The sequence below is a fragment of the Gymnoscopelus microlampas genome (assembly GCF_963454915.1).
Source record: "Gymnoscopelus microlampas genome assembly, chromosome: 1".
NCBI classification, from domain to species: Eukaryota; Metazoa; Chordata; class Actinopteri; order Myctophiformes; family Myctophidae; genus Gymnoscopelus; species Gymnoscopelus microlampas.
The window spans coordinates 15,783,817-15,847,657 of record NC_139962.1 but is presented as its reverse complement, the minus strand read 5'-3'; the positions used below and the strand labels follow the sequence as shown (position 1 = coordinate 15,847,657).

The window sequence follows — 63,841 nt, the reverse complement described above, 5'->3', positions numbered from 1 at the left end:
TGTTTGCATTGGATGTTAGTTCTAAACAAATAAATGGTATGAAAGAGAATATTATAAAATGAATGATGAATAAAAGGTAATATGATGATGTGGGCAAAGCCATCTATGTCATTGCTTATCGTGCCTTTTAACCTCCAACAAAAGCTCAGGTAGCACCTGGACTGTTCACACTCTTTGGTATTTACTGTGTATTGTCCTGCTTCTCATCTTGTTCTCTATGGGAAACCTGTTGGTCAAATGAAAATCCATTGATAATACAAACGCACTAAGCACACAGCAATGTCATACCACAGAAGCTAGGCAGTTTGAAAGACAATTATTTCAAATGATTATAACATCTGAATATTTTTTTGCACAATGTTTGAGGGGGCCAATATTCATAAAATGTATTGGAATAGAGTCACATGTCAGATTAAAACCCCAGGTATCCATATTACTATCTGATAAACCACAACTCATTAAAGAAAGATCTAATCAAGTGGATCTCAGAATAGACATGGGAACAGCGTGGCTCCAATGTGGATCTCTGACTTCATGTGGCCAGCCTGTGACGTCAGTCATCTACAGTGTCCATTCTACACAGTATGACGTCAGATGACACATCTATGTTTGCCAGACCCAGGGGGTCTGGCAAACCTGTTTTCTACCTGTTTTCTCCATACATGGGCATGGTCACTTTGTCCTTAGGCCCCAGCCAGAAAAGTCTGTCCCCCTTTCGTCCATACATGGGCATGTTTCATACCTGTTTTCTCCATACACGGGCAAAAACAGGTTTCATTTTCTGAAGTATATACACAAACAAGCTGCTGGGCAAAAAGACCATGTAAGCAGGCTACAGACAATGGTAGCATTGAGCGTGCGTGAGAGTGACTGCCATACAGATACTGTAATAAATGGTTGTGAATATATACATTTTCTTCCAAAAATCATCCGGCGAGTCGGATTGGACCCCATCGTGGGCCTGATGTGGCCTGCAGGCATCCAGGTTGGCACCCCTGATCTACCATGACATCAGAATCAGAACGTGTACGCACACACGCACGCACACACACACAGATCAACCACTCACCGGTCTTGAATGACTACAGGTAGTTGTCCTGATCCTGTCACAGTTGTCCCTGTCATAATTTCCTTTGAGAAACGAATTCAAGAAACTGATCCGTAATCCGTTTCAGTTTGCATAATACTGTAGGGCTGGGCGGGGTGTAAGGATGCCAACCATTTGGCTTTAATCAAACACCTAGAAGGCAAGCAGTAAAACTCATGCCAAGCTCTTTGTCCATTTTTCATCCGCTTTCAACACCATTACACCCCGCCTTTACACTCTAGGCTGCAATTCAGAAATGGCCCCTGTCCAAGTCCTAACCTACCCCATGTCCTAACCTAACCTACCCCCTACCCCCCCCCCCCCCTCTCTATTTCTTCTTTTGTACATATTTTTCACTCTTCATACCAGTAACCTGTAAACTGATTGTATGACATTCTGTATAGTAGTATATCTGTCTGTCTCTTATATGTCATCATGATTTGTGTGCATGGGGATCTCATCTTAAACAAGCTAAGTGCTTAATGAGCTATCCAATTTAGTAGACCTTGTATTGGGAATTTGTACTGTTATGTACTGTCATGTACTGTTCTCATGTCTTACTAAATAAAGTACATCAATCAATCAATCAATCAATCCACTTTGTTGGTTGACACGATTCCTGCAAGTAAACAAAACATAAAGTTTGTCACGTTCAGTCTGAACATACCTGTGTCCTATACTTTATACTAGCCTGGTCACTTGACATTACTCTTTTTAACCACTAAATAGCTGCTTTGCTAGTGACCATAAAGAAGCATTTATTATTTGATTGATTATTGAAAATGTAGCGGTTACGTGAAAGGTTAACAATAGTCTACATTGTAGCCTATCTTGCACAGAAATGAATGGTTGACTATATGCCTTTAGTTGCTCACCCCCTCTCTTGCTTTTAAATGGAACAATATTGATCTAGCACATTCTCTTATCTGATCACATATTTCCCATCAAATACATGCATAAAAAATAAAGACTTAATCAATGTCAAGAGCTAAATAACACTTTCATGGGAGTCAGATGTGAGGTGCAACATTCAATTCTGACAGGTGTAAGAAATCTTATTTGAATATAAAAGCAGTTCTGGATCAGCAATGAAATACATAGGCTTTGATATCACAAACCTGTGCTTGAGCTTCCATTAGAGAGAAGTCATTTCACAATTACCTTAAAAACTGCTTTCATCAGGTACTGTTTCCTACCACAACAGGGACATAGTACAATAGTCACATTGTACTTTGTCAGGATCTTTTCGATATGAACAGTGACTTAAGTTGCATCTGACTTTTGATCTATGGGAAAGTAAATAGGGTTGGAAATTGTGGTCGAAAGCCCACATTTGATGACCGTTATGCTTATGAATAATGATAAGTAAGGAAAAACAGAAGAGCAAGTCTTTCACAGGTGACTGAGAATGTCAATGCAGGAGTCAGGACTGTCAAAACTGCATAGAGAGGGGTTTGCAGTACCTAACCACCCATTACAAATATATATGAATGCACATATGAGAGTTCTCAGACCAGTGCCAACCATTGGCACTGGTCTCTTGAAAAAGGTTTAATTTTGCCCTCTTTTTTGGCTGGTATTAATTTTATTTTATTTATTTTACTATGCAAATACATATAAGCCCTAATCAGTTAAGTATACAGAATATAAATGAGCGGAGAAGATGACGAGAGAGCTCACCTGACACGCACTCATTCATGGTGTTGATAGAAGGTGAATAATCTACAAATAGCTTGGCATGAGTTTTAGGCCTACTGCCTTCCAGGTGTTTGAATGAAAGCTCAAACAAACAAGGTCGCATCATTATCCAGTAACTGAAACGGATGAGTTCCTGTTTAATTATTAAACCTTAGGGTGGTTGATCTGTGTGTGTATTTTGATAATCCGTAAACTGTTTGCCTATAGTGCGTGCCAACGACTCGTCACCACGGGGGGGCGTGGCATAGTAGCTGCAGACATACTTGAGGGGGGCAATGTTAAGTCAACCTGTTTTATACCCCTCAAAGATGTCCGCCGCTACCAAATGACACTTGTTGACGCCCCCTTCAGGATTTTTGGCACGCTCTATAGGGCATCGCAGTTCCCGCCCACTTCCTGGTGCCACTGCAAAATACTCAATGCATTTTTCCCATTGACTTTTCCAAAAATATTTATATCAATTCATTTAAGCCTAGAATCAAGCTATCCAGGCTCCTGGTGAATCATGACCATAAAACGTTTGATTCTGTGAAAAAAAAAAATGAAAACGGCAAAACAAAGGGTATTTATTAAATATAGTATATCATATAATTAAATATAAAATAAAACTAGAAAAAGTGCTCCTCGGAGCACAACTCTCCGCTGTTGGGAATGTTGGGAATGTTCTATCTGTATAAGTGTCCTATCCGTCCTGTCTGTATAAGTGTCCTATCCCTCCTGTCTGTATAAGTGTCCTATCCGTCCTGTCTATGTAAGTGTCCTATCCGTCCTGTCTGTGTAAGTGTCCTATCCGTCCTGTCTGTGTAAGTGTCCTATCCAATTGTTACAGTATCCGCCATTTCTCAACCATTTCGTGATTGTTCCTGTCTTACCTCACTCTTACCAGACTTGTGTTGGGAATGTTGGGAATGTTCTAATTCTTATGTTCTAACTGTCCTATCCATCCTGTCTGTATAAGTGTCCGATCCGTCCTGTCTGTATAAGTGTCCTATCCGTCTTGTCTGTATAAGTGTCCTATCCGTCCTGTCTATGTAAGTGTCCTATCCCTCCTGTAAGTGTCCTATCCCTCCTGTCTGTATAAGTGTCCTATCCGTCCTGTCTGTATACTGTAAGTGTCCTATCCGTCCTGTCTGTATACTGTAAGTGTCCTATCCGTCCTGTCTGTGTAAGTGTCATATCCCTCCTGTCTATGTAAGTGTCCTATCCGTCCTGTCTGTGTAAGTGTTCTATCCGTCCTGTCTGTATAAGTGTCCTATCCGTCCTGTCTGTATAAGTGTCCTATCCGTCCTGTCTGTATAAGTGTCCTATCCGTCCTGTCTGTGTACTGTAAGTGTCCTATCCGTCTGTGTAAGTGTCATATCCCTCCTGTCTATATAAGTGTCCTATCTGTCCTATCTGCCAATTATGTATCAGCCATGCAGCCATTTCGTGATGGTTCCTGTCTTACCTCACTTTGACAGTGGCAATGACACTGTCAAAGTGATGCCATGTATTTATACAGTATTTCACCGTATTGTCACGTGTCACGTGAGGCTTGACCAATCGGTGTGTCATATTTAGAAAGTGAAAACAATACTCTCCTGCGGAGAGTAATAATAATAAATCACAGAAAAAAATGTTTATGATGCCCTATAGGGCATCGCAGTTCCCGCCCACTTCCTGGTGCCGGAAGTAAATACTCAATGCATTTTTCCCATTGACTTTTCCAAAAATATTTAAAAAATATATATATTTATATCAGAGCCAGGGGGATTTACTAACGGAAAACACTAAAGACTGAACACAAAAAGACAGTTCTTGCAGCTTTCTTATTTTTTGAGTCATAAATTGATTTAATGTAGGCTACTGCCTGGCTTCAATCTCAAATACAAATGAATGAGGGTTTGGAATTACTAAATTTGGATTTATGTACTGTATGTAGCTAGAATAATTATCAAATTAATTATGAATACCTAATTTTTCTTCTTATTACTATTATTATCAAAGCCAAACAGTACATTTTGCCAGTAAAGACTAAAGTCAGAGTCAACATTATCAACAATATACAGAGATACATCCTTCCATATCGGACCTTACGTATTACGCAGAGCCTTCTACTGTAACACCGCAGGTGATGACGTCATAGTCCTGTCCTTGTCTTATTCGCTCCAGGAAGTCTTGGAATCAGGAGTCAGCTGTCAAAAAAAAAGTAGGTAAACAAGTGAAAGCAACGGAGGAACGGAGGTAATCAGTATAATCCAGGTTAACTGGCGAAACAACTAGTCAGTCTTTATTGGCATAAACTATTGGCTTTGTACGTGTTATTTGAGATTGTGGCTGAAGCGACATAGAATGTTGCCAAAAAAAAGAAGAAGCTAATTTAGCTTAGCAGGATAGCAGAAGCATGGAGCCTAACTGACCGTAAAACCAACTAAACACATTATTATTTGGTGGCCTACGTAAAGCTGCTGACTGCTGAGATGATAGCAACGTGTTCATAGATTGTTATTGTGAATTTAGAGGCTATTGCACGCTAGAAGTGGCTGCCGAGATTATGTCAACATTGTTGGCATAATCTCGGTAGCCAGTGTTAGCAAACGCGTTAGCATAGCATGCTAACGGCAACACATCCAGTTATTTACACTAACGACAGGCGACAATTATGATTTCAGTGCTACACTTGGCTAATGGAATAATATAGTACGAATTCTTTTTTTTTTTACTGAAACAGTCAACAGACATGTTGACGTTAGCTGTCTCCAGTTCGGTTTTATTTATGTCCCATTCTGAGTAAACAAGACGACATATTACATGTTTTCCAGAGGGACTCTTGGGTTAGTTTCTGTTTGTCACTGTGGTTTTCAGAGATGATAGGAGCATGTGAACATCAGAGCCTGTGAGCTTTGCCTGAACACACTGCCGTGAAGATGCCTGCAGTATCGACTGGGGTCAAAGAGCTGTACCTGTCTAGTTCTCTGGGAGAACTCAACAAGAAGGCTGAAGTCAAGCCAGACAAGATCAATACCAGAAGGTATGTTTTTATTACGCAGTCTGTTTGCTTTAAATACAAAAACAAGGGACTTATAACTTAACTTGGAGTGGGAACGTAATATGCCAGCAAAATGTAGGTGTCATTGTGGGGTATTTTTGCTCTGTCGCAGCTATGTCCAGAGTGCCTGCAAAATCTTTAAGGCGGCAGAGGAGTGTCGATTGGACAGAGATGAGGAGAGGGCGTATGTACTGTACATGAAATATCTAACTGTATATGATCTCATCAAGAAGAGACCAGATTTCAAGCAACAACAGGTATTGTGGTCATTCATAAACATGAAAATATCCCTTACTTACAACATTATCAATTTAAATAGAAACAAAGTAAGTAACTTATTCACCATATTTGTATTGTGTTTTATCTGAACATGACGTGGCCTGGAGCTGTTGCAGTGTGTTTGATATGCCATGATTTAGTGAAAAGTGATGAATGCATTAATTTCTGATTTACCCCATCTCTATGTCAATGGAAAAGGAGTATTTTATGTCTATGCTGGGTCCAACCAGCTTTAAGAAAGCCATCGAGGAGGCTGAGAAACTCGCAGAAAGCCTTAAACTCAGGTTAGAGGCTCAGGTTTCACATATGTCCAACTATGAATATTATACACATTATTGTTAATCCCGAACATAGATCTGGTATTAAAATATACTGTATCCATAAAGAATTGTTATATAGTGTGATATTTTTTACTGATATGTCCTTTTCTACCCAATTTGGAAAAGGTATGAGGAGGTGGAGGTTAGAAAAAAGCTAGAGGAGAGGGAAAAACAAGAGGAAAGGAAGAAGAGGGAGGAGACGACGGAGAAAGATCACGGGCGAGCATCTCCCAAAGCCTCACCAAACAAAAAGGACAATAAGGTACAAAGGCCCAATAATGAATCTCTTGATCATGATTGTATCTGAGTATTAAGATATGATAGAAGGCACTGGATGTTATGCTGTGTGTGTCTATGGAACAACATTTATTTGTGCAGGGCATAGCCGAATATTAACATGAAGTCTAGCCGATAAGTAAGATTAGAAATGTATATTGAACTCAGCAAAACATCTCCACAGATTTTTGTGATTATTAAATGTGTCCTGTTCAGTTCCGGCTATTAAAATGTAATTAATGCTTGCGTTTTGCTTGCTTCTGAATGGAGCAAGGCTTGGAATTAATGATATGTACAATGTTGTGCAATGCTGGTGGAGGAAACCTGGAAAGTAAAAACACCCCATTTTTATATGATGAAGCAAAAGGTCACGGTTTAGGTTTATACACAGATCCCGCAATAATGGCGTGAAGAAGAGCCATCATTAATGATTGCTTGGTTTTGTTACACAGAACCAAACAAAGCTGTCTGCCTCTTGTTTTCTTTTACATAGCATGCTGGCATTGCGGAATCAGAGGCGTGCACAACTGCGTCAGCGGCTAGTGTTACACTATGCTATTTGATACTGTTTGACAGCTGTCGACGGTAGATTTTGTACCTTTTACAACTATAGCCTATGCAAAATACCAATACAACATGGACTGACGACTTAGCTCACCCCAGTTACAGAAGCCTTGTGACATAAAGGCTGTTCCTCCATATAAATAGAGCATGTTGTTTGAGTTGTATAACCCAATTGTTATTCAAAATAAATTGCAACGCTCACTTTGAAACATAATTTATTTTGTTCTCCATTTCACATGTTTGTTTGCTCTTTCTCTTACATAGGCAGCCTATACATTTATTTAACAAAATACAAACTCCAAGGATTTATATGTTGTTTATTTTAACTAGGCCTATTCATTTAGGGTAATTGATATACATTTTGTGTTACAATTGTAAGGTCAGGAGTGGACTGACTTGCATCTCACCCAAAAAAAAGATGGACTAAGAATTACACATCACTTGTGTGTGTGTGTGTGTGTGTGTGTGTGTGTGTGTGTGTGTGTGTGTGTGTGTGTGTGAGCGAGAGGAACAACATGATGCTTAACGTTACAATGGGGGATTTGTGCGAGAATACGATCGATACGATCACAAATACACTGGAGGAGAAATATTGAAGAGAAGCAGGGAGCCGTTCAAGTACAATTCACACCCCTGTACCTTGCTGGCTGTGCCTTTAGTACAGACATTGCCGACAGAAAGGTGGCATCATGAAAATGAAAAGTGTAAATCACAGGTTTACAGGTGTAAAACGTTGGTGAAATTCTTTTGTGTACAAGCTCTCATCATTTGCAGTATTGTAGAAAAAGGAAAAGAATGTGGCATGAATTTTATTTTTCATTGAAGGCTAATGACAATGGCATTTTATATTAAATGTTTGTATATGTAGGTAAAAGGAGAGCTGAAGGAGATAAAGAATGCACCTTCAAAAGGTAATGATTGCCATAGTGAAAAATACAAAGCCAATTGTTTTTCAGCGTCCACTTTCAACACATTAATGGTTACATACAGTATCTGATATTATGTATCGATGTGATCATTCCATCCTCTATCGTCAGTGCCTGCAGGAGGGATTACGGCTGAGAACCTCTTCCACATGATGAAGGACCAGACTATTACAGTTATTGTCATGGATGCCCGTAGCATTAATGACTTTGAGGAATCCCACATTCAGATCCCAGCCCAGACCTGCATCAGTGTACCTGAAGAGGCCATCAGCCCAGGGTAAGAATGCAGAGTGGACTACTTTTCATAGCACAGTACTTTTAATTAGATTTTTGTAGCATGAAATGTTGGGCCTGGCGGTGACACCATTTCAATTTTGCAACTTTTATTTTTGAATAAACTCTAGAACTCATGCGATGACAATATGTTAGCACATTTTGATGACTTAACATTTACCATTATAGACATGAACTCCTCTTGTTTAAGGGCATGTTTAAATTGTATTGTAATTGTTTGTCAGAATTACTGTGAACCAGATTGAGGCCAAGCTTCCAGAAGTATCCAAAGAGACATGGAGGAGACGAGGCTTTGTGGACTACATAGTCCTGCTGGACTGGTTCAGCTCTGTCACTGATCTGAGACTTGGAACCACCTTACAGAGCCTCAAAGATGCTCTCTATAAGGTAACTTGCCAGGGAGAAGCATTATAACCTTTAGACAAGTGTGTGTCACTGTGACTGCCTGGCTGTACCTGCATGTTTGTGCTTAAAGATCAAAACAGGGAACAGATATTTGAAGAACATCAAGAAACCCCCTCTTGAATCTTGATTCTCTTGATAGATCTGTGGCCTGTTTTGCAAATAGAGTTTTTCCTCTGAGGTAACTTGTCTGCCTACTCCTCAGTGGGACAGCATCACCATCATTCGCAGTGAGCCCATGGTACTTGAGGGAGGCTATGAGAACTGGCTGCTGTTCTACCCTATGTACTCCACCAACGCTAAAGTCCGCCCTCCTAGACAGAACGTCATCAGCACACTCCCTCAGTGTGAGTATCACTGCAATCATTGCAGCAGTATCCTGTATTTACGGGTTTTTCTGACTTCTGCCTTAACGCGATGGATTTAGCAGAAATGGTAGAGGTTTTTAAGTTAGATAACGTTTCTGGTGTTAAGAAAGTGACACAGCTTCGCTTGAAATAAGAAATTAAATGGGTTTATTTGTTGTTACACTGACGTCAACTATGATAAGATGAGATCGAAATAATCCTCCTCCGATGCAAATGACTAGACTGTAGGCCTGTCACAATTATTACATTATCGTCTAATCGCAATTATTTGAGATAATCGCAATTATTTTTGCCTAATCGTCATAATCGTTTCCATGTTGAAAAATGTTCACACATTTTCAAATATTTAAAAAAAGCAGAAACAGCAGATCTACAGATCAGCTATTTCTGCTTTTTTCTATTTTAGCTTTTTTCTATTTCTGCTTTTTTTTTACATGTATAAAATGAATAGATATGTCAATAATATTTTTGTATATTTCAGTTACTTATTTGTCATATCAGCCCTGTGCAATTTTTTTAATACGAAGCCTGAAAGGCTTCATATTAGTCCATGAGCCAGTGCCCCAAAATTGAGCAATGATTATCGAAAGAGTGGGCAAAACCATACCTATATTAAATTGTTTATAGGGTCAATATAAGTAAATAAATATATGATAACCTTTCCACAGGAGCAGCTTTTTCATATTTATCACACACTTTGTTATTTTCCCCATAAGTACATGACATGTGAAAAAATGACAAAATTTTAAAAAAATGTATCATAATGAAACTTCACCAGTTGATTACTTACGTGAAGACAATGATTTATCGTATTACAAGTTTTCTGAAATTGTATATTTAAATATGCAAATTAGGCATTTAGTCCATGAGCCATGGCCCCAAAATTGAGCCAGATATTGAATATTCCCTCGTCAAAAACCTTTGACTCCAACATCTTAACAAAATGAAATCAATGTTGATTCTGGAAAGTTCATTGTCTTCATGTAAGTAATCAAGTGGGGAAGTTTCATTATGATAACAACTTTTTAAATGTAATTTTTTCACCTGTCATGTACGTATGGGGAAAATAACAAAATGTGTGATAAATATGAAAAAGCTGCTCCTGTGGAAAGGTTATCATATATTTATTTACTTATATTGACCCTATAAACAATTTAATATAGGTATGGTTTTGCCCACTCTTTCGATAATGAAATCTTGTCTGGCTCATGGACTATATGTTCCAATGTTCAATGGCCAACCACACAATGAAATCGTTAATCGCAATTATTTGAGTGACAATTAATCGTCAACTTAAATTTGTAATCGTGACAGCCCTACTAGACTGTTGACCACAGTATTTCCTGTTTTGTATGGAGCAGTAAACTTCAGTTACCCGTCCCTTGAGGAACCAAAGCCTCAGATCACACTACAGCCAGAGCCTGAACCTGAGCGCCAGGCTCCTCCAGCCCCACTGCAGGTGAATGGAATTGCTGCAACAGAACAGCCGTTCCTTGAAACAGTCAAGGAAACAGACAGTCTGCCAGACACCGTTGATTCTCCCACCGCAAGCTCTGCAAACTCCCGACCAGACCCGTCTATCAAGGTTTCTGCAAATGGCACACCCAGCTCGTCAGTCACCACAGCCAAGGCCATCCCACAGGTAACTATGCTTGAAGATTTTTACCCCGTAGCACACACTTTAAGTGGGAAGTTCTTGTAAGTCGCGGGATTGACTCGTTTCCTGTCCATGTCATCTCATCGGTAGTCTTGTGTGGCCAGACTATTGCCTCCCACAATTTTCAAATGTTTCCGGTCATGCAGTCTGGAGCATGGAAGCTCTGATCATGAGTCAAATATAAAGTGGATGTGAAGCCTCCTCCCCACTTCCGTTTCATCTTTACAGTCACGCAAATGTATCCTAATATACATCTAAATCATCTAAGCATATATAGCTTGCTGCCTAGCAGAAATGGAAATTAAAAAATAAAATGTAAAGATATTTTAAAATGTATTTTCGTGAACGGAAATGACAGCTTCCTCTCTCGGATATCGGGAGGTGTAGTTCCAGATTCTATATAGCATTCGGAGATTGTGGAATCGTTTTCTGTCTGTGTCTACGCGAGACTTATCTCATCGGTATCCACTCCTCTCTTCACAGATTGACCGTACAAAGAAGCCCTCAGTGCGGGTGTTGGATGACACTAAACCGAGCCAAAATGGCTCAGCCAAGGACCAGCACCCAGCCCAGAATGGCCCCGTCGTACCTGACCGCTCGGTCAAACCGCCGTATAACTCCTCCTGCTCCCTGACCGAGGAGCAGCAGAGTCAGATCCATGCTGAGGCGGCTGGTGTGATGGAGAAGGCCAGGCAGGAGCAGGAGAAACGGACACAGGAGCGCCGTGCTGAAGAGGAAAGAAGAGAGAAGGAGAGCCAGGAGAGGGATGCAAAGGAACGGCTCGAGAAGGAGGAGTCGAAAAGCGAGAAGGCAAAGAAGGAAGAGGAGGACCAGAAGCACCTTGAGAGGAAGAGGCTAGAGCGGCAGAAGGCCGAGGAGGAAGATGAGAAGGAGAACAGGTTCGAAGAGAAGGAAAGAAGAGTGAAAGAGCAGAAGTCGGATACACCTATCAAAAGTGCATCGCTGGACTCGCCTACTCCCAACTACATTCTCAGTGAAATTAAGGTCAGTGTTTGCATCAGCCATTTACCATTGCTACAATACAGGTTTCACTTCACCCTTGCTTTCATTGACCATATTCACACAGTGCCCATTTTTCTCTTAAGTTACACTCGTCATAATGTAAGTAAAATGGCTGCCATGTGAATATGCTCAATTAGCATTTGTAAGCATGTAGGAGAAATGTATGGGTGTCTCAGTCACAGCACATAAGCATCTTATCCTAAAATTTGCATGAACCCACATCTGGGATCAGATATCTTCCTGTGTGAAATTGTTGTGGATACTGGATATGGTAAGTGAAATATGTGGTTCTAGATGTGGGGAACTACAAGCCAAACCACGTCGCACTGCGTTTCGTCCATTCCATGTCCTTACCAATATGTGACGATTATTTTGACAAGTCTTTAAAAAATCTAAATGGTTTTTAAGCTGTGTTTTGTCCCTGACCTCAGGCTCCCATGAAGCCTGATAGTGAAGTAAAGAGCGGAACCCAAAAGGCAAGGATTTTAAAAGATAGAGCACCAGATGACTATGAGAGACCCAAGGTATATCAACACTCAATCGATAGTGTTGATGAAGGCATGCCCCCCTTAATGCATTAGCCAATTTCCTATTCTCCTTGAGATAAAGCATGCTGATGAAGTGGAAATGATTGATTCCAAAGTGGCATTACCTAAGTTTAGCAAAGAACAAAGAAACCAAACCAGCCTACTGTGGGATGAGTGATATGGTTGCATATGAACCTAAAATGCATGCAGCATTTTCAGAAATGTAAGAGAATATTAGACACCCTTAAAATGTATTGGTAACTTTGCAGATTGCTTTCATGCAATATAAGAACCACATACGTTAAATTGTTCACTGTAAAACAGTGGTGATGGAGAACACTTTTAGTAAGTATTGAACTTGATGTGTTTAGACATTCAAGTTTTATGAAGCTTGCCCCATATTTGCCATTATAGTTGACAATGTAACTTAAGTGTGTCTATGTGTGTTCTACAGAGAGAACCCTTAACCAGAGCCAGGAGTGAGGAGATGGGAAGAAGTGTTCCAGGTCTGCCTGATGGTTGGATGAAGGTATGAGATAAACATAAAAAAACATTTGATCATGAGTTGTAATGCAGTGGTTCTCAAACCTTTTTGTCAAGTCAAGGACCCCCAAATTGAGATGTATTTGGCCGCGGACCCCCATTTGAAAAGGTTATGTGCCAGGGACCCCCAAAAGAATTCCAAAATTATTCAATATTTTTAAAAACATTTTCTATATTGTTCAAATATTTTCAAAAATAGCAGATCTACAAGCTTGTAGATCAGCTATAAAAGGATAAAGTGGTTAAAATGATTGTGATGCTACTGTATGTTAACTACTTTTACCGGGGACCCACTGGAACCCCCTCCCCAATAAGACAATCTTATTATATAGTTTCCCGAGATAAAAAATGCTACAAAAATGTAGACATTGAGAAACATTTAAGCATTTGATCGTTCTTAACTCTTTAAGACTGGGAACGCATCTGTGTGTCATTTTTTGATTTCTTTGGCTATTAAAAAGCAGCAGATCTACAAGCTCATAGCGCGAGCACAGAGTGCCGCGCTATTTTTAGATTTTTTTTTCAAAAAACTGTTAGGATTTAGAAAACATTTCTAAGAATTGCCTCAGGTCTTAATGGTTTAACTGACACTTTCTTTCCATCCGCTGTCCTCCTCCAACTGGCCGATGCCAGTTCCTGGACACGGTGACGGGGACATACCGCTACTACCACTCCCCAACCAACCGCGTCCACCTCTACCCTCCCGAGGTCAGTGTTCCCCAGACGCCCCCCTCCACGCCGCCCACGACCAAGCAAAAACAGCCACGGCCGGCGGAGCTGGACACCAACCGCGACAGCGAGCAGTCCAAACTGAAACGCTCCTACTCCTCCCCCGATATCAGCCAAGATCTGAGGGACGAGGCGCTGAGGAAGGCAGCCATCCCCACCACAGCTACCATACCCACCATCAACAGAGAAACCAAGTAAGGCAGTAAACTAAATGCCTTGTTACATGTTAGGGCTGGGCCAAAACCCAAATTTTGGACCAATAACAGACTTAATCTTACTCATGTTAAATGATTAATCAAGAAGCAGTGTTTTTTGTGATAATTGTTTTACATTTCTTACATAACGAATCAACACGAAAAAATTCGAATAGATGTTTTAGAATTGATTAGTCTAATAGTTAACCACTTAAGCCCTGTATTATACAGTACTTCGTTGTACAATGTGGCATGCAAAAATATGATCTTACAAGCTCACAACGCGTTTCATTGTGACACGTTGTGAGCTTGTAAGATATGCTTATTTCACTATAATCGTAATTAAGGCAAAATTTTGAAATTATCGTGATATTGATGTTAAAGTCATATCGCCCAGCCCTATTACATGTCATTATTTTGATTGTCGCTGTCTTCAATTACAGTACCTTGTATTTCTACAGACAACAAATCAGTTATTTTTATATTTTCCCACATATTCTCTCATTACCAGACCTGCCATCGTTAAAGTACCCGCAAAATTGGAGATTGCACGGCCCACGGCAGCCAAAATCCGTAACCTAAATCCTATATTTGGAGGTATGGGTGCATCAATGACGGGGCTACGCAACCTGGGCAACACGTGCTACATGAACTCCATTCTGCAGTGTCTGTGCAGCACTGGTGCCATGGCCGACTACTTCAACCAGAACTACTACCAGGAGGACATCAACAGGTCAGTGGGGGGGATCACCAGTAGCGAGGACAAATAAATAAGTGCTCGCACACCGAGGGCTCCAATGCGACGGATGCTTTATTGCACCACAAAAAAAAGCTGTGACTTTTCAAGCTCAAAGCTCTTCCTCAGACTGATCAGTAGTAGCCTGGTTCCAGACGAATCTGCCTTTGCAAAATTGCATGCACTTTAGCCCTCGGGAGATTAGGTCTGGCCCCCCTCCATAGAGATTTCAATTCTCTCCCTCCGCAGTTGTGCGGAACCAACCAGGGCCCAGTATCCAAATGTGGGCGGGCTTATCACCTTATTTGGAGCAATGATGTACAAGGAAGCACTGCTCTGATTGGTTCGTTCAAGGAAGCACTGCTCTGATTGGTTTAGGTCTAACCAATAGAGTCCGTTTGGATGTTTTTGTAACCGCCCCTTGGAAGAAAATCTACCGTTGATAGGGACCAGACTAATATCCACGCAGTGTGTCGTGTGATATTGTCTGGCTACACGAGGCTAGATCAGTAGGGTTGTGCCGATATATCGTCCCGTGATATATTGCGATAAGTTTTCGTGACTATGTGTCGTTTTGGCTTTTTCCCCCCCCCCATATATTTTCATAAGGTTTTTTTCCCCCTCCATATATTTTCATAAGCTTCCCCCCCCCCCCATATATTTTCATAGGCTTTTCTTCCCCCCCATATATTTTCATAATCTCCCCCCCCCCCCCCCGATATATTTTCATAATAAAAAAGTGCCATATATCGTACGATATCGTGAGCCCAATATCGTGTATCGTATCTTGAAATTAGTCGGCACACCCCTACTGATCACCAGTGGGCCTGTAACAATTATATTTCCACTATCTTGAAACTATAAAGTTATTACAAAGTCAGTTATTTCTTTGCATATTAAACTTTAAAGTTATTTGTCATATGTGCCCTGTGAACATTTTGTTTATGAACCCTAAAAGCCAAACAGAAATGTAATGTTTATTTTCTTATGTTCCAATGTTAAATGCCAAAAACACAACTAAATCGCTCATCGCAATAATTTGTGTGTGTAAATCGTCAAGTAGAATTTCGGGATCGTGACAGCCGTGATCAACAGTAGCCTTGATGGTCGTATTTCGGGGCCAATGATGAATAGCCAGTCGCGTCTCCTTTCTCTCCGTTTGCCAGGGCCAATATCTTGGGCCACAAAGGGGAGGTGGCGGAGGAGTTTGGTGTGCTCATGAAGGCCCTGTGGTCGGGTCTGTATAAGTGCATCAGCCCCCGGGACTTCAAGATCACCATAGGCAAGATAAACGACCAGTTCTCAGGCTACGAGCAGCAGGACTCACAGGAGTTGCTGCTCTTTCTGATGGACGGTCTCCATGAAGACCTCAACAAGGTAAGGTGCCCCACTAGGCTTTTTTTACTCACAGCAGGCAAATCTGATTTTATTCCTAAGTAGATCTGCTTGTAGATCTGCTATTTTACAAAAATCTTGAACCTTTTTTTGCAAATCTTTTAAAACATTTTTAACTAAAATCTTTGCTTCTGGGGGTCCCTGGAACAACATATTTTGATGAGGATCGGCGGTCAAAAATATATAATATTGGTAGTCCTTGACATGAAAAAGCTTAAGAACCACTGATATAATAACATACTTTATTTTATTTTTTTTCAAAAAAGGAGGATTTAGGATTTAGAAGACATTTGTAAAGATTTGCACAAATGTTCATGATTTTTCTAAAATAGCAGATCTACAAGCTATGAGCTATAGAGCTATAGAAATCTAAAATGACAGAGATGCGTTGCCAGATTGAATGGAACTAACTGTCCACACTGTTGCTTTGGTTTTGGTAATGACATTGGTGTATGCGGCGCCTTGTGAGCTTGTAGATTGGCGGCTGTTTTTCCGCAAGCGTCACCGGCGTACGATGAAGTATAAATCATGCTTCAGTGTTCAAGTACCTTTCTTTAGTAATTTGAATTACATTTCAAGCCAAGCCAACTAGAATTTATGTTTCAAATCTGATTAGCAAAAATCAGTGGCCAGAGTTAGCTATGTAGCGTATTTACATCCCTGGGCAGGAAGATGTCAGAAACAAAATAATAAAAAAGCAATACATAAAGTTTAAAACAATATAGTTGATTTGCGATTGGTTTGTCCATGATTCAATTGTCAAATATTGAAGCTTGTGTATTTTTTGCTGTTCTGACTGAAAATGCTGACATGTCCAAAAACAGTTTGGTCACTTTAGAAAGGACTGGGAGGATACTGATAGGTCTGTATGTTTGAAAGAAGTTACTTTGGTTGGATCATTAGCCTTATAAATAGGGGTTATTACTGTGGAAAATAACATTATTTTACTGACAAATGTACGAGATGAATGATGGGAGTACACAAGATACTTATGTGTTTCTTTACAAATGTAGGATCACAGTCAAATACATCTTTGTCCTTGGAGCGGAGCTTTTAAACTGCCTCATGATTCTAGTTATAGAATTCTCTGACACTTCAGAGATGTTAAAACAGAGAGATTATGATTTGGTGGTGTAATGACTCCTTACTCCTTATGGATACAAATCGTATTTTGGCTGCCAGTCTGAACATGGCCTTAGAGGCCAAGCAGCAGGGAGGCATCTCAAGTGGTCCTTAGATCAGCAAGAAGCAGTTTGGCACACAGCAAACCCCTCAAGGTTCATTTAAATATTTTAACCGGATTTTGCTGCTTGTCAGCTGGCAGGTATTGTGGTTTGATTTCTGTCCAGAGGAGCTCAAAGGCTCTTTAGTCAATGATAAAAAATAATGTTTACCTACGTGCTCTGAATGATGTATGAAGTGATAAGTCTTTGAAGTAATGTATTTCCTAAACCACCACATTTTTTCAAACATTCTACGAAAATAGTTTTCTGTTAAGTGTACATAGGCCACAAGTGGTTAAACTAACCTATTATTATGGCTCTCGAATAGCTTGTATATTAATTGCACATTTGCATTTTATCAACATGAAGCCTATTATTTTCCTTTCTTTGGCACTGGGTTACATTTTGATGGGACATTAGAGAGTAAGTAAATAGTTGTGTGCCTCTTTGAGTCTTCCAGCAGTGTGTGGTGTGTTCTTTTTTGTTTTTTTTCATCTGTCCAGCCTGATCCTCAGTCTAAACCCTTGTGCATGTTGACCCAAAACATGCCTTATTTCCTTTACTGATGTACTGGCTTCATGCTTATTTGGAAGTGAAGGGAGGGCTTGTGGATTAAAATGGAACCATGTGTCAAACTTATTCATACCTTTTCTGTTTCTTGTTAATTACCAGCTATTATATTCCTCTAAGCTATACTACCTCTATTAAGATGGTTCTGAAGAAGTAAATGAGTGGGAGGCGATGGTAGTTGGATACATGCAAACGACTAGTTTTTCGGCGAACGTTGCTTTTTCACGGCAGTTTGGGTGACGGGCATGAATCGTGTAGACCTGGACAGTTTTTTTTGTTTGGGGCCAGTGGTGGGGCGGGGGGAATGGGCGACGGTCGAATCTCCTTACGATCCTTATTATTTATTTCTGTCACGTTCACGAGTGTACTGCATTGATTGAGCAAAACATTCTACTCGGCTGTCAGGACCTGTTGTGGCCAGCTCACATTAAGTCACTGCTTCAGTTCGTTGTTAACCCCTGTTACAGCGAAGCGAGCGAGGAAAAGTATTTTGTTTCCGTCAGACTACCCTGTCCTACTCCTAACAGTGTACTGCGCAGCAATGTCTTTCACCCCTCACATATTGGTTCACTGTGTCACTCTTGTTGACCATGTTGTGGTCGTGTCTTGAACCTAAACACATTGTATTGGTGGAGACTGGAGATCCACACACTACTTGGAATACAACGATTATTATTATCATTCCAACTTGGCCGAGGAACTAACTACTAACTTGAAAATGGGCTACATTGTTCCGATATGTTTTCTATATTACTCCTGCCATTTCAACTTTGCGATTCACAACCATCTAGAATCTAGATAAGCTCATAATACGAACACAACGCACAGCACTGGCTCAAAGGAGGGAGCAGACTGAAACGTTTTTTCAACCTACCCTGTAGTTGAATTGTGTGACGAATGGCTCCACCTGGTGTAATCCTGAGCTAGTGCACACTGCATCCATCCAACCATATCATCAACCTATCCGGTCTTTCAAGTCACAGGCATAAGGGTGCCACTTATACTGTGTAGATGCTCCATCTTATAACATCCCATCTTGTACAATGTTTGGACCCGTTATCTCCTGCTATCAGCTTAGCCCAGTTCCCTGTCCATCTGTTTTTTGTCCAGACTAATTAATAGGATATTATTAAAGATATTATTAATTACTGGAGTGTTAACCTGTCATGTTTTCCTGCCTAGCATACTGAAAGTGAAGTTTGCTATGACTGAATTGCATGTAAACAAAGCTAAAAAAAAGTACTTACTGCTCATTACAGTTCTTCTGATTATTTTTTCACCTTCTGCCTCAAACCTATGCTGACCAGAAGCAGGCAGATCTACAGCCCTTGGCAGTTTCACCACCCCAGACCGGAAATAACCATATTTAAACATTGATAACCTTTTTCTATAGACATTGAGTGGTTTTATGAATTTAGCGTTGCATATTAACATTACATTGAGATGGTTTTGTGAATTAAATTAAAAAATAAATATAATGATGATAATGGAAAACAAGGCAGGCCTTGAGGCTTGTGAGGCACGCCCGAGCAAAGCAGGTTTGACCTTGTTCATCGACAGGCCTCCTCTCAGAGTTGGGAAACCGTGGTGGACGAAATAAGTCATAACCGGTTTCATAAGTTAGCTCTCCCCCATCCCCCACGTACGCAGGACATTGAGTGTTAAAACAAAACGAGCGCACCCTCGGTCTGCTGGCTCTTATTATGTCAGCAGGGTAGTGAAACTGTCTGGATAGATATGCCTTTACAGACGCCCCCTTCTCAACCAAATGTCTTTTTCCAGGAGATTTGGTTTGCTCTGCCTCTGTCTGCAGTAGTGCCACAATCGAGGCAGGCTTTGCTTACAGCTGAGCTAAGTTGCGGTTTTGTGTGTATCAATGCTTATGTTGTCCCTATCTGGTGTCAGGCTGACAACAGGAAACGGTACAAGGAGGAGGACAATGACCACCTAGATGACCAAAAGGCTGCAGACCTGGCCTGGAGCAAACACAAGCTGCTTAATGAGTCAATCATTGTAGCACTGTTCCAGGGTCAGTTTAAGTCCACTGTGCAGTGCCTGACCTGCCACCGCAAGTCACGCACCTTTGAGACCTTCATGTACCTGTCACTGCCCCTGGCCTCCACCAGCAAGTGCTCACTGCAGGTCAGTTTGATATGGCAGCCACATTATTTCTTTGACAAAGTGGCCGAAAAATACAAGTGAAACATCCATGATGACAGAAATAATACATATACTTTACTACAGTAGAATCTGGGTAGGTTCGAGTGATTTGTGAAGCTCAAGTGTAATGCATGCATACATGCTGCTGCTGTTGTTGTTTTTGCAGGACTGTCTGAAACTGTTCTCCAAGGAAGAGAGGCTGACCGACAACAACAAAGTGTTCTGCAGACACTGCAAGGCCCACCGAGACTCCACAAAGAAACTGGAGATCTGGAAGGTCCCTCCTATTCTGCTTGTGCACCTGAAACGGTCCGTATTAGCGTCTATGTGCTTAAAAAGGCAGCAATGCAACTCAACTTTGTCAGTGTATGAGTAGGAATGTTTTCTCTTAAAGTTGTATATGTGAGATTCAAAACAGGGACTCCTACAGGCTCCATTCTTACTCTAAAATGAACACTGAGAATTTGTTTTGCTTGTGCAGCTTCTCCTACGAAGGCCGATGGAAGCAGAAGCTGCAGACCACAGTTGACTTCCCTCTGGACAGTCTGGACCTGTCCTCGTACGTCATTGGACCCAGGCAGATCCTCAAACGATACAGCCTTTATGGAGTGTCTGTAAGTAACACTCAATCTCTACATGGTACAATATTTTAGTTTTTTAAATACGTGTATACTACTTGTGCTGTTAATAATTTAGAAAGGCAGAAATGTTGAAATCAGTTTAAAAAATAATTTAAACTGGAAAAGGTATATGTATTTGAAAGAAAAAGTATGCATGAGTGATCCATATTGGCGTGTCGTGTGAGCATGAGGCTGACATCTTCAGTAAGCACATACCCTCCTCTCTCCACTACCAGAACCACTACGGAGGGTTGGATGGCGGCCATTACACTGCGTACTGTAAGAACGGTAACAAGCAACGCTGGTTCAAGTTTGACGACCACGAGGTGTCAGACATTTCCACCTCCACCGTCAAGTCCTCGGCTGCCTACATTCTGTTCTACAGCGCTCTCTGATGGGCGGAGGACACACCAGCTACACCAGTGCAGCAGCGCTGAAGGCTATAGGCTGTTTTTAGCAGAGTTCTGGCTACCTGTTACAAATGATTACAGGGGCAGACAGGTGTGTGTGTGCGGGCACGGGCGTGTGTGCGAGTGGCTGTGAGATCCAGTGCGTGTGGAGGGAGAATGGTGCAGGCACTGTGCAATGCTTCAGCTACTAGAGGACTCCATAGCTGTTAAAACATGCCATCTATTCCTATTACTGCCCATGTAGAAACCTACTACTGAGACTAACAGATCCTCCTATTTCTCTTAGATACCTTGATGGTTGTGTAGGACTGAACATTTGACCAGATGCTCTTGACTATGTTTGTTTCACTCCGTGTGGACGGCCTTCTTCTGCAGAATCTGCCCTGAACTGTGACTACACCAGGGTTAAAGGTTAGATGGCATGTACGTACATACATGCCAATTGCTGATATTGCACATTCAAAATGTACATATTGGAGGGCAAGGTGTTTTATTTGTAAAGTGACCAAATTCTTCTTATTTCTTTATTTTCTTTTCTTTTTTTTGAGTAGCATTCATAAACCATCTGATTTATGAGTAATCCTTTTAGCCGCCACCTCACATTGTTTTAACGTGCTCTTAAAGAGGGAAGAGGCTACCTGGGGTAGTGGAGGTTGAAATTTCAGCTCTTCCTCTTGTTCACACTCACTGCTTGTGTATCTGCCACATGCACTTACACAATATCCAACAACAGAATGGTTGGTGCCGTTAAGATTGATATCGTTGGCGAGAACATTTAAAGTCTGCTTAATCTACGCTGCAATTTAACTTGCTTGTGCTGAGTTTTGACAACACTACCACCCTGCTCCTTAAATATCGGTAGTCCAGTTTGCTCTGTGCTAAATAACATTTGAGTAAGTGCATTATTATACAGTATATCCAATGATGATGTCAGAGAAAGGAGACAGTTAACAATTAGCCACATTCAGATTGAAAAGAGATTCATCCTAATATCAATGTTGCTGCAGGATTTTCCATGCTGCAAGTTTGACTATTGAAAATCATTTTTCTACAGTATATAATATTGATTTGTGATCTGCTATTAAAATGACATTTAACCATCAGTATTGACCTGCGAGAAAGGGATGCCACCAGAAATAGACTTTATTCACTAACATGACTTGTTTCAGCATCAACTATACCTTTTGAGACTGTACTGACTTGGTTGTTCCTGATAAGAGAGATGAGAGCAAGCACAAAACTTAACGGCTATCATACCCTGATGAATATGAGGCCATAACCCTCTTGAATCTTGAGGGATGAGATATGACTGTCTTGAGTACAATATGTCTTTATCTAGCATGGATCATAATGCATTTATTTTCTTGCATATGTTGATTTTATTCCTTAAAGCTCTAAAGATTGTTTCATATATAACAAGTATATTAATCTGAAACAACTCTGACTACAACTATTTATTAAAATTGCTTCAAATTAAGAGTGTGTCTATTTTTGCACATTGTTTGCATAAACATTGAGACATCCTCTGGAAAACATATGACAAGGTTCATGTCGTTTCCGAACGTTGCATTTGCTAAGACAAAGTATGAATCGGGCTTAATTCCACATCAAGGTTGGTGCTAGTACACATACGTTTATTTACAGAGGACAGAAGCCAAGGACGTTTTAAACCCTTTTATATCATTGCATCATGTACCTGTTTTTGCGACTGAAGCTGTCATGAACTAAATGAAGGTACCAGACCTGCAGCATGAAGACCTTTATGCTGAAACCATGGCATCGCAGTAGTGTTGCAACAGTTATTCAAACTAATCAGTTTAATCTATTATTAAAAAAATATTGATAACGTTATAAATTCTATTCATAATAATTCCCTATTTTGAGCATGTCATAGGCAACAATATTCCGCAAAATGTTAACTTTTAAAAAAACGAGAAAAAAACGGCATGTCTACATGCTCACTACACGTTGCGACACATTTTGAGCTTTTGAAGGAAGATCTGCTATTTTCATAACGTTTTTGTATGACAGTTGTGAGACAAAGTATAAAATAGGACTTAAGTGGTTAAAGGATTCATTGATAATAAAATAATCAGTTGCAGCCCTACATCAGAGAGATATTTACATTCACATTTAGGTAATTGTGGCACTAGACGGAAGTCAACACTTATTCCTTCCCTTGCTTGAGGTATGGCTACTGAGTTCAGAGCCCACAAATCTTGGGCTTTTTGAATGGTTTGCGACTATAGAGACACATGTAGGCATTCTTAGACTGAGTAGGGCTGTCCTGGACCTCTGTTACTGTAGTGTCATCAAAACAATGCCAGCTGTGTGTTAGAGGGTTGTGACACAGAGCTGTGTAGTGGCCCATGTCCAGCTGTCCTGTGTGGTTCTGGGGACAGAGAGAGTTTAATTATTAGGACAACAATAGCCAGAAGGTTTTAGGCTCGACAAGGATGCTATTACTGTATGCATCACTTTAATCTATTTTACATTTATTTTATATTTTCACTATGTTCACTATTCTCTAGTCTTATACTAGTGTAGCACCATCACGGTAACATCCCATGTCTATAACATTGTATAATTATAGATTTAGTTCTAAGCACTCATAAATACTAATAATGCTTTCTAATAATAATCATTATAAAAATAATCAAATAAATTATTTACTGACATAAGGTCAAGTATAAATGCATTGTAATTGCCTTATAAAACACTATAATTACAGTTGTAAGTACTCAAACTAGTACTAATAATGAAATTATAACATTATAAACCTTTTATAAAGTCATAAGTATCATAATACTTAATAATTACTGGTCCCTCACAGACTTTATTTTGGTCAGGATCATAGTTTTATAATTCTCATAGTTGTAATACATCATTTATCACACTATAATGCATTATAACAGTGATTATAATCCTTGCAAAATACACAATATGAATTTGATCCATGCAATGATCTAGTATTATAATACTTGACCTTATAAGTTATTATTGTTATAAAGCATTATGAATTCTCATAACTATAATTACACCGTTTTATAAGCAGATTATAATGCACTAGAGTTTCGGGGGGCTACGACCCCCTCAACCCCAGCCGCACATGGGGCCCAGTGTGGGCGTGTGTATATTGGGGTACCCAAATCGCCGCAGTAAAACTGTGGAAAGGTGAAAAAAAATAATAATACATTTTGGAAGAAATTATATTTGTTATGTTGCAGGGGGTCCGCAGGGGGTCCGCGGATCCTGTGGAGTGTTGGGACGCGCGGGGACCCCCCTGGAACATGGCGGACCCCTTCGGTGTTTTTTTTTTTCATGAAGGTGGTTGCTTGTTTCTGCCGCTTGTTTTTAGAGAACCTGGCATGCCAACCTGAACCTGGCAACCCTGATGTTTACTCTTAGCAGATGCCGTAACGGTGCGCGCTGTAGTTGTTTTCCACGCTCGCGCAAATGAAACACTAAACGGAGAAGCTTATGATTGTGAGGTTGAGCGTGAATGTATTAGCATTGTAGTCACCTGAATTGAGCGTGGAAGCAGAAGACACGGTGAAGGGGAGGTGAAGGAGGCGCTGCTGTTGTTTTATTCTGGCAACGGAGAGAGCTGCGGAGTTTCAATGGCGGCCGTTCGTGTTGTTTCGGCGAAACCCCTCGCCGTTCGGTGTCGCTGGTGCGCACGGTAAACGGTAAGAAAGTGATTCACCTTCCGTTTCTTTTGTCCGAAATGTGGTGAGTGTAATAAATTATGTTGCGACGTGGAAACTGTGGAGTGAGCAATGACGGGTGCCCTACGCCACCCGTAAATTGTGAAAGTCGGCCGTGGCTACTGTTTTCGCGACATGTCCTATGTCGGCGTTGTGTTTACTCGATTACAGAGCTGTGGCTATAGCGTCAGCGGAGCGCGGAAGTAACTTGTCGTTTATATAATTAGATTATAATGTCAAATGTCTGAACACCATGTACACTACATTCACAAGGTGTGTCAAACAGTTCTGGGCAAGTTACTCAGGAAGATGAATAAGTTACTAGTTACTTATTACTCCTTTAAATGATATTACATTACTTGTTACTTGGAATCAAAGAGTAACATGTTTGACATAATACCCAAACAACTAACAATGTGTCATATCACAGAATATCTCTGTCAAAAATCATGTTCATTGTAACGTAACTCAAAATTACTTGGATTAATAACTGTAATAATATTACTGTGTTGGCAGTTATAATAAGTTACAGTTACCAGTTATTGGTGAAAGTAGTAATATTACAGTAATATGTTACTTAGTAACTTATTATTTCCCAAAACTGGTGTCAGTCTCAAATCTTTGCATAGGCTATTCCTCAAAACTTGATCCCCTGCCTTTCACAAGGGGGAAAAAAACTCATTCAAACACACATGTGAGTTTTCCTCAGAGAAACAACCTACTGATGCACAGCCTGTACATGGTTCTTTCACAATGAATCTACCTTCAAGTAAGCTTTATTCTATGCTATAGATTATTGTTGCCAAACAAGTATTCCTTGACAAGTTTGCGAATGCAATGCTGGTGGTAATAAAAATGTTAAATGAGTAACAAAGTAATGTTACTGTTACAGATTGGGTAATGTTATTAGATACTACTGTATGTGAAATTTCAGGCTTTGCTAATTCCCCCATATATTTTATTAAATTTTTCAAAATACATACTCTGCACAGATAGAGGGTGCTGCAGGTTCATGTTTCATTGTGGCATTAAAATGCAGGATGCTAAAATAGCATTTTAATACCACCAGGTGTTTTGTGAAAGTAATGCAGAAGTACAGGAAGTAGTATTGTCACATACATTATACAAAAGGTGTGTGTGTGTGTGTGTGTGTGTGTGTGTGTGTGTGTGTGTGTGTGTGTGTGTGTGTGTGTGTGTGTGTGTGTGTGTGTGTGTGTGTGTGTGTGTGTGTGTGTGTGTGTGTGTGTGTGTGTGTGTGTGTGTGTGTGTGTACACTTGCCACTACAGCATAGAGAGAGTAGGTGGTGTGCTGTTCTGAGGGGCTGGATAGGAATGGGCTCAGGTCAAGTGTCTCCACTGAGAAAAAAACATTTCTCACTTTCACCTTCTTTTTCCCCTTATAAGCAGAACTGCAATGGACATTGAGTTGATTAGTTGAATCATTTGTTTAATCATTGTTTTAAAAGCTGTGATATTTTGATAATAACAAGGCCAGGAAATAATGATGTGCTCTGTGGTTTCACTGAGACTGAAACGGCTGATTTAAAAAAAAGCTTATACTCCAGCATGCAAGGGTGTCCGCTTGCCTAAAAGAACTGATCTATGAGCTATCAACGCACCATGTTAGCTTGGGGGTCAGTTATTTTAGGCAAGCGACAATGTCGTATAGCAGTTTATAAATTAGGCTTAAGACGTTGGGCTCCCCTGACCATGCTGCTCTCAGATCTGTTAAAACGTGTTGGTCACTCTGCTGAAAAGTTCAAATATTTACTGTCTTGCAAGGGAAATTCGATTTACAGCCTGAATTTAGAGCATACCAATATAGGTAGAAGTACAACAAATCACAACATTGACCACATGATATTGACCCATGTGATAAATAAGACTCAGTAAAATCCAAACAATGAGGCCATTTTCTGTCAGGCAGTCTTAAGTAGTCAGTAGGCATTTTAGTCTGGCCAATGAAGTGGTACCAAAGGCTGCATAATTCCTCAGGTGTTAAGGCTTAATTTCTTATTGGGGACACATTAGTCCCTTGCTGTGTTGGCTGTGAATTGTGGCACATTGGATTGATGCAGGTTCAAAGTTCCTGCTAGGGGTGTGTGCAGGGCAATTGTGAATGACATGGGTATGAATCCATCCATCCATACCCATGCGGATTATGCCATGCTAATGACCCTGTAGTTTTGGGAGAGCTTGATTGTTCTAACACGCAGCAGCATAATTGCTCTTGGTTATTGTAAGTTCCTGCGTATCGCACAATGGGGCTTTTCAAGAGGTTTTACAGACATTACCAGAGACTTGACAACAGCAACTTAATTTTTCAGTTGAATTGCTACCCACCGCTTGAGGTGCAGTATGAGTATTTCTGGAGGCTGGTCTAAAGATGCAAGGACAGATGTGTCTCTCTTGACGCCACACTCCGAACACAACTTCTGGTCTCCCCTGGTTAGGGTACTCTGCTGAAAGAAGAGAGACAGGCAGTCCTGCACAAGGACAGATAGTAAGAGGGGTATCAATGGACAGAGTAAAATTACACAAATGTTTGGACCGCTGTATCTAAAATAAGTGTATGCATACACACACACACACACACACACACACACACACACACACACACACACACACACACACACACACACACAAAGGAGGATGTGCGAACATGGGCTGCCTTCGATATCATGTCAAGTACCTGAAGGGAGCACTTGGTGATGTCAGTTGGAATGGGCAGGGAGAGCATGTTGAAGACCTGCTCGCTGTGTGCCTGATGACCACATGGCATACATAGCGTCACATAGCTCAGCTGGCCCTCAAAGAGACGAGAGATTATGGTGGACCCACCCGCTGCACTGGAAGGACTTCTATTTTGATTCTCTCTCGTTGAGGCGTTCATCTGACCCCTGTCACCCTTCTGCAAACACGTTTACACATACAAAGTCACACACATGACACAGTCCCTCCCTTCACATGCACATCTATAATAAGCACACACGTGAGCTACTGTATTTGGCGACGCGGACACGGCACCTTTCTGAGGTCATCGTGAATTGCGTTGAGGAGGAAGAGCAGAAGTTCCTGGGCGTCCTGCTGTGAGCGGTTGTTGAACTGCTGGTGCAGGGAGGCCACCGTGGATCTCACCTCCACCGGGGCACAAATGGACCTGCTGCCAAGCCACATGTCCTCTAGCAGACAAACCAACACCTCAGCCACCCTGCACCCAGACCTGGGAAAAGGAATGGAAGCGAAGACGATGCATTTAACAGTAAAATACAGTGGGATCTTTTGACACCCATGGCGTTGTGCTTGTATTCCCAAAATGTGTACAACATAAACAATACTTTTGTTGCATGACTGTGTCGATTGGCAAAAATCGATTTTTGTCGAGCAACAAAGATCAAGAGAGCCCTTATTGGGAATTAGCCACAAGAAGTGCCACCAATTTAACTATCTATTGGATCTCTGCCCTTCAACTTCCACTGCCCCAGCTTTACTGCTCTGAAAAATTAAGAAAATAAACAAAATATACAGTATGCACACACACACACACACACACACACACACACACACACACACACACACACACACACACACACACACACACACACACACACACACACACACACACACACACACACACACAGTATATATTTTTCTAAGTGACATGGTGGACATACGTTGCTAACTCTTTACGTGTGCTCTCGTTGAGGAGATATTCCACAAGAGGTACAGTGCAGCAGAGACACTGCAGCACAGCGTTTAAGTAGCAAGAGTTGCCAGAGTTGACCAGACCGCACACTCCTGGTTGTCTGCTCCGCTTCGGCCTCGGGCCAGAGCTGCAACCAGTTGCCATTACCTGGCCACAGCCGCTGCTTATCCTGCAGACAAATAGAGAGCGTTGATAACACGATTTTTACAACCGACTCGACTCAATCTTATGCAACCCTTTAAAAACAAGGTTATATAATCATGTTACTAATATTAAATCAAATGCCAAGGAAATAGTGATTGTACTCCTGTGACACTTGATCAAAGCAACAAAGCTTTGATCTGAAATGGGTACGCAATAAACACTGGTATAAACCTTTGATCTGAAATATCGGTTACATAAGTCTCTTGATATGGCATTACAGGCACAGATACACGGTAGTCCATTGCCAAGAGAGAGGTGAGAGATCTGGTAAAGTCATTCAGACTAATCTGTTTGCCTGAGTCCAGGCTCTGTAGAGAGTGGAGAACAAATGTGTTGATGCAGGCTACGTGTAGTGTTGCCCAAAGGCCAGGCAGAAACACGTCCACCATTGGCCGTTTCAGCTCTGACGGAAGAAACAGAGCAGGCCCCGTCCATCCCTGTAGATGGGCCACTAGCTGCGGAGGCGGGGCCTCCTGTATCCCTGGCACCCATTGGTGCTGGCGAGTTACGGGCGGCGGGGACGAAGGAGATGCCTCCTGCATGGCTGGCCTCTCAACAGAGGGAATGAAATGGATATTGAACCCCAAGTTGGAGAAGACATCTGTGAGCCTGCCCTCCATCCAAGCCGAGTTGTCCAACTGGACCAGGTGTCCACGGCTGTAATAGGGCCTCAGGAGCTGGCAAACTACTTGCTCAACTACCGGCGTCCTGCTGTGCCTCTGGAGCTGTTCCGGGCAATATGGGTACACGTTACAGATATAGCCTGAGCTGACGTCACAGAGCAGGGCCAGGTGGAGAGCGCAGGGAGTGTGCTGATATGAAAGGGAGCATTTCTTCACAGCGAGCTGTTGACCAGGTGTGTATAATGTCTGACAGCGCCTGGTTAGGTGGCTGTAGAAAGCAGACAGAGCCTCCATCTTGTCGTCATCCTGCAGTCTGGACAAAGACATGAGGCTGCTCTGGAAGCTGCTTCTCTGTAAGATTCCCTGCCATCTGTCCAGCTTTAGGGCCAGGTCACTCCCCGAGCCACAGTCCTCCCCTGAAGACAGGCCGCGTTGTAGAACAATGGAAAACCATGTTAAGGCCTCAGCGTACTGCTCATCTGAGAGCTCTGTGGTCTGCTCTCTGCCATGGGATGAACAGTTAGCGCCTGCTTTCAGAGCACCAGCCCTTTTGGTTAGCTCCTGGACAGCTCCTCTGTTCACCAGCTCCAGTAACAGTGCCTGGGCCGTGTAGCGCTCCTTGTGCGTGGGACCTGTCCGCGTCCTGGTGAATGGCCTCACTCTTTTGGATCTGAATAGGTTTGGCATACACAGGCTATCCGTCTGCGAGGTAGTGTTTGTCTTATCGTCCACCAAATGGCACTCCTCTGAAGTCCAGGCACACTCCTTCACTGACAAAACGTGGGCTTTCATTTCAGCCCCTCGCCCTCAGCAAACACTACGTCAAGTCGGGATCGTCTCTACTCACAAGAAGGATCCGCTGTTGTGAAACCTTGTCCAAGTTGGCAACAGATATGCTGTTACTTGTCCTGAATTTCTTGTGATAGCCTATTTGATTTGACTAAGTGGAGAGAGCACAGCGAAGAGCTACAGTATGTGCTCTATGTTGTGCTCTACCTACAGAAGTGCGAGGTTTATGAACTGCCCTCAGGTGACATACATTCTCTGACACCCACATGGGTATCTACTGTGGCAGCTGATCACTGGGGATGGCCATGAAAGAATGGCGCAAGACAACCGTGTCTTAGCAACCTGTAAACAATGGCATCTTTATCAACCACAGTGCAGCTCGCTGATGTCATGTTTTTGTCTGCATTGTGTGACTTAGGGGCTTTGGTTTGGTCTTATCTGTACCAATAGTAAAACACCACTCACTCAAAGACACTTTGCGCTCATGGTTTGTCTTGCGGTACTATAGTCTTGTGGTTGTCAGTATTTGTGAAAGCGTTAGTCTCCTGGATCATAACCGTCCACAACAAAGAATCTGTTATGTAAGAGAAAGCAACAATTTTAAAATTGAGAATATTTTTAGATGCTGAGCTTGAGCTCTATTTGTTTGTATTCCACTGTGCTCTGACCGTCTGGTGTGTTGTCCTAGTAAACTTTTAACGTTAAAGAAAGAAAGAGGCTCGCATTCAGAAAAGGCCTCTGTTTACTTGTTTTGAATCACAGAACGTTTTTGGCCATCCGGCCTTCATCAGTGTGTGTGCACTGATAAAGTTTCTCCTCTACGACCAAACAAGATTATGCTCATATTTACACATCAGAATCCTCCATTTTACTCTGAGAGTGTCCATTCTACACTCTCAGAGTTAACAACACTGATGATTCTGCTGTATAACGTCACTCAATGTGCAGGTTAAGGTAACCCATATTTGTGTCAAACTAGCAAGCCTATCCCACAGCAGTTACTGGATGAGAGGTCTCATTATTGACTTATCCACACAACAATGATGGTCCCTCATTTTCAGCTGGTAATAACCTGTGAAAGGTCATGTGAATGACTTTGATGGAAAACATACACAACAGAGACTGTTAAGAGTAACACTTTATATATATACCTTACCAACAACCACTCTCCATGTTTTATTTATTTGTATACACAAATAGGTAATTATTTCTCAAACACTTTTACATTCTGCTGTTTGACAACATGTCACACACTATCATATGACACACTACCTTCAGCACACATATGCAAAAACATTTTGTGGTATTTGGTATTTCCCTTAGGTCAATTTTAATATAGGATATTGCGAACCTACGTTTCAAGAATTATAGGGCAAACGTGAAGAGGCCTGTTATAGGGCCACCATGAGGCTGATTTGAAAGTATTTGGGGTGGAGCTTCTTACTTGGCCTCCTGGGATTGTGTGTGCAAGTGATGTCCATCTGTGTCCGAGACGAGCTGCTCACAGACCAGCCTTCCGGCCTGGTGAAAACTAAAGAAATAGTAGTCTAAACATAATACAAAATAGAAGTCTGTTCTAGTGAACAGACAAATTCTGAAATAATGGTTACTTGAAAGGTTCCCATGTCTTGTGGGGAAAATAATATCTTAAATAACGTTAAACAGTCTCTTGTGAATTCAGTGGAAAAGCACATTATGTTTAGCTTATGCCACAATACTAGAAATGGCAGTTTCTGCAAAAACTGCATGGTCTAGCTGAGAACGTGTAAAAAATATGATATTCAATAGAAAAAGTATTTAAATTCATACTGTGTAACTTTTCAATTAAACAAACCTTATTTTTCTATAATCTTGGTATATTTTTCACAATAACCATTTTTGTTGTCGTTTGCGGTTTGTTGTAGTTATCACCTCTCCAATACAGGCGTTTTTTTTTTCTCCCCCTTTTAGAGCAAGAAGCCATATTTCTGCGCAATGGAAATGTCCATAGCCTGAAAAAGAGTTTGCAAAACACATAGTAATTGTTATTACAGCGGAAAAGTAATGCAGGCTTTAATGTGATCGGTGCTCGGAAACCCAAACCAAAATGTGGGAAATAACTAGGCTACCACTGATAAGTCTAATCTTTTCCCTTTCCCACCCTCGAGGGCCTCGAGGGTGGCTCAGCCAAGAGCCTGCACATACATTAGTCTGCACTAACAATGTTAATGGATTATCATCCATCTGTAATGACCAGATGCTGTTGTATAAACCAGTGGTTCTCAAACCTTTTCTTGTCAAGGACCCCCAAAATGATATGTATTTGGCCGCGGACCCCCCATCTCAAATAGTTTGTTCCAGGGACCCCCCCAGAAGCAAAATTTGAGTTACAAATGTTCGCTTAAAAAATATAAATATTCAAAGGTTTGCACAAATGTTCAAGATTTAAAAAAAATAGCAGATCTACAAGCTCATAGCGCAGCACTCGGTGCCGCGCTATGAGCTTGTATATCTGCTATTTTTGAATAGCCAAAGCTAAGTGGTTAAAATTATTGTGACTCTATGTTAACACATTTTGCTGGGGACCCCCTGGAACCCCCCCCCCCCCCCGGACCCCACTTTGAGAACCAACGGTATAAACTACAAGTAGGCTGTAGGGCTTAAAAGCTCCAGCTCACCTGGAAGTCCATGAGTTCCATAATGTTCTCTACCAAAAGAAAATACATCACAGCAGTCTACAACAGACATTCGGTTTTTAGAATTAGATTGATACCAGAGTGCCTTTTTAATAGGATGGGAATTAGGTCAGTCACTGATACTAACTACTTCACCCTCATCTAAGGCACAGTACTTTGAAACACTAGAAATAAACTTTAAAATGTGAGATGTTCCAAACACTGGGTGGCGGATGTTATGTCACATCTAAAACTTGAACAGCTTAAATATACGATCAGAGGCTCCACTCAGAAGTATACTAGAGTCTGGCAACCGTTCCTGTCATATTTTGAGGAGGTGTATTCTAATGTTGCAATATAGCCATTGCAGTATAGCCATTTGCCTTTCTCCCCCCCCCCTTCCATACCCCCTCTCTTCCCTGTTATTTGATTTAGCTGTCTTACTGTTTTTTTCCCTTCATTTTTCTTTTCTTTTACTTTTCTTTTCTCTTGGCTGTAATTTTTGTGGTATTAATACCGTTTCTTAGGAAAATATATTGCACTAAAATGTCCTTGCATTTTCGGTCAATTGATTATTTGTTGATATGAGTATCTGTCTTCCTTTGATATTGTGTACTAGTGTCTGTGGTGTCTTGTTGTTTGTTATATGTTGGTATGTGTGTGTGTCTTGAAAAATTCAATAAAAACAATTGAATAATAATAAATGTGAGACGTTCCCCCTAATCGTAAAACCAGTTGCAGAACAGCACAGTGTCGGTGTAGCTACAGCATGCTATGCATTTAGAATGAATTGCCAAACAGGAACACTGAGGTACAAACCATTTTAGCTGCATATTATTGAAAAGGGCACTCGTTGAAATGTTATGTGTTTCTACACTGTGTTTCTACTTCTATTAAGTCAAGTAGGCCACATGAGCAACAACTTATTTATAAGGTGTTGTGGTGCTTCTGCCACTACATCCCCCTTTTGCCAATATAACTATGTTGCATGTGACCAGTTAATCAGTTGTTTTTGGGACCATGTCAATATAATTTAATGATGCATGCAGTGGTGGAAAGTAACTAAGTACATTTACTTAAGTACTGTACTTAAGTAAAAAATTGAGGTAATTGTACTTTACTTGAGTATTTCCAATTTCCAATACTTTTACTTCTACTCCACTACATCTCAGAGGCAAATATTGTACTTTTACTCCACTACAATTATTTGAAAACTTTAGTTACTAGTTACTTTTCAGATATAAATGATTACATTATAAAACATACAATAACTGCTTCAGCCCTATTTTATACCTAGGCTATTTGAAAATAGCAGATCTACAAGCTCACAACGCGTCGCTTCGCGACGCGTTGTGAGCTTGTAGATCTGCGATTTTCAAATATTTTAGTACTTGTACTTTTGGTACTTTAAGTACATTTTGATGCCAATACTTTTGTACTTTTACTCAAGTCAATTTTGAATTCTGGACTTTTACTTGTAACAGTATTTCTATATTGCAGTATTGGTACTTTTACTTAAGTAAAACATTTGAGTACTTTTTCCACCACTGGATGCATGTGACCACCAGTTAATCAGTTCTTCGTTGGCTGATGATATACCTTTTGTGTATTGTGGTGTTGTGTTAATCTGTTCAGAAGTTACCGTATGTGTATTTTTGTGAGAGGCCACTCACATGCCCCCTTTGTCCAGTCTGCTTGTAAAGTTAACCAGTTCCTTCTTGGCCCATGACCAACCGTTGACCTTTTCTCTGAGTTTTGTTCAAATTTGTGATATCCTGCTAACAGACAGACAGATGTGGACGAAAACATTCTAGGCAAAAGGTAATAAAGATATTAGACTACAGACAAAAGCCTGACTTTACTGGAAAATAATTGTTTACTTCCGTAAAAGGCGTAAAAGGCAGTAAACGGGAATTAAAATATTTTCCATGATATGAGATAAGATGTGTGTGCATTCACTGTACATGCACCGGCTGACAAGACATGCATGAGCTCAGTCAGTGAGCGGCATCACAGTAATACAAAAAAAAGATAACTGGACATTGCTCATTAATCAAATTAAGTAGGCATATGCCACGTTGGTCTAATGTTATCACCCAGGACACTGGACACGTAATATTTGGCACTGGTTGTTGGTGTCAAGGTTCAGGTCCCAGGAAGTCTTTTTTGAAGGGGACTTTAACCATGCCATGGCTTCAACAGTTATTCTTCTTTGGACCTTCTCCAATGCACTGGCATGAGCAGATATATATATTATATTGGGGCGGCAGTGGCTCAGGGGTAGAGTGGCCGGGTAGTGTGAACTGGAAAACCGCAAGGTTCCCAGTTCGATCCCGGGCTGGGGGGCTCCCCTAGAGTTAGTGTCGAAGTGTCCTTGAGCAAGACGCTGAACCCCTAATTGCTCCCGATGAGCAGGCTGGTGCCTTGCATGGTTTCCTCCGCCATCGGTGTATGAATGTGTGTGTGAATGGGTTAATGGCACAATCAATGTAAAGCGCTTCGGATAGAAGCGCTATATAAATGCACCATTTACCATTTATATGACGCACTCTGGCACTAAGGCTGTAATGAGTATCCTCAGGGTACCGCATCCATCTATGAATGGAGAGTTTGTGCTTTATTTCCACATTAAAGAATCCCACTGACTGTATGCAGCAAATTTAGATCAGCATTCAGCACATCTGCAGAGGTTATTTCACTATCTGCATTACTAATGGAAGAGCTAGGGCCTAATAGTCTACTGCTTGGGTCATCTCCCGCACTTCCATGACCGTTGAAAGCGGAGGTTCGTTTCTCAGTGGATTTGTCATCTATGAAGGTTAAATAACAATTAAATTGCCTGCTGAATCCAATATGGCTACTACTGTCAGCACATTAGAAATTATCTTTTCAATGGTTTGGTCTATAGTGATGTTCATGTGGTTTATGGGACTTTTTGGGTGGGGGAATTCATCATTTATGTTGTTTTGTTGATCTTACCTATTTTAAAATGTTTTTATTTTATTTTACTATGGACAGTAAAACTACAAATAAGTACACAGAGGTAATCACACAGGTCAAAAAGGTCAACAGTTGTCTTTGATGAGAAGGAAACTCTCATGGTCACAATTTACTGGACACCCAACACTTTTCTGAGTGAATTTATAAATGTGTTTATTGCAAAACATTGTCATACATTCATACAACAATTTCCACTTTATGGAAGTATGCAACCTGAATGTGCAACTTTACGATTAGTTATTTAAATAATGGACCACCATTCCTCATCTGAATCCTTTATTTCTCCGCATTCACTCTTCTGGTCATCACTGCTGCTCTTATCTCAACAGTCATGAGGCGTGAGCTGTTGGGGCAAAGGTTTGACGCACTGGTCGGCACTTCCTATTCATGAGTTTGCAACAATGACCAGGGTGACCATGATACTAACATCATCAGTACCATGTCAGTATCATGAGCAGCCAAGAGCACCTTTAAAAAATATAGCTTCCAGCGCCTCCCGAACTTCTCTGACGCCCCCTGGGGGGCTGTACCGCCCCCGTTGAGAAACACTAGTGAAGAGTGAAAGGCACTCTTCATTCACTCTCCCCCTCAAGGGCTGACTCAAGTTGGATGAACTTGGATCATACCTGACCCAATTTACCAAGAAGTTGAATTGTAAATACCAGTTGTTGAGTTTGTAAACTCTCCAGTTTAGCTTGGCCAATAGTATCAGAGGACTTACAAGGCTTGCCACAATGCAGTACACCTTCATAACACATTTTGCTCGTCTTTGAGGCAGCTTTAATTTATTCTGGATCTTCAGTTGATGCTGTATAATTACTATGTATGCACATAGACCTGAATTGTTTTGATGCAAAACTCAGTCAAAATATGAAAAATGTGGCACTATAACAGGCCGATGTGAACATTTTGGGTCAGAGGTTCTTCCTTGGCCACCAGGGAGTATGTGTGCAAAGTTCCACGCCAACGGACAGGGGCAAAAACATTATCTCGGGCCTGGTGGAGACAATAATGGACATGTGTGCTAGAATGAGATATCTTGTGCGTAGATAATTAGTTACATCCCACATAGCAAAAGTACATTTCTTATCAACTGCAACCTTTTTTACCTGTGTATTTACTTGTGGTTTACTGTCAGCATATGCAAAGCTTTCGTTTAATACGCAGGCTCTAAGATTAGTTTGAAATAATGATCTATCAGAACTGAGAATCGGCGGCTATGCATCTAATATAGGTTAAAATCATCATAACAGTATCAACTAGACGCGTCGCAATTCAGGGCAATTGCAAAGTGTGGTTGCGCCGACGCCGGTCGCGGGCATAGACTGTATAAATGAATGGACAATGCCACTCCCCTGCTTTCTACAGAACGAAAATGAAGCCGATAGTTCAGGAACATGCATTCCTCCATCGTTAATATATACAGTTGGCCACGCCGGAACTCAAACGCTATTGGTTGAGACCAGACACGTGACCAGCGAACCGGAAAACACCCCCAAAAATGCTATTGGTTGGGTAGCTTGTCAATCAAGAGCGGGGGCGGGGAATGAATGCTATTGGTTGTGTAGGTTGTCAATCAAATCATCCCGCCCCTCCTGGAGCATAGCCTACTTTATCGTCAATTTTAGAATAAATGGGACCATAATTTAGCAAAACGCATATCATGATGATTGAAAGGAGACTTTAAACTAGCGACTGGAAGCATATAGAATTTATGACAATTTTTATTACGGTAAGAAAATCTAGTCTAAAGTTTGTCAAAAACCCATTCACTTGCGCTAAAATAAATTCTTTCTGACACTTCAGGTCGGCGCAGGGTAAAACAGTGCCTCACTCTGGCCATTCATAAGCTTCCGTGTTGGTCTCATCGTAAATATCCAAGCCTTGCCCCTTGGTCGCGGGTCGCGGCCGCCGGGACTCGAGGGATACGCCTGGAGGAATACCGTCGGAGGCCGCGCGATTCGAATTCGGTGCCGATCGGATCCCGCGTTCGTGACGACGCGTGCCGTTTTGATTTTGGGAAATAGGCCCGTCCCACTAAAGAAACAGGCCCCTCCCACAAATGTAGCGGGCCGATGACATCGTCATGTCACTCCTGTGATCACTTGCTTTTCTTTTTGAGAGAACTGATCCCTCCAAAAATCATGTTTTTGTGTCAAATTTGTGGCGTCCCCTATGGGTCAAAGTGGAAATGCTTTTGGGAATTTGTTGAGTAAACCACCCTCGACATGTGATTTAAATTTGGGATTGATCGGACAAATACATTGGACATAAAAAGACAATAGAATTGTAATACTAGTCATCAAGCTACTAATATAGACTGAAGTAATTCAAGCGGGTCATGTTTGCATGTTTGGAATTGTAACAGCTGAAATTAATAATATATCAGTATTCTGATATTAACCTGCGGGCCGCTTTAAGTGAGGGTGGGGGCCGCGTGCGGCCCCCGGGCCGCCAGTTGCCCATGTATGCTCTAACTGCACCACTGGGGTTTCTTAGTTGTCTAATGTCTTGTATGCTCTTTAGCAGTGGTGGGAGAAGTAAGGCCCAGCATCCCTATTCTGGCGGCAAACATTTGTCAAGATTTACAATGTGTCGACGTGTTGTGAGCTTGTAGATTGACAATTCTTTGCGAAAAGATTTGGTGTAGATGGTAACAAGACAAGCGGGAAAGTAAAGTTGCAACTTTACTAAGAATAGAGGGTTTAAGTTTTGAAGTTAATGTAGAAATACACTGTGCATCTAAATACTAAAAGGATAAGTATTTCCTTCTCATCGGAATGTTTCATGTCTCTGTGGCTCAAGAGATGTGTCACTGTTTATGAACCAAAGAGTTTAAGGTTCAAAGCTCCTAAAGAACATTTTTATTGTCCATCTCAATCCTGAAAAGGTGGTTTAAGTATTATGTTCTCAGTTGCATGGTTCATGCCACCATGGCTCAAGAGAAAACTCTGGGGTTTATAAACCGAAGGTTTAAGGTTCGAAACTCCTGGAGCACATTTTTACTGTCCATCTAACTTCTAAAAGGTGGTTTAACTATTACGTTCTCTTTTGTATTATCCATACCTGTGTGGCTCAAGAGATAAACACAGGGTCTGAAAGCAGAAGGTTTGGGGTTCAAAGCTCCTGAAGAACATTTTCACTGGCCATCTAAATTCTAAAAGGCGGGTGAAGGATGACACTCCCAATTGTAACTTCCATGCCAGCGTGGCTGAAGAGTTAAACATAGGGTCTGAAAGTAGAAGGTTTGGGGTTCAAGGCTCCTGAAGAACATTTTCACTGTCCATCTAAATTCTAAAAGGCGGGTTAACCATGACATTCCCAATTGTACTTTCCATGCCAGCGTGGCTCAAGAGTTAAACACAGGGTCTGAAAGTAGAAGGTTTGGGGTTCAAGGCTCCTGAAGAACATTTTCACTGTCCATCTAAATTCTAAAAGGCGGGTGAAGGATGACGTTCCCAATTGTACTTTCCATGCCAGCGTGGATGAAGAGTTAAACACAGGGTCTGAAAGTAGAAGGTTTGGTGTTCAAGGCTCCTGAAGAACATTTTCACTGTCCATCTAAATTCTAAAAGGCGGGTTAAGGATGACGTTCCCAATTGTACTTTCCATGCCAGCGTGGCTCAAGAGTTAAACACAGGGTCTGAAAGTAGAAGGTTTGGGGTTCAAGGCTCCTGAAGAACATTTTCACTGTCCATCTAAATTCTAAAAGGCGGGTTAAGCATGACATTCCCAATTGTACTTTCCATGCCAGCGTGGTTCAAGAGTTAAACACAGGGTCTGAAAGTAGAAGGTTTGGGGTTCAAGGCTCCTGAAGAACATTTTCACTGTCCATCTAAATTCTAAAAGGCGGGTTAAGGATGACGTTCCCAAGTGTACATTCCATGCCAGCGTGGCTTAAAAGATAAATCAAAGGTTCACAAACCAAAGGTTCGAGGTTCAAAGCTCACTCAAAACAACTACTAAATAAAAACTAAAAGGGTAATACAACAAAAAAACAATGGAGCTGTGGTCAATACAAACTGGTGATGAAAAAAAACAATAAAAAAATGTCTCAAACAAATTCATGTGAAAAAAAAACAGTGACCATAAAATCACAAAAAATACTAAAATAAAAATCTTTAATATGTAAATGTATTAAGCTCCTCCCCCTGGAGGTGGGCTCCCTCCATGCTCCTCCCTCTCCTACCGGAGCTAAAAGAGGGCGTGAGGAGGGAGGCGGGCTTCATCCATGATTCTTGCCTTAAAAAGACCGAAAATTGAGATCTTCCCTGACCAAGATTCAAACCCACAACCATCCGCATGTGAAGCCTATGCTTTACTCTTGCACCACCAGGCCTTTCACATTAATTGGGATTTTAAGGTTATATTTAAAGTTAAAGCGAGAGGTGACAGGTCAAAAGATGAAAATCCACAGCAAACACCTCTACCCCTGACAGAATGACTGGATCTACTAGATACACCCTCTGATGATCAGGGAAAGGGTTCATTATGACGCGACTGAGATTTAGGTTGTTTAAAACCATATGTTAGAAAACATTTACTCTGACTGAGTCTGAACCCAGATTTACACTTTCATTGAAAGGAAACAGAGAGATGTTTCGTAATGTCATAAAAATTCAGACCCTTTTTGTCATTTATAAATTCCTACAAGCTCACAACGCCTCGCAGCGCGAGGCGTTGTGAGCTTGTAGATCTGCTATTTCAGGCTAAAGTTCTCCTCAGAAAAGGGATGCTAGGGTTCAAGTGGTCAATGTAAAAAAAAAATAATCATAGCACACAAAGTTTTGGCGGACCCCCTGTAGTAACTCTGAGGACCCCCTAGGGGTCCCGGACCCCCTGTTGAAGACCCCTGGTGTAGGTATATTTTGCTTGTTGATCTTAATTTTGTTTGTTTTTTTCCCACGCTTTGTTTCGATGTCCCACGTCCTAATTGATTGATTAGCTCCTGCTGTGTGTCCCCTCATCACCTTTAGTTTATGTCAGGTGAGGTGTTAGTCCAGGGGCCAAGGCAGATTTTGGTACCACCTAAGGTGGCCGTACATTTTTGGTATTTTTGTATTCCTACATGTCTCTAGTTTATATTTTGGTATGATACATCTTCCAATTCAGTAGCTTAATGACAGTAATCACTCTAAACCGGCTAATGTATCCGGTAGGAGACACAAAGTTGAATCTTTGTGTCTCCTACCGTAAATACACCCGGGCATCAAATTATTGCGTCAAAAAACAAAATATATCCATGTATTCAAGGCTTCTAAGGGGGGGGGGAAATTGACAAAAATAATCATTTTTTTGGGTGAACTCCTCCTTTAAGTTTCCCAGGGGGACTCTCTACCCATTCAGCTATGACCACCCTAGACCGAAGGAGGGTCAACTTTTACAAGCTTATGGAAAGCAGTCTTTTTGCAAACACCAAAAATCTGAGAAGTTATCAATTGCACACCCCATGAAGCCTTGAATACGTGGATATATTTTGTTTTTTGTCGCAATAATTTGATGCCCGGGTGTATTTACGGTAGGAGACACAAAGATTCTACTTTGTGTCTCCTACCGGATACATTAGCCGGTAGGTAGTGATTACTGTCATTAAGCTACTGAATTAGAAGATGTATCATACCAAAATATAAACTAGAGACATGTAGGAATACAAAAATACAAAAACCTTACGGCCACCTCAGGTGGTACCAATTTGTCAAAATATCAGTGTTGGCCCCTGGACTATGTGTGTTAGAGCAGCCTGGCATTCAGTGAGAGAATGGGGGTGAGCTAGGCTCAATATTTTGAGTTTGGGTTTGAACCCCTAACCTCTGGTTTGAGAAGCAACATATCTCTAGCTCAGGGGTGGGCAACTCTGATAATGGAGAGGGCCACTATATTTCCACACTCACTATGCCATTCTATGTCACACAAAAGTTGCGACGCGTTTTGAGCTTGTAGATCGGCTATTTTAGCTATTTGTTTTTATTGGAATCCTGATTTTTTTTTCTACTTTTGAATTGGGATCCTGAAAAGTAACATTCGTATTTAATTTTAAATGCATTTAGTTATACTTATATTAACCTTATGAATTTAATTACAAATACATTGGACATAAAAAGACAATAGAATTGTAATACTAGTCATCAAGCTACTAATATAGACTGAAGTAATTAAAGCGGGTCATGTTTGCATGTTTGGAATTGTAACAGCTGAAATAAATAATATATCAGTATTCTGATATTAACCTGCGGGCCGCTTTAAGTGAGGGTGGGGGCCGCCAGTTGCCCATGCATGCTCTAACTGCACCACTGGGGTTTCTTAGTTGTCTAATGTCTTGTATGCTCTTTAGCAGTGGTGGGAGAAGTAAGGCCCAGCATCCCTATTCTGGCGGCAAACATTTGTCAAGATTTACAATGTGTCGACGTGTTGTGAGCTTGTAGATTGACAATTCTTTGCGAAAAGATTTGGTGTAGATGGTAACAAGACAAGCGGGAAAGTAAAGTTGCAACTTTACTAAGAATAGAGGGTTTAAGTTTTGAAGTTAATGTAGAAATACACTGTGCATCTAAATACTAAAAGGATAAGTATTTCCTTCTCATCAGAATGTTTCATGTCTCTGTGGCTCAAGAGATGTGTCACTGTTTATGAACCAAAGAGTTTAAGGTTCAAAGCTCCTAAAGAACATTTTTATTGTCCATCTCAATCCTGAAAAGGTGGTTTAAGTATTATGTTCTCAGTTGCATGGTTCATGCCACCATGGCTCAAGAGAAAACTCTGGGGTTTATAAACCGAAGGTTTAAGGTTCGAAACTCCTGGAGCACATTTTTACTGTCCATCTAACTTCTAAAAGGTGGTTTAACTATTACGTTCTCTTTTGTATTATCCATACCTGTGTGGCTCAAGAGATAAACACAGGGTCTGAAAGTAGAAGGTTTGGGGTTCAAGGCTCCTGAAGAACATTTTCACTGTCCATCTAAATTCTAAAAGGCGGGTGAAGGATGACGTTCCCAATTGTACTTTCCATGCCAGCGTGGCTGAAGAGTTAAACACAGGGTCTGAAAGTAGAAGGTTTGGGGTTCAAGGCTCCTGAAGAACATTTTCACTGTCCATCTAAATTCTAAAAGGCGGGTTAAGGATGACGTTCCCAATTGTACTTTCCATGCTAGCGTGGCTCAAGAGTTAAACACAGGGTCTGAAAGTAGAAGGTTTGGGGTTCAAGGCTCCTGAAGAACATTTTCACTGTCCATCTAAATTCTAAAAGGCGGGTTAACCATGACATTCCCAATTGTACTTTCCATGCCAGCGTGGCTCAAGAGTTAAACACAGGGTCTGAAAGTAGAAGGTTTGGGGTTCAAGGCTCCTGAAGAACATTTTCACTGTCCATCTAAATTCTAAAAGGCGGGTTAAGGATGACGTTCCCAAGTGTACCTTCCATGCCAGCGTGGCTTAAAAGATAAATCAAAGGTTCACAAACTAAAGGTTCGAGGTTCAAAGCTCACTCAAAACAACTACTAAATAAAAACTAAAAGGGTAATACAACAAAAAAACAATGGAGCTGTGGTCAATACAAACTGGTGATGAAAAAAAACAATAAAAAAATGTCTCAAACAAATTCATGTGAAAAAAAACAGTGGCCATAAAATCACAAAAAAATACTAAAATAAAAATCTTTAATATGTAAATGTATTAAGCTCCTCCCCCTGGAGGTGGGCTCCCTCCATGCTCCTCCCTCTCCTACCGGAGCTAAAAGAGGGCGTGAGGAGGGAGGCGGGCTTCATCCATGGTTCTCGCCTTAAAAAGACCGAAAATTGAGATCTTCCCTGACCAAGATTCAAACCCACAACCATCCGCTTGGAAAGCCTATGCTTTACTCTTGCACCACCAGGCCTTTCACATTAATTAGGATTTTGAGGTTATATTTAAAGTTAAAGCGAGAGGTGACAGGTCAAAAGATGAAAATCCACAGCAAACACCTCTACCCCTGACAGAATGACTGGATCTACTAGAATACTAGATACACCCTCTGATGATCAGGGAAAGGGTTCATTATGACACGACTGAGATTTAGGTTGTTTAAAACCATCTGTTAGAAAACGTTTACTCTGACTGAGTCTGAACCCAGATTTACACTTTCATTGAAAGGAAACAGAGAGATGTTTCGTAATGTCATAAAAATTCATACCCTTTTTGTCATTTCTTTCATTGAAAGGAAACAGAGAGATGTTTCGTAATGTCATAAAAATTCATACCCTTTTTGTCATTTATAAATTCCTTAGTTTCAGATGATCAAAACTATAGCAGTTTTGGTGTTAAATCAAGTAGGCTACATTGTTCTCACTTTGGACTGGACATTAAAAAATATGTCTGTAAAGTGTTCAACTATAGTTGAACACTTTACAGACATATTTTTTAATGTTCCTCAAACTTTCCTCAAAAATGTTTAATAGTTCCTCAAACAGTGCTGTATTATGACCACAGATCCTCTTTGATTAGCTGAATTAAGTTTAAGAAAATACCACTTTGCACTCATGGCATGCAGCATATCAATCAAATAGGCCGAGCTCCAACGTTTTGAGGTATTCTAGTGACTCAGGAATAACAAATTGCATAAATTGAATCCAACCACTTAAATGTAATGTATTTATTGCAACAACCAACCAAACGGCTGAGTTTGTAACAAAATGAGGAAACTCATTTAAACAAAGAAGGTTTAAATGATTTTATTAAAACTAACTTAACCCCATATGGGTAACCGGTGTCCCTCAGGGCTCAATACTAGTGTATTTTCTGTTTTGTGTTATTGTGGGGAAAGCTTTGGCTGAAAATGGCCGATCGACAAGCTCACAACGTGTCGTAGTGAGCTTGTCAATCGGCTATTTTCTGCTAAAGCTATCCCCACCATACGGATACTGGGGTGGTTAACAGTGCTTAAAGGGAAAGACCACTTTCGTAGACGTTTGGGTTGTGTAGTTACCTTTCCATGATGCATCTCCAAAGGTGGGCAAGAAATCTAAAATAATTGCTCCATTGATTATTCAAAATATGCTCATTGAATTACATTGCATGCTGAAACAGCTCTCAAAGTCACTATTTTAGCACAAACAAACGCAAATAAAGTTGATTCAGACAATATAAAACATCACCAAACCCAGTACCGTTTCTTTTTGAAATAAGGCTAACATCCTGTTGATTTTGCCATTTTTATTAAAAAGAAAACCCGGACTGGATCCGCAGACCAGGATTCGGATCTTCAAATAGTAAAATCAGCAGGAAGTTGACATTTATATAAAAAAAAAAAAAAAAAACAGTACTGGGTTTGGTGATGTTCTATATTGACTTTGAGAGCTGTTTTACCGTACAATGTAGGCATATTTTGAATGATCAATTTCTATTCAATGGAGCAATTATTTTAGATTTATTGTTCACCTTTGGAGTTGCATCATGGCAAGGTAACTAACTACACAACCCAAACCTCTACCAAGTGGTCTTGTCCTTTAACAACCAAAATCCAAAAGGCTGGAGTGCTTCTAGTGAGCTTCATGGTGTGAGAGAGAGAACAAGAGTGAAGTCCAGCCACCTCTTTTTATAGAGGACAATCCAGGTGGGCCAGATCTCCACTGATGACACACTCCGCCCTCCAATCATTCTGAAACACATGACACATGGTTAGTAACCATGACAACCACACCAGTTACCCTGACAACCCCCAGGGTTGTCACAGGAATTAAATATAAAAATAGATAGCTGTGCTGTGAACAATTTAGGCTGACAAGAACAAAGTATTTTTTTTTTAACGACAGGACTGTATGGCATTTTGTTTATACTATAGTATGGCTTCATTTTTTATGACACAGTACGAGTTTAGTATGACTTTTCTCATATACTATTGTGTCAATGTAGGAACTGAATTAATAACAAGCTAAACTCCTTTTTGCATCAACTCCTCCAAGGAACAGGCCATATGATGTAGTTGGCAGGGCTTTATTGAAGAAAAGGTGACATTAAAAACAAACAATTAGACAAATAATCATACGATCATGATGATAATGAAGTGCACATTAGCATTCACACTGATTTACATTTCAACCTTAAAGTCACATCAGACAATGAGCATGATCTGTCACTTTTACAAACTGTAATAAAAGTTATCCTTGCCTGGGCGTACCTCTGTGCTGGAGGCTGACGACAGGGGAACAGGTTCTCCTGAGAGCAAGAAGCTGTGATGGAGAGATGAGTGAATGACATGGTCCAAGGAGTCTCAGATTTACTGAAGCAGTTAAACCTAGGGTGACCACCCGTCCCGAAATTCGCGGGACAGTCCCGAAATTGGACCCTCTGTCCCGCGTCCCGCACAAGCAGAGCAATGTCCCGAAAATCAAAGATATGAAAAAAAAAGAAAAAACGATTTTTGTTTTGGATAATAAATCGGTAAAATCAGGCAAAAATAAGAATTAAACAGTGGCGTGCACAGACATTTTGAGGGGCAGGTGCTCAAGTAAATTACACTTTTTTTGTTTACTTGGTCTGCTCTTTTTTCCCTCTACACCTATACCTCTTTGCCAAAAATAGCCGATCTACAAGCCCACAACGCCTCGCAGCGCGAGGCGTTGTGGGCTTGTAGATCTGCTATTTTTGGCTAAAGTTCTCCTCAGAAAAGGGATGCTAGGTTTCGAGTGGTTAATGTAAAAAGAAAAATCATATCACACAAAGATTTGGCGGACCCCCTGTAGTAACTCTGAGGACCCCCAGTTGAAGACCCCTGCTGTAAACTGAAAAAAAATAAAAAAAAGGGCACTTCTGGTCAAGAGGGCAAAGGGCAGGTGCTCCAGCACCACCTAGAGTCTATCTGTGCACGTCCCTGAATGGGAAAGTGGAAGCAGAACTGGGACAGAGAAATGTGTGTGTGCATGCGTGTGTTTGTCTTTAACATGTTAAAACCTAAATGACATATTAGTTAGTCACTGTTTGTATTTACTGCTAGGCTGCTTAGCTGAGAAGCCACAGAGGGAAGTGAAGGCAGGAGAAGAGGCAAGTAATGATACGAGGTAGGCCAGGAAAAGCAGATGAAGAGGTAATGGGATTAGATAGTGGTAAGGCGACAACTACTCATAGTGTAGACATGACCCAGTGAAAGGTGTGCATGATATTCAGACCCTCATAAAGTGACAGTTTGGCCTATATTTAGTCGAGCCAGTTCTCTCAGCCTATCATAGCACTTGTACTTGTTTACAGTGCACAGCTTTTGTTGCTTCCAGCTGAACATGCCAGCAGGGTTTAATCAAGAACTTATCAACAAACAGCACATAATGGCTGACCTTGTTTCTCTCAGTATCAAGTAGCAGCACGATGCAGTGGAAACAAAAAACTATAGTTTGTTATTATGTGACATAGCCAATCAAGTCTGACCTCTGTTCCACAACTTGACACTTCCCCTAAAGCTGTGAGGATCAGCTGCATTGGATAGATAAGCCATTCAATTCACCAACTGGCTGTGAATGTCCCAGACTGGCAATCAATGTTTTCAAACATCCTATGCCCATGCAATTAAATAATTGATAATGAATTAGACCATTAATGCATACTGTGAAAGCAATGTCCTCTTACACCAAACACCTAATGTGAGATGGCCTGGTTTACCACTTACGGAACCTTCTAAAGTACTTTTTTTGCAAATATATTTGTGGACAAGATCCTAATCTTCAGTTGAAATTGTGTAATGTATATAAAATGAGTAGTACATGGTTTTAGGATTTCCTCAAAAACATCACAATATCTGCAACACAGATTTAGAGGACATTGAGAAATGCTGGAGGTATTCTGGGCAAGGAAGTCAATGTCAAAACGAAGAGGCAGTCATCTTCACAAAATCTGCTCCATTAAGTTAAGATGGCCAATGTAGCAGTGACTGCATTATCCCATTAAGACTTTAGATTTCTTTGGCTATTCAAAAATAGCAGATATACAAGCTCATTGCGCAGCACTGAGTGCCGCGCTATGATCTTGTAGACCTGCTATTTTTGAAATATATATATATATTTTTTTTTTAACTGTTAGGATTTAGAAAACATTTTAAAGAATCGCCTCAGGTCTTAATGGGTTATTGCAGCATTGTGTGTGTACACACACACACACACACACACACAGCACTTGTGCGGCAGCTACTTGGGTGTTGCAAGTAGACAGGCCTGATATACTGCAGTCAGTCAGATGAAGAGAGCTACATTTAGCTGGTGATTCAGGGATTGTGTCCCTGTTCCTCAGCACGCACATGTAATTTAGCCTGTCCAGTTGGACATTAAAACTGGACGGGAGGTTGCAGGGCTGCAGTCATCACATTCCACCTGAAGGAGAGGGATCTTATGACTGTCACTGTATAATACTAAAATGACCTCCCCATACACACACACTAAAACTAAACAAACGGAACACCTCCTGGGGGTCAGGCAACAGGCAGTGGTGGAAAGTAACATTTACATTTACAGTACATTTACTTAAGTACAATTTTGATATTTCCAATTTCCAATACTTTTACTTCTACTCCACTACATCTCAGAGGCAAATATTGTACTTTTACTCCACTACATACACTTGAAAACTTTAGTTACTAGTTACTTTTCAGATATAAACTATGATATAATGAAACATACATTAACCACTGTAGCTATTTTATACATAGGCTATTTGAAAATAGCAGATCTACAAGCTCACAACGCGTCGCGACGCGTTGTGAGCTTGTAGATCTGCTATTTTCAAATATTTAGTACTTTTACTTTTGGTACTTAAGTACATTTTGATGCCAAAACTTTTGTACTTTTATTCAAGTAATTTTTTAATTCCGGACTTTTACTTGTACAGAGTATTTTTATATTGCAGTATTGGTACTTTTACTTAAGTAAAGAATTTGAGTACTTTTTCCACCACTGGTCTGGGTCATAAAGTGCATAATGATCCAAAGAAGGAGCCGAGCATACATAACCCTTTGCCGGTAGTTTTATTTGAGATATTCTGTAGAACAGGGGAACCAAATGATTACAAAAACAAATTGGAGAGCCAGCCTTTCAAGGCAAAAACAAATGTCCATAAATGTTCTACATGCTACACCTTAACCTAATTTATCATGCTTGCTTGGAAAAAAAAAAAAGTATATATGAATTTAATAAAAAAAACATACAATTAAAATAAAATTAATGACATACAATATACTTCACCATTAACTTTGTTTTAAATGTACCTTCTCTTGCCTCCATGCATGTGATTTTTACATTTAGATAAAAAATAATTAAGACTTTCAGGTGCTTCTTATAACCATAAAGCAGTTTTTCCACTAAAAAAGAAAATAAATGCACCTATAAATAAAAAAAGAATGACAAAATTGATGGAAAATGGAAAGCTTCAACTTCTTCTAGACCGTTAAAACAATGAAGTTTGCACCCTACCATAAACAAATTAACACTTACACACTCCCTACACTCCCAACATAGTGCCAAAATGAAAATGGAAATCTGTCCAACCCCTCATATTTCCAATAATCACATTGAAATAACACATCTTGTTAAAATAAATATCTCACGTCCTAGAAATAAATAATGATTATTGAAACACCTCACTATGTTAAATTCCAAGTCAGACAGATTAAATTATGTGACCACGTCACTTCATGATATGAGGATGGTTGTGTGCATGCGTGCGTGTGTGTGTGTGTGTAAAGCACTAGTGCGGCTTCGAGTGTCTCTCGCGGCTGTTACCTTGAGGTAGATAACACATTTACAAAGGTCTACAATAAATGGTTGCTGGCATCATGTGTCAAATAAATTTACAGTATGAAAAGGGTAATTTAGGAAGCTTTCTTTGAATGGAACTAACATAAATAAGTTACACAGACTTAAAAAAAACAAAAGAAAAAAAAACAACAGTTTGCCTGTGTGTCCCATCGCAGGAAAGGCTGCAGGTTTCAAAGCAATTACACAGCCTACAGCAATGATATCAGTGACAATGTCTCCTAAATCCCTCCTAGATCGCAGCTCAGTGTCTTCACCCTATCCAGTAAAGCCAAGCCTTACCACCACCTGTCCTATCCGCCCGTCCGTCCGTCCATCCATCCATCCATCCATCCAACCATCAATCTTCTAGCTACCTTTATACCACTTCCTTCTCAATGTGTCTACAGTACATAAGTGTGTGAATGACATGACATGTCAGTTTAGCGATGGGGGTGCAGACACAAACTCATAATGGCCCGGTGAACAAGGCTCAAAGTGATGACCAACACTGTCATCACCCCTTTAAGTTGATATACAAAAACAATAAAATAATAATCATTAAAAAGTAACGTAAATAAAAAGGTATGAAATGATTCAAGTAAAACAATATACTAATATAAAAACAAAAAAGGTAAAAACTGAACAGCCTATATCTTGCACTGTGAGTTGTTTTAATTCAGATGCTTAAAGATGCTGCTGTACGTTTTATGGGCGATCTGCGGGGAACATTTGACAGCAGAGGGGGCAAGGGACGCCTGGAAGGATTTCAAGGGTAAATCATCTGTGCTGTCAAAGCCAGGCAAGGCCAGAGAGTCCAGCTGCATGTTGAACATGAGCTCTCCGTCCCTGCTGAGGAAGCCCTCGTCTACCTCACTCTCGCTCCACCCTTCCGAGGGCTCCGCTTCTGGAGTGGCCGGTGTCTCAGACACAACTTCGTCCTTCCGGCTGAACAGACGGTCCAGGTAGCTGGTGTAATTGCTCTCCTTCAGGAGCTGGTCCTCTTTGCCAGTGTCCCAGCACACTTCATCTATCAAGCAGTCGCTCTCGCAGACTCTCTCCCCGCCGCAGAAGCTCTCCCATGGGTGAGTGGGCTGGACCACATCACTTGCTACCACCCCTCCGCCTAGCTGGGCCAGGTTCACCAGGCATTTCGTCTCCTTCTCCTGACTTATGGACTTTGAGCTTGAGCGAGGGGCCTCCAGCTGGGACACTGAGGAGTTGAGCTCATTGAGGAGGCCCACCTCACTCAGGAGGGCCACCTCACTCAGGAGGCCCACCTCACCCAGGAGGGCCACCTCACCCAGAAGGGCCACCTCCGGGCAGGGCTCGGGCTGCAGGCTGAGTTTGATGGTGCCGTTGATGAAAGAATCAAAGTCAAAACCTTGCGTCTGTTGGCTCTGGGGCTGCGTCAGGTGTTTCTCCTGTTCCTTGTCCTTCTCCATTAGCCCCTGGGTCTTCTCAGCTTCCTGCAAGGCGATCTGAGCCTTCACCAGCCCGTTCTTCTCACACTTGCTCTTCGCCTTGCGGTCAGCCTTCTCTTTGCTCTGTTGCTCTTTCCAGTTGGAGAGGTCGATGATGAGCTTGGGTTCGTAGTAGTGGTTGACCTCGTAGTCGAGGTTGTCCAGGTAGGAGGGTGTCTCTGCCTTGTAGTTGCACGTGTGGCTGCACTCCAGGTCACAATACTTGTTCTCGTGGTGGTCCTCCTGCCAGGACTGCTCCAGCGGGAAGCGATGGGAATAATCAAAGGACGGCTCGTCCATGAACTTCTCCCACTCGCCGTCAGCGTACTTGCGGGGATCCACCTGTAGGGAGATGCAACAACGTTTAGCCTTTAAATATAATGAGATATGGTATACAGGACAAGAGAATCCTCTTTGTTCAAGCTAATATGAAGACTTATGCCAAACGTGGCTTCTGCGTGGTTAAAACACATACCTGAACCTCCTCTTCATCTGTAACATCAGAGAGAGCCCGTGGGTCGACCTGGCCCTCCTCTGGATCGTGAAAGCTGTGCAGGTGCCAGTCAGTCTCTGACAGCAGGCTGTCATGGTACCTGAAACAGAAGGGCATTTATTTTTACTCCACAAACCTTTCCTCCAGTACATGATCTTAACGATGCTAACCATAAAACTTCCAAAGCACAGGAACTGGTTCTCCAAGCATGTGGTACTGTCATTTAGCTCAGTCTCAGTGGAACCTACCTGTCACAGGTGGGGCTGTGACCGTTGTCCATGAGCAGGATGTCATCCACCTCATCCTCAATGTGGAAAGGGTGCAGAGAGATGGGCTCATCCAAGGGGAACGAGTAGTCAGCCATGTAGGGGTGTGCAAGGGCCTCTTCTGCAGTCAGACGGTCCATGGGGTGAAAAGTCAGGATCTTCTCCAAGAAATCCAGGGCTGGAAAGAGAAAGCATAGAGGGGGCGATGAGTTCAGAGAGAGAGAGGCATTACTTTGTATTATGAAGAATGTTAATGACCGTAGCTTTGCCTGAAGCCAACTTATACTTTGTCGCACAGGGAAAATAACTTGGTTAACAAAGCGGCACATAGCTTGAAAATCTGTTTTTGGCATGCAACATCGCCATGCGACAAATTATAAATTAGTCTTTGGGTGAGAGGAGAGGACATGGAAATGCAATTTCATGTGGGAATACTTCAGCATTTACCACTGGTAATGCATTTGCAGTTTTCATGAGGCTGTAATTTCCCATATAAATGGTATATGCCTGATTTATACATAGTTGTGCACCCACACGCAAATACGTACAACTCTAAACTTGAATAACTTGAGTGTGTGGATGAAGCCACCTACCCTGGGGACTAATGTCAGGTAGCAGCTTGGCCAGAGGTGTGTGCGGCTGGCTCATGTCGTTGCGGATGAACACTGGGATGACGCTGTGCAACTCCTGTCTGTCCTCCTCTCGCAGCACAGGGATGGACTCCAAGATCATCTGCATCTGCTCCAACTCATGGGCTCCTGAAAGCAGCAGACAAGCACTGTCATTTCAGCTGTTACATAACACTAATTGGGTTCTATTAAAATGTAAAAGAAAATGCATGCAAATATGAAGCAAATATTCAGAAAGTCTGCAAAACTAAAAGTGAATTTGTCCACTAATATAATGCAATTATTAGGAGCTGATTAATGAGATAAGCAATAGGTGGCACTATTTTGCCAGTCAGGTGGGACTCATCTTAATAGACATTAATTAATATTTGACATCCTTTTGTCCGAAATTTTTTTTTACTGCCTGGTTGTCCAGAGAAACGGTTGTGCAGAGAAACGCGTAGAGTCAGTCTGGAAATGGTAGCCATTAGTGGAAACCCCACTAACCTGGCAAACTAAACTCGTTTTCTTACCGATACTTTCATTTGAATAAACATGAGTGTAGAACATGGGAGTAGAAAGTAGCGATATGCTCTTTGCTTCGTGTTCACCTCTAGGCAGTTTCAAAACAAGACCAGCTGGGCTGCTTTTGTTAACGCCCATGCCTTTGCTGACAAGTTGTTCTTAGGACGGAAAGGGTGACGCATCATCCTCACTACAGACCTGCGCCCTATATTCAGCCACCTGTGTCGTTAAGTCACCTGATGCACTTTTTTTCTCTCTTGTCGTGTCTGTGTCTCTATGTGTGTGTGTGTGTGTGTGTGTGTGTGTGTGTGTGTGTGTGTGTGTGTGTGTGTGTGTGTGTGTGTGTGTGTGTGTGTGTGAGAGTGTGAGAGAGAGACAGGGACGAGTGGGTGAAAGGCAGAGTTGAGCTAGTACAAGAAAAACTACCAACCTGCAAAAAGGGTCTTCCCCGTGAGCATCTCGGCAAAGATGCAGCCAGCCGCCCACATGTCGATGGCTTTGGTGTAGTTGTTGGGAGACAGCAGCAAGCGAGGAGATCTGTACCATTTGGTGACCAGACCCTCAGAGAGGTGGCCCTGTGAACACAGACACCAGTTGTTCACAATGTGACCCAAGACATTCAAGGAAGATGTTTGCTACCAATCCAAACACAATTCCAAATGGCAATCAATTTAAAAATTCAATATGACTTACTAAACCCCCATAAATGTTTACATATAAACACTTGTGTACAAGGGCCAGTCTATGCATGTGCATATCCTTCATAGAGACCAGTTCTATCAGTAGATGTTATTTCTGAATGGAGCAAAGAGGCTCAAAGCTACGCCTCCCTCAATGATGGGTCAAGGTAATCAGTTCAGTCACATTGTTATTATGCATCTTCCTGTTTTGACACACACAGCTCTGAGGCCCCTGCCATGTGTTCAACTCCATGAACCCCATGCCATCTCCTTCTTGGCAGCATGTGTCTGTGTTGGTCACGTACACAGACCAACCAAGAGACAAAAGCCCAGAGAGAGAGATCGAAAGAGTGAGTGAGTGAGTGAGATGAAAGAGGGAGATCAGACACGTGCAGGCCCTGTCAGCAGACTGAGAGGGCAGGATAATCCCCCTCTCTCACACATACACACACAAATCAGTGACACCAATCTGCACTTCTAGGCCACTCCACTGTCAGCAACAATACGTAGCCTGTCTGACTACTTTCAGGGACTGCAGCGACACACAACACAAAGGGGAATGACCTGCGTGTGTGGAGGGGGGGGGGGGTCAAATAACACCCTCGTTGGCCTCACTCTCCTGCTGCTCATCCACAGTGGAGTTTTAAGAGCGGTAAGGCAACCATTTTGGTCGCATAGACAGCTCCAGTTTCAGCCCTAATTTAGTCACCAATACTTTGATGACAGTCTATTCCGGTTCTCACACAATTGAGGGTTTCACCGTTTGCTCCACGTTTCACTCCCTGGTGTGAACCCTGTAAATGGTTGATCCATTGTCAAACATTCAACTGATTTCAACATTCAAAACTTTTTCTTTCCTTCGCATGTCTTTGAGAGACTGTGTTCCATAAATTAGGTTCTTTGTATTTTGTCAGTAATAATAAATATGTTTTATTTAAAATTCAGTTGTCCTTTGCCATTTTATGTTGCGTCCCTTACACCCTAGACTATGGGACATTAATATATAGACCCGGTTTGGCAGGCCGCACCAAGAAGATGAGAAAAAGGGCCCAGAGCAATATAACATAAAATGTATTCTAAGCAACATACGTAAGCAGTTTGAACATGCTGACTGAAGCTGCTTAGACAGGCTCTGCAACAACTCTTCTGAGTAACAGTCAGCAAATAGCAAGACAGAAGTCAATGCAGTTACAGTATATGGCCTATGGAGAAATATAGGGAACCAGCTAAGAGCAGCATTGCAACAGAAATGTAGCAATGGGGTTATTTTATACAACTTCTTGGAATTCCAAGTCTGCAAACCCTGGCCTCTATTGCTGTGAGACTTTAATCAGATTAGGACCACCTAACTACTGAGGGATTAATGTCCATCAAGTGAAAACTACAGCAAGGCTTCCACTTACAAGTGGGTCCCACTCTCTCCATGCAGAGACACGAGATCCACACATAAAGATAACATCAGCAACAGTCACTTTAATCACCCAGGCTAAAGCACCTGTAGTAAACTGGTCAAATACTTAAGTTGGGTATAGCTACTACGTCTAGCTCAGATCAAACAGATTCGTTCCAACGTGGCTGTGCTTGTGGCAGTTCTTTAGCCGGGAGTAGAACATTACCGCAGACCATCTGGGGTTAAGAGTCCATCCGCCTCCACCTATATACCCCGTTGTATTAAATGACTGAGATCCCCTTGGGTCTATAGCGCTGCTTCAGTCTGTGGTGACTATGAGGATTAAGATGCTGGATCTCCCCACATTAACCCAGTGGACTTATTTATAAACAGCTTTAATCCACCTACACACGCACCAGGCATGACACTATATAGGGAGGGATAAAAATAAAACCAATGCCAGTTCCGGAGAATGCTGATCCCGATGCCAGGAATGGAAAGTAGTACGGAATACAAGCTTCTGTCTGACATTGATGTAGCTTTAATTTAAAAGTCTTTTGAACTTGAATGTCAGCCAAGCCTGTGGTATGGATAATTGTGTCATGGGTGCATATGTCATTTAGAGGGTGGTATTGTGTGTGCAGAATGCACGTGTGGTGAGGTGACTCGGCCCTCCCAACCCCTACCCCCACCCCACCTCCTTATAACATTCCACAAAGTTTCCACAGGCAGCCATTTCTACCGAGGTCCTAAGCCGCTGCTTATTATACTTAGCAAAAAGCAGGACCAATATCCCATATCATATCCAAACATATTTCTTTGCCATGTTTACATTAAGTACATCTGCTTCAATTCACTGAAACTTCCAAATCAGGCGATTCTCTGAACTGGTGCTCAAATGCATTCCACTGTGTACATCTAGCCTGTTACTTCAAAGAACACTTTAATTCAGTACATTAGTTTAATTCCTCCCAAAACGGAAATGAATCCATAACCGAGAGACAAACTAGAATACATTTTTCATTCAAAATAGATGCTTGCGTTGCCCCAATGAGGCCCATTAGCTTTACTTGGTGTATAGTTTTGGTCAGGCCTTATTAAAACCAGAAGAAACGCTCACGCACAGCCAACCTCTAGCCTAAACAGATAAACTAAAGTTAGCATTTTCACCCTGATAGGTTTCCAAGTGCAGCTAATCCTACAGTAAGTAATTCAAGGCTTTCCATCAAGTCTCCAACAAGCACTGAGCAAGGCTCCCACGGCAGGACAAAAAGCTGTCTGGGAAAAGACAGAATAAGGAAGAAAGAAGCTGGACCACTGCACGTGAATTCCTGTCGTTCTTGGTCCCGTGCCACAAAGAAAAAACCTGCCGTGAGTAACCCACAGAAAACAACAGCTCAGGATCAGCACGGTGGGAACACTCTTAAGTATCACATCAACCTTCATAAACACAGGATGAAGCCAAGCAGGATGGAGTACACAGTTATATCCTCAGCCATGCCAATTTATTCATTTGTTACTCCGGGAGTGTACACTTTGAGTTAAATTAACACTCGGGATATTTCTGTATAGCCTAAAAAGGTGACTTGTCCGCAACTATTTTTACATTGACCCAGACAACGTGTTAAAAAGGAACGAATGCTTCATGATCCATATAGATGCAGCGCACGTTTCTGAACCAATGCCAAGGCTAGTTGGCAAAGGGCCCTTCTTTATTTAGACACTATGCTGTTCAAATACCATGCACCCAAGCACCCAGCTGCTCTCACACTCTGCAAGAACTGGAAACCGTTCGTGAAAGGTATCTTGTCCCCAGTTCTCTGTCTTGTGCAGAGCCAGCACAAGAATCGAGTGGACTTTTTACTCTACTGAATGTGTGCGTTTTTGAGTTTATGTGCACAGGTCACTCAGCAGCAGCCCCATTTGGCTCCACATTCCACCCAGCACATCCAGGGAAATGGATACCCCCCCCCCCCCCCCCCCCCCCCCCCACACACACACACACACACACACACACACTTATGCTATCGCAGAATGGACTGGACGGACAGATGATAAAAACAGTCATGCTGTTGAGGGGTGAACCATAAGCCGGTCATGGGTGGTGTTCAAAGATCACTTCCCAGTTCCACCCATGGTCCACACTGAACGCCCATGGGCCCCATTTGCATTATGCATACAGCACACAACTAGAATGGCTAGATACATTAAACTATGACATGCACTCACAAACCATTTTTCATTACAAAAACTGCTTATACAGCGGAATTAAGACCCACATGGCAAGACTCAGTGAGTGAACAACAATGTGAGAAGACTCCCAGTGAACAACAAAATGTGAGAAAACTCCCACACATCAAAACCCAGAGTACATCAAAACCCAGAGTGTTAGTTTAATTAGTTTAATTTTAAACTGACCTTTAAATTTGTCATTTGTACACTTTCAGAGTTCAATAAACTGCACACTACAGCCATGTATTTCTCAACAAAGCTGAACTGTTGCTCTTCCTATAGAAGCCAGTGTGTTTTTCTAAACCTAAACTATGAGTCACTGGAACATCAAGTCAGTACTTGAAATGTGACCAGATTTGAAAACGGTGGTGGTGGGCTGAGCTGCTATGAAATAATAATTGCAGTAAACTCAAGAAGTGTTTGTGAATAATAGGGTGTTGTGAACTTGTGACAGACTCTAGCTGTACAAGGCAATGCATGAGGCTGTGCCAGTCTGGATGACTCCATCACGTGAGCTCACAGCAGAACTGGCTATGACTAATCTGAGACACGTGTAGGCAACTGACTGCTTCAGTACTCAACGGAGCAAGCAGCTGAAGGAAAAAAAACTTCCCAATGACGATTCACATTCATATAGACCTCACACCACCGTATGGCCTTTGACTGGAATCTCCATATCCCTTTACAAGATGGCATACCGATATAGGGCCATAAACAACATTAACTGGGTACAATTACACAAATTCTGTGGTAACGCCATAGATGGAAACAACAAACGTTGACATTACCGTTATATTACTATACATCTTGCTGCCATGAGGTAATGACCTAGATTCAATTCTAGATTTGGTTCAAACGTAGGCCTACGTCATGATCTCAGGCATCTGGGGTTAAGCAGGCCAAGCCTACTTGATAGAAAAGCAGCCAAAGCTTCTCAGATAGAAACACCATTCTCTGAAGCGCCTTATGCCTAAACATTTTTGGCATTTCTTACCATTTTGAAATAGAGAAAATAGCCGGTCTACATCGACACAAGCTTGTAGATCGACAAATTGGCCCTAAGTGTTAACAGGATGAAGGTAGCCTCCTGTAAATGGGAACACAAGTTCCCATGGTTGACCTATCAACAGTTATTTTTTCTCCTGGGAAGGGAAACCGAGGCGTGACTTCGAGGAACCACTTCCCCCTCGTTTACTTCCTGCCATGAAATGGCATCACCCAGGGGAGGACCATGTTACTGGGCAATAACGGAAACGTCACACACTATTGGCAAGAAGACACTCATTCAAACTGGGCCAAAGCTATTGTGTCTTTGTGAGATATACAGTGCATTTTAACACAAACAACATCCTACAAACAGAAGTTATAATCCTAACCCATTAAGACCTGGAACGCATCTGTGTCACTTTTTCATTTGAGCTAAAAAGCATTATTTTACACTTTGGCTATTCAAAAATATCAGCTATACAAGCTCATAGCGCGGCACCGAGTGCAGTGATACAAGCTTGTAGATCTGCTATTTTTGAAAAATCGTGAGAATGTGTGTAAATCTTTGAATGTATATTGTTTAAAGCGAACATTTTTAACTCTATACTTTGCTTCTGGGGGTCCCTGGAACAAAACCTTGTGAGATGGGGGATGGCGGCCAAATACATATACATTTTGGGGGGGTTCCTTGACATGAAAAGGTTTGAGAAGCACTGATATAGAAACATACGTTTTTTCAGAATACTGTTGGGATTTAGAAGACATTTGTAGAATCGACTTCAGGTCTCAATGGGTTATGTTATAAATTAGGACCATGTGACACTGAAGTAGTTGACTGAACATTGTTCTTACCTTGTGAGAGTAGTGTGGGTCCATGATGCGAGCCAGCCCAAAGTCCCCGATCTTTAGCACCAGGTCCTCCGTGTTGACAAACAGGTTGGCAGGCTTGAGGTCACGGTGCAGCACGTTGGCAGAGTGGATGTATTTGAGGCCCCTGAGAAGCTGATACATAAAGAGCCTGGCGTGGCCCTCGGACATGAGGCCTTTCTCTAGCAGCCGGCAGAGATCCGCCTGCATGTATTCCTGCACAATGTAGACCGAGTTGACCTCTGTCAGGGACACCAAATCCTCCGTTAGCCTGCGACCGCTGGGGCCCAATGTCTCAAACACCTGGAGGACAAGACACATGGCCCACAGCATCAAAAGACCTGTTGCACTTTACCATTATGTAAAAAACATTACATATTAGTTTTTCTTTGCAAAAGGAGTGTTCCGTCATATCTCTTCAGATACTTAAGTTATATTATTTTGCATTACATATCCAGGTCAATACACACACCTGAGTAAGCATATAAACAAGAAACGTGGGGTAGATTTGAACATGTGTATCGCCCAGTAATGTTACAGCAAACGCAATCATTTGCTAGGACTCTGCAGTCATGCCAGTAGACACATAGAAACCTCCCGGTTGGGCACACCTTGTTTTGTTGCACACACACAAAAAAAATGCTTTCTAGGGAAAACATCAAACAAAAACCATGCAAAAGTGGTGTTGAAACCATGTCTGACCCAGACAACAGAAAAGAACCATGGATGTCACTGAAGAATGAGAGAGCAGGCTGTGAGATTTGTATCTTACCCTGACAATGTTGTCGTGGTCGAGACGCCTGATAATCTTGATTTCTCGGAGGGCATGTTTGACACTCTGGGGGTCCGTTAGGACAATCTTCTTCACGGCAACCCGCTTGTCACAGTCTGTGTCAACTGCCGAGAACACCATTCCATTCCCGCCGTAGCCCAGAGGTTTCATGTCCATGTAGCGAGGGCCCAGGTCAAAGCCATGGATGTTCATCAGTGACTCAAACTTTTCTGCCATGTTGAGTGGCTGTCTTTTATACTGACCAGTCCAAATGTTTCCTGGTTGCTTTCTCTTATGTTGGCTCTGGCCTGTGGTCAAATCCAATAATGAACACTGACGTGATTTCCCCCACGTTATTTTATTTTTCGAGAGGCTAACTTAACCAACCCCTGCACTGAAGACTACTAATTTCCCCCTGTCAAAGTAATTTGGAGTCAATGTGTCTAGTCATTTTAAGGGAATACAGTTTTTGAAGTTAAATTACTTCTCAAATCCTTGATGTGGACTTATTTAATAATTTAACGTCCTTATGTGATTAGTGTTTAAAGGACTGCAATGGAATGGTCTTTGCGGCCAATTAAAATACACTGAATTTGTTTTACTATAAAAAGCATCTAGTTGCATCTTCACAGTGCAGATACATTCAGTGTATGACTGGTCCTGAGCAGCTTCATATTCATGTTCCAATTAGCACTTTATATATCTATTTTTGTCTGTCCACCTTATCTGAAGATCTGCAATTAGTCTAGCCTTAAGTCATCAATGAGTTTCCTCTCCCTCAATGATCGGGTGGCTCAAGCTCGCCACAGTCGCAATCAAAACTATCCTCCATTTTAATTGAGCATAACCTGAAAGACACAAAGACAAAGGCAAATCAAGTCTCTGACATGATTTCATACACTTTTCAAAACAACGAATTACAGACGGGTTCATTGGAGCTGGGCTTGGTTAAGCGTAACCAAAAAAACACGTCATTGTCTTGCTCAGACAAGATATTACTCTCTCTTTAGTCATCATACACATGGTGAGCAATGCATTTTGACTCTTTTTTTCCCCTCTTCAAAGCAAAACTACAGTTGGCTGAAACGTAAAGGAAGTCGATTGTGTCATTGATTTTGGGTTAGTCACTTTTGGTAAATGGTAAGTGTCGCCTCCCCCGCGTAGTTTAAATCACATAGGACTTACACCAGGGGGTCCTCAGATTAACTACAGCCAAATCTATGCGTGATGGGGGAACATTAGCTGGAAAAAAAATAGCAGATCAGCTTAATCTGCAACACGATTTTATACAATATGTAGTGGGGGTCCCTCTCCCTCCCTGCTTCATCTATCTCTCTCTCTCTGCTGAGGCTAAGGGGTCCTTGGTCTGAAACACGTTGAAGTCCCCTGATTTACACGCTTGTCAAATAGGAAATTAGGGAAAAGCATTCATATAATGATTCCCCCCCATCCTTTACTGGTGCCGCTCTGTAACATACGACTGATCTAAACGTCCATTTGGTGTCTAACCAGGCTTCTCGGTGTCACTGTCTTGTAGGATTACCTTGAAATGAATCCCTCTATCAACTGTATTGTTGTTGTGTCTACGAGTCTATCAACTCATTGTACTGTATGTAACAACAATGTTTACTAACATAAATTAATGAAGGGGATTCAATCTCAATCCTCCCTCTCTGTGGTGAAAAGAGGGCTCGTTTGCCTTGAAAATGGAGGCAGACACACCACCAGTCTACTACACAAACCCTTCGCTTTAACATCCGACCATTGTCACCCAGCCATATAGATATGTATATATGAATACGTTTTATGTAACTCACAGTACATATATGCATTATAGTACATATCGATTATTAGAACATCCAGAAGGCTTCATACTGAAGTGAAACCCCGTGAGATCATCGCGAACAAAGGAGCCGTTGTTAGCGCCATGGAGCTAACGCAGTGTTGCCATGTTTGGCGAGAGAAACAATCTATGAAAACAAGCCCAAAAGAAGCGACGACTATGCTAAATGAGCCCTTTAAATCTGTTTGAAAATAGCCGATCTACGGCTTGTAGAGCGGCTATTTTAAAAATCATCTAGTAGAAAGACATTTGAAACATTTTAACAACACAAATCTTGTATGGGGGTACCTGGCATAAATTATTTTCAGATGGGGGTCTGCGGACAAATACATTAATTTGGGTGTGAAAATGTTTGAGAACCACCGTTTTAAACAACATCACACAGCAAGCCCAACATAAGCAACTACACTTTAGAAACGAGCCTTTAAAAAAAACCGTAACCACCAATATTTACAAGCAACCTTATAAAAAGACATGGCAACCCTGCTAACGCACCAGCGCGGTGTCTGGTCTACGTGGTCGTTGTGCCGTGCCGAGCACAAAGCCTGCCGCTTCCAGTCCGAACCGAAAACCACTAATTACATTAAAATACAGCCATGGTATAATAAATACACACGTATTCGAATCAAAAACGATAAAGGGATCACTCACGGTTCTCGTCCTACGCATCAAAACGGTTTCATCAAACCAAACAATGCGGTTAGAGTGCGCTCCGCTCCGTCTGCCCAGGAGATGGGTACGGTCGCCATTCGGGGCAGAGGAGCTCTAACGTCTGAGAAAGGGAACCAAACTCTCGCGACAGAAAGCGATAGGGGGAGGGGTAACCGGAACACTCGCCCCAAAACACATTCGCCCCCCATTTTTTCTTGTATTCGTTTTACTGAGGTTAAGGCAGTGGTTCTCAAACTTTTTCATGTCAAGGACCCCCTAATTGACACTTATTACCCCCATTTGAAAAGCCAGGGACCCCAATAAGAGAAGGTTTTTTTTATGGCTCTCTAGCAGTGATTCTCAACCATTTTAATTTCAAGGACCCCCCCCAGTTTGACATGCATTAGGCTACAGACCCCCATTTAATGGCATTTCTACCTCGGGGACCCCAATTCACATTGTAAAACCAATGTTAATTTAACTCTGAGCCCTGACGGGTCCATTTGGTTCCATTTGTACACTCTCAGAGTTACAGACCCACAAGGGTCCATTTGGTTCCTGTCCATCATTTAGCTGGGGACCCCTGGAACTCCCTCAAGTACCCCTGGGGGTCCCCGGACCCCACTTTGAGAACCAATGGGTTAAGGTTAGGAATAAGTTTAGGGTTAGGCATAGTTTTACCGAGGTTTAGAAATAAGGTTTAGGCACCGTCTAGGAATACCCGGTGGCAACCGTTCCGAGCTCGCCGGATTGGACCCGAGGGGCGAGCGTGTTTTGGGGCGAGCGTTCTTGTATTCGAGGGAGGGGGGCACTTGCGGTGTTTGCGTCAAAGCCAAGAAGCCCCAGATCTACACGCTCACAACGCTTCGCATCCGTGATGCGTTGTGAGCTTGCAGATCTGTTGGTGAAATCGATTCGAAAAGGAGACTGACAGGCGGGAGGCGGCAGATTCAAAAAGAGTTACGAGTTACGCCCCTCCTATGAAAGATACTTTAACACTAAACACTCACACAGCATGATTGCTTGCGGCTTGCCTTTGACGTGATATGCAACAATATCAACACACTTGTCTTTACAACAACATTAAATTGCTCCAAGTTTAACCGGAAATAATTGTGGAACCAAGCTGTTCCCCAGCAACTGACGAGGTCTAATATCAAAATAATATAATTAGCATGCTTGTCAGCCCCCCCAACACACACACACACACACACACACACACACACACACACACACACACACACACACACACACACACACACACACACACACACACACACACACACAATAACTGTAGCATGCAATCACAACACTAATTGGTTGATTGACTGTTGCAACCACGACACTAATTGATTGATCGATATTGTTGCAATCACAACACTAATGAAATAATGCCAACAATAATAGCACGTCATAATCCATTGCAGAATATGCTTCAGCTATTTCTAGTAATTTGAAAAGCATGCAAAGAAGCAAAAGAGCAAAATGACATTTATTTTCTGCAGGTGTTGCTATTACAAGTTGGTCTTACCTGAAGGACACACAATAGTTGTTGTTTTTTGTATCTTCTTTCCTATTCTCTGGTGTTTATTTTAAGTTGTCTTCAACAAAAG

At 41.6% G+C, this 63,841-nt stretch overlaps 2 protein-coding genes across 7 annotated transcripts in view; one reads left to right on the top strand and one right to left on the bottom strand.

Annotated features, from left to right (window-relative positions):
• The first annotated feature begins 4,939 nt into the window (after positions 1 to 4,939).
• usp8 (ubiquitin specific peptidase 8) lies at positions 4,940 to 22,506 on the top strand. Of its 5 annotated transcripts, none has more exons than XM_084053116.1 (20): positions 4,940 to 4,973; positions 5,630 to 5,795; positions 5,926 to 6,070; positions 6,291 to 6,376; positions 6,539 to 6,674; positions 8,121 to 8,163; positions 8,290 to 8,455; positions 8,697 to 8,859; positions 9,080 to 9,221; positions 10,604 to 10,884; positions 11,383 to 11,904; positions 12,354 to 12,446; positions 12,904 to 12,978; positions 13,626 to 13,915; positions 14,427 to 14,648; positions 15,818 to 16,028; positions 19,745 to 19,981; positions 20,166 to 20,308; positions 20,481 to 20,613; positions 20,856 to 22,506. In XM_084053116.1, the coding sequence occupies exons 2-20, from the start codon at positions 5,692 to 5,694 to the stop codon at positions 21,012 to 21,014; spliced, it is 3,351 nt and encodes a 1,116-aa protein (XP_083909242.1). In that variant the 5' UTR covers positions 4,940 to 4,973; positions 5,630 to 5,691; the 3' UTR covers positions 21,015 to 22,506. The 5 variants fall into 5 exon arrangements, with proteins under 5 accessions (XP_083909242.1, XP_083909243.1, XP_083909244.1 ...); XM_084053117.1 differs by having other exon boundaries at positions 4,941 to 4,977; XM_084053118.1 differs by having other exon boundaries at positions 4,965 to 5,008; positions 8,299 to 8,455.
• A 26,156-nt stretch (positions 22,507 to 48,662) lies between these two features.
• Positions 48,663 to 63,841, bottom strand: part of mapk6 (mitogen-activated protein kinase 6) — an 18,201-nt gene continuing 3,022 nt past the window's right edge. Inside the window, exons 1-8 of one of the 2 annotated variants that reach the window (XM_084053646.1) lie at positions 62,229 to 62,343; positions 59,735 to 60,582; positions 58,948 to 59,265; positions 53,237 to 53,381; positions 52,267 to 52,431; positions 51,656 to 51,851; positions 51,390 to 51,507; positions 48,663 to 51,256 (exon numbers count right to left, since the gene is read on the bottom strand). In XM_084053646.1, the coding sequence (XP_083909772.1) occupies positions 50,126 to 51,256; positions 51,390 to 51,507; positions 51,656 to 51,851; positions 52,267 to 52,431; positions 53,237 to 53,381; positions 58,948 to 59,265; positions 59,735 to 59,971 (2,310 nt within the window). In that variant the 5' untranslated portion in view covers positions 59,972 to 60,582; positions 62,229 to 62,343 and the 3' untranslated portion in view covers positions 48,663 to 50,125. Of the gene's footprint in view, positions 51,257 to 51,389; positions 51,508 to 51,655; positions 51,852 to 52,266; positions 52,432 to 53,236; positions 53,382 to 58,947; positions 59,266 to 59,734; positions 60,583 to 62,228; positions 62,344 to 63,841 lie in introns of those variants that run through there. The other variant, XM_084053647.1, reaches the window with a different exon arrangement.

Bases quoted from the DNA above. Each gene is read 5' to 3' on its own strand.
- usp8 (XM_084053116.1), top strand. From the start codon at position 5,692: ATGCCTGCAGTATCGACTGGGGTCAAAGAGCTGTACCTGTCTAGTTCT. The intron at 6,377-6,538 runs GTTAGAGGCTCA...AATTTGGAAAAG, and splicing joins GCAGAAAGCCTTAAACTCAG to GTATGAGGAGGTGGAGGTTA. The intron at 11,905-12,353 runs GTCAGTGTTTGC...CCCTGACCTCAG, and splicing joins ACATTCTCAGTGAAATTAAG to GCTCCCATGAAGCCTGATAG.